Source organism: Panicum hallii, chromosome 9, assembly GCF_002211085.1.
Source record: "Panicum hallii strain FIL2 chromosome 9, PHallii_v3.1, whole genome shotgun sequence".
In the NCBI taxonomy this organism is placed as follows: domain Eukaryota; kingdom Viridiplantae; phylum Streptophyta; class Magnoliopsida; order Poales; family Poaceae; genus Panicum; species Panicum hallii.
This window is the reverse complement of record NC_038050.1, coordinates 3,599,008-3,659,955: the sequence shown is the minus strand read 5'-3', so window position 1 is coordinate 3,659,955 and position 60,948 is coordinate 3,599,008. Positions and strand designations below refer to the sequence as shown.

Here is a 60,948-nt window from a genome sequence, read left to right as displayed (position 1 = left end):
GTTCAAGGAGCTGGTATCCATGTCGGTGCAATTTTCTAGAAAAAAACAAGGTGGATTCCTAGAAAAGTCTATTGCTTGCCAATCTTGTGGTCACTGGAGTCTGACTGAACGGTCTTTGTCTCGGTGGAGTCTAGATTTGAGTTCTCGAAGGTGTGCCCTTATTGAGCTTTTCTTAGGTGTCGGTGTAGGTAGTAGGATAGCGTTATATAGGTATAGAACGCATAAGCGCGATAACATCCCCAAAAGCTTCTTTCTATCCTAGAATTCACATGCACCCCTCGAGATGATTGTTACTATACGGACTCTGTTGTACTTAGCTACCTTGAAGGATTTGTATCTTCAACTGAACTCGGTAAATTCAAGTTAGAACATCTGAAAGGATCGATGGACCAAGAGGGGGGTGAATTGGGTCTTTTTCAATTTCTAAGACAAGATAAAGCAACCTTAACCTATGCAAAACTAGAAAGGCACCAATTCACCAACCGGGTAACTAAACTATCTACGCAAGCTAGGAAAGATAAAAAGAGGTAAAGCCTAGCAAGGTAGAGCAAAGTAATGATCTCTAAATCAAGCACATGAAAATATTGCAAGAAAGATATTGCTTGAATAAGTAAAGTGGACACGAGACAACCGGATTTTTTCCCGTGGTATCGATGTGTTGGCACACACCCCTAATCCACGTTGTGACACTCACAAAGAGTATTGTCACCTCCCAAGTCACCAAGACGAGAGCGCTCACTAAGAGTCTCCGTTCACCATCCCGGTGTGGTGGAGATCAAGCCACGTACAATCTTCTTCTCCGGGCTCCCACAATACTTGGCAAGCTCCGCGAGAATCACCTCGATCACCAAGATCGCCTAGGTGATGCCAATCACCAAGAGTAACAAGCTAAGGCCTTCACTTGAGCAAGAACCGATCACCAAGAACGGATGCACACAAGTTTCTCTCTACTCAAGTCCTTAATCTTGCTTCTTGAACGATTGAATGAACAAGTATATGAAATGATGAAGCTCAAGGTGCCTCTTGACTATAGTATGAGTGTTTTGATGTTGCCTAGTGTCAAGAGTTAGTAAAATGACCCATTGGAGGGGTATATATGGGCAGATCATACGAATAGAGCCGTTGGAGAAAAAGCTGTCAGAAAACTGCGCAGCGCCGGTTAATCCGACGTCCCTCCAATAGTCATCGTCGGTTTAACCGGTGAATGTAAACTACCCCTTCTGAAAACTAGCCGTTACAGCTTGGGCAGATTAACCGTCGTATCATCGGTTTAACCGGTGAGTGTAGTCATCCATTGATCAACTGAAAAACCAAGTCTCTGGACAACTGCACCGACGTCCAATTTCAAATATCGTCGGTTTAAACGGTGAGTGTAGTTGTCCACTGATCAACTGAAAAACCAAGTCTCTGGACAACTGCACCGATGTCCAATTTCAAATATCGTCGGTTCAACCGGTGTATTGACTTGTCCAGACTCTGCTGACCTCGTTTAACCGACGTATAGAAAAGTTGAGGCGTCGGTTAAACCGGTGTTAAGGATTTTCCTGATTTTGCCTTTTCTGACTTGAGTCTTGAATGAAATCCAATTATTCTTGAGATATGAGTTGAGAACCACTTATTTGAGCTTCTAGAAACCTGAGTGACCATTATGTGCATCCATTTTCAAATGATCATGTCCATACTCAAGTTACTTGGCCTAAACCCCTCTTAATAGTGCGATCACTACAAAACTATAAAACCTATACTAACCTAAGTGTCCTTCTCAACCTTATGACACTTAGAACTAGAAAGATCCTTAGTCTTGACATATTATTGAGTTGAGTGCCGAGATCGCCTTTTTGAATAAAGTGAATTAGGGGCCTCTTTTGACATATGACCAAATGAGCGATAATGATTTATTAAACTGCACAATCTCATTAGTCACAATAATGGTTGTCATTAATCACCGAAACATACCTTGAGGGCCTAGATGCTTACAACATCATGTTAAGGAAGGTATATCTTTAGCACCTAAGAGCTATTGTCTAATTCCTTATGAAGGGTCTAGTGATATATTGGTTCACAAAGGGGCAGCAAAAGAGCATGTCACTCGGGAATGGTATATTAATCAATATAATACCAACCGAACTCATATCGAAAGTGTTACCAGCAGTTGATATGAGATCTATGTCTGTGAACATCCGACTTTCTCTTAACCATGCCATAAGAGGGTTAAGGTATATGATGCATCTGATCAATGGATTGATACTATGCCTAGAAGGGTTTCTAGTATAACAGATCCTCCCCTTGCACACATGCTTTCGTTATTACCAGTATCTAAAATAGATGAAAGCAGAGATACTGAAACCGGCTTATGGGTTGCCTAAGCACATTGACAGCTTAGAAGGAGCAGGTCGTGATTCTTTGTGCAGACAGGTGGATAGCCTATCAGAAGATCTAGATTCTAGGAAATCGGACACTAGTACAGGCAAGCCTTCCCCTTCTCTACCTCTACCATCTCTTCCGTCTCCACCTCAACCGTCTCCTTCTCCACATCTTATTACTCCAAAGAGTCATGATTTGAGTCCTAAACCAACCACTAAAAGAACAATCCGCACTTAGAATAATACACAGAAAAGGTATAATAAGAAAAGAGGAAACCCCTTAAATAAAATAAGAGTATGATGCCGCCCTCCCATACTCCAGCACACTTCCACCCTCTATAGCTCATAGTCACGATATCCTCCAATATTCATAAAGCGTCCTCTTACATTCCGAAAGCGACCCTAGCACCGGTTTCTCTTTCAACTCTCATATAGACCATTATCAACCCATCCTTCGACTACCCTATGGCCTATCCCTTCCCCTAGTACTAGTATATCTTTCTACTCTCATATCGCGGACGCTCACCCCATTTCTCGTAAAACCCACATTTATCTTTTCCATAAGATCTAAGGGAAATTGGATCACACTTCCATTTGTTTCATTTAACTAAACTGGTTGTACAGATTTCATTTCATGCAATCAGAATTTGTTGAATTGAATTTCAAAGCAAGAAAGCCAGGCCGGGAAGTTGGCTATTCTTTTCCTTTCCATAATTTAATATAATAAATGAAGAAAATCGGCACTCGCGAAGCAGAGGTAGGCACGAAGTGATCACCGTTTTCACTCCAAAAGAAAGAAAAAGACCGATAGGGGGAGCACAGTGGAGCTACAGACTTTCACTCCTCTCATGGTTCAGAAAAGTAAAACACTCGCTCCCTACTCACCTCAGGTAGTACTTAACATAGTCCTAACTCAACTGCCAGGAGTTTCAGAGAGAATTGGTTTGCTGGGCAGCGGCTCTTGACCAAAGCCTACCTTTCCCTTTTCTTTGCATTGAATTTCATTGCTTTAGGCGAGCTATTAATTGAACAGGCCGCATCTCAATACGATCCTTTTCGTGCTCTGATACCGAGGATGGATTCTTTTCTTAGCTAGGTAAAGGAACCTGATAGCATTATCTTTTTATTTTGCTAGCGCAAGGAATCGTTGTCTTCGTACAAAAGGGAGATCCTGGATTTCATCACCGGCACAAAGAAATTATATTACAATGTTGTGTGCTAATCACCCGGTTCGTCGCTACCTGCAGCAGAATTTTTTTTTAAAGGAGAAAACTCTGCTTTAATTGAAAGTCATAAAGTTCGGAACACAGGAAAAACTGGGGCTGCCAGTTTACAAGGAGCACAAAACACAAAATGAAAAGGGACTGCGGCTAATACCTGCAGCAGAACTTAAACTAGGAGAAACAAGAGTTCATCGTAGCACCCACGGCTGCCAACCAGAAACTACCATTAAGAATCTGCATGACCCCTAGATGGCTAGATCAAGCAAGCATGCAATGCATATCTTGGTAGATCGCTGCCTCTTGCATCACGGTAGGTGGTTAGAAATTTAGAATCCATAGTCAGCTGTTGCTTAGTTTCTATGGATAAGAAAAAAGGTACAAATGAGAAGCATTTTAAATTGCAGGTAGGAACAAGCGCAAATGTCAGAAGAGCATTTTGACAGTGAAAGGCAGTACAGCCGCTCCGTTGATGTTTCTTTGTTTTGTACTCTGATCGCCTTTGACAGTTCTTCTTTTGAGTCTGTTCTCTATGAGTTCTTCAGCTAAATTATCAGAGAGAGGGGGTTCACTTTACTTTTGGAAAATTGGATCCATACCATTAAAAGAACCAATATTTAGATATATACCATCAAAAGAATTAGTTTTAGCCATATACTATTAAAAGATGGTAGTTCTTAGCAACTTAGCATTTCTGTGAAATCACCGTTAACTCTGACCATTGTACCCTTTGCTGATAAAAAGATTTTGCTACATTCTAACAAAGTGAAGTAAGTATTGACAGTGACCTCTACTTGACAATCACTCTTTGGATCAATCCTGCAAGAGTGAAGGGAGAACAAATGTAAGGTCCAATCCACGACATTCAAGGTCCTAATCGCTCATTTATTTCCTTTGTAAGCCATCTGCTCCCCCCCCCCCCCCCGGTCCCAAACCAGCAAACTAGGTACCAATTGCAAGAAATTGCAGAGATTGGGTAGAGAGAAAAAAGGTTATTACCCTTCCGGAATCTCGTCAGGATCCATACGTCTCAATTCGAGATTGAATTTTGATCACTGTGTGTGAGAGCAACTTCAAAAGTCTAGTCAAATTTCACTTTTCATATTTCCATTTACCTATCCATTTAGCCAAGATTCTCTCTCTATATTTGGATACACTCTAACAGACTAGCCAAATCTCACTCTTCATGCACGCGAGCTTCCTCTCCACGCGCGGCAGGAGCAGCAGCTCATCTTCTACCTCCCCTTCCATAGCCGGCGCCCCTCTCCTCCGCCTCCACCACCAGCAGCCGGCGCCCCTCCCCCTTACTGCTCCCCTCACCAGGAGGGGCCGCGTCGGGGTGGCTAGGTCGCCGGTGGCCGGCTGGCCCCGCGGCTGGTGGCCCGCATGGCGAGGCGCACCGCTAGTGTCCGCCCCCGCCAGGAGCCGCCTGGATCTGCCGCAAGCGGGTCACTGGCCGTGCCGCGCCGCGCCTGGAGCCACCCCGCGCTGGCTGTCTGGTCGCTGTTGGCTGCGAGTCGCCGCCCTGGGCCCGGCCGCGCCGGCGCCAGCCCGGCCGCTGGCCACACCTGCGGCTGGCCTTGGACGCAGCGCTGGTGGAGGTGCTCCATGGGAGAGAGGGAGGCCCCCTGGGGCTGCTTGGTGGGGAAGAAAGGGAAGAGGCAGGGGGGCTGTTGCGCTACCGCCGGTGAGGGAAAGGAGAGGCGCACGCCATGGCTGCTGGTGGATCTCGACGCACGGAAAAGGAGGGGGAGGGCGCGGGAGGAGGAGATGGCGAGGCGATGGGGCTCGGCAAAGATTGCTAGCGGGGCGTCGCGGATGGCTAGCAAGATAGCGAGGATTAGGAAATAGAGAGAATGTTGGATCCGGTTTTTACCCAGATTAGCTATTTTTACATGTCCAACTTTTTTTACAGAGTCTGTTGGAGATGCTCTAGGAGAGGGGAACCCTAAGGTTTAGAATCATGAAAAAAGAAGAAGAAGAAGACGATGACGACGACATCAGCTTGATCAGTTTGATTAAAAGTTACTGCCTCTTGCTCTTCTCCCCGCATCCCACAGGTCAAACATGACGCATGTTGAACAGCGAGTGAGGGTCGCGGCAAGAGAGCGCGAGGGACGCGGGAGAGGGATTTGTTGCAGCCCACTTAGCCTCGATTTTCATGCAATGTATAAATTTAATCAAAAAATACTTTATTTCACAAACCGCAAATTAAATATCAATTGTACTGTTGCATTTCTTACGTCAAGATCTTCAAAACTAGACCACACTTGCCTATATTTAAATTTTATAAAGCATTTTTGTTTATTCCAAAATAATTTCTTTTTCTAAAATATTATATCTTGTTCTGGAATATTTTTTATTTTCAAACCAACTTCTATTTTATATGGAATAAATTCAGAATATTTTTTCCGCTGAACATTTTTATTTGTTTTCAAACAGTATTTACTTTTTAAAACATTAGCTGTTCCTATAGTACATGGCCTATGCATGCAGTAGTGGTGGGACGTATGCTCAGCGACGTATGCTCAGCGATAGTACAGTAGCCGATCGCGCGCGCTGAGAATAGAAGTCCCTCAGGAAGAGCGGGGATGCAGCTGCTGGCCCGCATGTCACGAGGTACGTGGTAGACACCACCTTATCTCTTTCTATCCCTCGCCTTCTCCTCTGTTCCTCTCTCGTCTCTCGCCTTCTCCTCTGTTCCTCTCTCGCCTGGCTGCTCTCTCTCTCTACTCTTTTCCATCACTCGAATTTTTACCGCTGCTCGGATTCACCATGGGCACTGGAGGGCGCCACGCTGAGTAAGAGGTCGTCGTGCCACCCGTCGCCGCTCGAGCTAACACCACCCATCATCCCGTTGCTCTACTTCTCGAGGGCGCCGTCAAGACCATGGTGGGTGGCGGTGGCAGCGACCAACGGTAACATCAGCAAAACGATCGACGGTCAGAAGACCATGCAACTCCCAGCATGTTGGTGTTAGTCATCTGTACTTGTTGTCCGGATATATGCCCAACATGTATTTAACAATGGGTGTTTGTTTATTGGATGTTTGATGATTGAGGTGCCGAACAAGACTTCTAATCCATAGAATGATATTTTTAGCATATGGTATAATTTCGTGATAGATTTTTCATATAATATATTTCTGTTATCTGTAATAGATAGAACAAACTGTATAATACTTATATTTAATTACTGAAATGATAGGGCGCGCGAAGCGCGCCAAATGTTCCAGTACTGTAAATGGGAGGGGGAGGAGGAACTCGTCGCCTACGAGACGCGCGGGGAGCTCGCCGCCGGCGAGTAGCGCTGCTGGTCGTCGCTTGCTCCTTTCTCGCAACATATGTGGGGCTGTCGGGCTACTGGGAAAAAGAATGGAGCGCACCTGTGTGGTTTAGGCCCAAGGGAAAAATCGGCAGCTTTATCGGCAAAGGAAAAAGAAAGCTACGATTAGGCAGACGGAGACCTATAACGTGGTAATCTTTTTAATGGTAAATAACTAGAGTTGAATCTTTTGATGGTATATATCTAAACGTTAGTTCTTCGTAATACTATGGAGCCAATTTTGCCTAGCCTCGGGACTGATTGAAGACGTTACCAAAATATCATGGCAAGCGTCAGAACTCATGGGGAGCAGCCTGCAGTGGAACTACTGTACCAATCCATGGGCCGTAGCTGCCAGTGTCGTGCTTCTTCCTTGCTGGGTATTGTTGACAGTTACCTGCACCTGCTCTGCTCTTGTGTCGTGGCGGATTTGCAGTTTGCGTTCTTCACTTCTTCACTTCACAACCGGTGCAGACCTGAAGAAACAATAGAACATCATGTTCTGCGTCTTCAGTTGCGTCCTGTGATCCTGTCGAGCTGAAGGCCTGATGTTTCGAGGCACTGCAGTTTCAGCTTTCACAATCCCAGCTCTAGGGTGCAGTGGCTCACCACCTTCTGCATCTCGGCAGCCGGCGTGCTCGTGGACAGTAATCCCAGTCTCCGGCGGCGCCGTCGTCCCATCCGAGGTGAGGAATGGCGGCGTCCTCCAACGGTTCCGTCTGCCCGTCCCGCTCTACTTCGACTTGATTTGTCAGTGAACCGCGCTCGGATCTGCATTAGTCCCCTGTCCCATCATCCCGTCTACTGATCTCCGACGTGCTCGTTGATGTGGAGGCGTGAGCACTGCTCGCGGCCCTCTCGCATCGACTGCAACGCAGCCGCTCCCTTTCCTCTTGGTCGTCCTCCTCCTGTGTGCCTTGAATTCGCGGAGGTGGTTGGCCAACTTAGCGTCGTCCGAACACCGAAGGAATCTGCCTTATTCTTTCTCGGAGCTCCATCCCCTTTGCCGGCGTCGAGCTTTTCTCCGCCGTCGACATCACCGGCCTCCGGAAGCAGACGATGGTCTAATTTCAAAGTAGGGGGCTATTTGAAAAATATCGGATCGCGATTAATAGTCGCGATCCTCTTTAGGGGGTATTTGTAAAATATCGGATCGCGATTAATAGTCGTGATCCATTTTAGGGGTTGAACACAAACATCCAGGGGTTCTTATGTAAAATGTTTATCCCCAACCTCAGTCCTCGCCGCCCGCCCGTGGACACCGGCGGCTTCGATGGCGACAGCCAAATATTCGACGCGGACAGGCTCCAGGTAGCTGAATGCCACCCTCTCCATGGCCCTCATCCACTACAGCCGCGGAGCTCGGCTCGGTTCGGTTCGGGAGAAGTTTCCCGGCAAGATTGCGGAGGAGAAGAGCGCATTGCAGTGGGCGAGCGAGTGGGTCGCCAACCATAAGCTCCGGGCCTTCGGTACGTTGACAAATCCTTTCCCCCTGCTACTTACTCGAGCTTCCTTCACCTCTGTTCCGTTCCCCTTATCTCCCTCTTCTCTACGGCTACGCCGCGCCGTTCTCGGTGCGAAATCGCCTTGGCTTGTTTGTGCTTGAAGGGACGCTGTGGCTGAGCGGGATTGGGGGCTCCATCGCGTACAACTGGTCCAGGCCGGGCATGAAGACAAGCGTCAAGATCATCGATTCCAGGTCCGTTGCTTTCACAAGCTACACTGCTTGCTGCGTTCGTTTCGTATGAAAAAAAAAAAGTTGCATGAGAAAGCCTCCCTTATCGAAAAAAGTTGTATGAGCAATGCATGTGGAGGTAGCTGTACCGTGCTGCGTTTTTTACATGAAGCGCAGAATACACTCAGACTTCCTGCCCTTAACGGGATTGGTGGACTGTATGTGTCGCAGGGCTGGTTGTTGTTTAGGTTCTAGCCAGATGAAGATGGCTTCAGAAAAACATTGATTGGTTTGTCATATTCTAATGGATGCCCTACTTTCTTAATTAGAAGAATTTCAGATATTCCCTTTATTGTTTAGGCTCTAGTCAGGTAAAGTATAGCTGCAAAAACAACGATTGGTTTGGAATTTCTAGTTGAACAGCATATCTTCTTAATCTGAAAGGGCAAAAGTCATTGAATATGCGATTTACCTTGCACTACTATTTCTTATTTATTCCATTTGATATACACTGCTTACTGCCTTTATTTTGATTTGCTAAAGAAACAAACTGGCAAGGTTGTATGATCAATGCTTGTGGAGGTAGCTGTACCGTGCTGCACCTTTTACATGAAGCGCAGAATATGCTGGAGCCTTTCTGGATCACAAGGCTGGTTGTTGTTTAGGTTCTAGCCAGGTGAAGATATAGCTTCACAGAACACATTGATTGGTTTGGCTTCAGCATAAGCCTATTTCTTAAATTAAAAGATTATCAGATATTCCCTTTATTATCTAGGCTCTCACCAGGCCTTCTTCCGCGACATCTCGCTAGGCATCGGTGTCCTGCCACCTGCGCGCCGCCGCCGCCGCCGCCATGGTGATGCTGTGGATTCTGGACCTGGCTCTGGCTGACAAGACATGGGGTTCCACACGAGAGACCTCTGGAAGCTCAATGGCTTCCAGGAGGCGAGGTTGCCCAAGATGGAGGCCAAGTGCCCCCTTCCTGATGCCGGACAGTCCCTCTGTCTCCTGCTGCTTAACATCTCAGAATGATGTGATTCAGCAAACGCAAAATGGTTTTTCGGCACGTAAACAGTCTGTGACTGCCGATTTGTGGATCTTCATTGAAACCGAAGTGCAAGATTTTGCATACTGATGCATATATATAACAGCATTGATGAGGATGTTGGGTAGTGAGAAGATGAAATACGCTGCTACTATACGATTAACTCTCGGCATTTTCCAGCCAACTTGGAAGTAGACTCTTATCCGGAATGTGGAGAAAAATGGCGCCTCTGCAGGCAACTGGAAGATTCTGCAGCACTATGGTATCACTGAGGATTTCTCCTCAATAACCTGCACTTCCCCCTTCGATGCAATCACCGCATATGATCTGCAGGACAACAGATGCAGCGTGTAAGAACAACTCAAAGGCCCTGCATGATCCACCTTAAAATACAATAACTGAAAAGTGTATTGTGTCTGCTTGTGTTAACAAAATTACTGCTTGCTGCAAATAATCCCATGATCCACAACGCCAGCAATTTTCTCCAGCTTCTCTGCTACCTGGCCTGCAAAGAAGATGGCAAAGCAACCAGCCATAAAGCTTTCGCCCAAGAAATGGTTACTTGGATTCAAGCTGAGTTTAGCTCCTTGATTGCAATGATTTTCCATCAGCGTACCAAGATCAGGGATGGGAGTCGTAAAGATCACATCGAGTACGTGATGACCCTCCTTGGTGACCAATGGGTGATCACCCCCCAGTGGACCAGCAGTCCCAAATGATGGCCTCCTCCAAACCTGATCAGAAAATCACATACAGTGGTGATCAACATTCATGAGTGTTTCAGTTTCAGCAGTCCAGCAGGTATTCAAGTTCTGAAAATTTAGCTATGAGTATTGTATCAATGACTATGAGGGCACCTCTGCATCCCCTAGGAACAAATCATCGATCTCTTCAGCAGTGTCTATCCAATTTCCCTGCAATAATCTGTTCCTCTCTCCATAAACATGGCATAAGAATGACCATATCTGAAGCAACAGAATTCTTCTCTTACACTTTTAACCAGGACTGGAATGGAACCCTCGATGCCTGTCAGGTATTTGTCATTTCCAGTGATGAAGGCAAGTTTATCAGCTGATTTAACCATTGTCTGTATAAACAGGGGATGAAATTAAATAGATTGGTCAGATATGCAAAAGCGTCTATTACTTTTGCCCACATGTATAATGGTGCTCGATCAGAAATTCATGTGCATACTGACTCTAAAGACTTTGCTTAAATACCTTCTCCACCATGAAAGAGGGCTCTCCACTCTCGGTCTTGCGCCGCCCGATGACAGCAGCCAGCGTGCCCTCCTCGATTACTTCAGCATCAGTGAAAGCAAAATCAAGCTTTACGTCATTGAGCAGAGCACGGTTTCAGATGCTGTTCTTCCTGCGTTTATAAGAAGAGGTTTGCAATCGATGGCTGCAGCACTTGTGCATACACTCACTTGGGTTCCTTCCTGGTAGCTGCTAGCCCGTATCCCTGCCTTGTCTGCCTCGCTTGCACTGAGCACGGACCTGGCCGGTCAATCAATCCCAAGAGCTGATTAGATGCGACTGATTCGAGTGCCTGATGAGTAACGGCGCCAAAGAAGGAACAGATGATGCAGTAGCTATCACAACTAACGAGGTTACTGCGACGATGTCGGTGAGAGATCCCCGGCGGAGGCGCGTGCCGAGGTACTGGACCGCCAGGGCGGACGCCGGGCCGGAGCCGAAACCGACCACCATGCCGCTCTTCACGAACTTGTCCACCTGGAGAGAACGAAAATTTGTTGGAGAACACGAACAGGCAAGGCGGCTTGCTACGAACGGACGGTGAGGTCTCAGTGTCACTACCGTGAGCTTGGCGGCGTCGAAGAGGTCGACCACGTCGGCGTCGGCCGCGGAGGCCGAGCAAGCAACACCCCGTCGCCCGGGACGGCGCACGGAGGACGGTAGGCAGCGGTTCCGGGGCGGCCTCGGGCACGGGCGGAGCTGCACCGAGGAAGCTACGCTTGCCCTGGCCATGGCCTCCATGGATGGAGTTGAGAAGCTCACAGTTAGTGCAGGGCTGCACGGTTACGAACAAAGACATGCTAGGCCCAGCGGATAAGGGAGTGGTGCAGGTGCAATGCAAGGCCAGACCTGCACCTCATCTGTTTCCGTTCTCGTTGCCACAGGTTCACTGAAAGACGCCTGTTTGAAACCAGACAGGGCAATGTCGTTCCTCCACATGTAGCAAATGCAAATCCATCCCAAAGCACAATCAGCTATCTCCAATTGCGAAATGAACACATTTCAGTCTTGAACATAACCACAGTGGAGTGCTATCAACATGACAAGGCATGATGAGCAGACAGCAAAATTGGAACCGGCATTACTCTGCTTGAAGCAATACATAACTGAGAATAAATTGGCAACAAAACTGATACCATTTAACTTATATAATTCAGTTGTTTGCATCATATGATCATTCACCAGTGAATCAGTGATGGGAGACGGGGAGTGCTCAGCACTCACCAGAAAATGACATCATGCCTCAACCAGATCTGAATAAACACCAAACTAAAATTTAGAATGCAGAAACTGAACGCTTCCGTCGACAGAACTTACAGCATTTAAAAACATCTGAGAAATTGTCACAACATGACAAAATAGCACAAAGAAGCTTACAGAAACCAGTACTAATAACAGGGGAGCAACAGATAGGCAGCAAACAAATTTCTTAGTGCCAGAAACCTCATTTAACTGCATAAACTTCAGTCACAAAGCAACATATGATTATCCTCACATTACATAAAACCCAGCCTTAGCACATGACCAGGGTCCTGATGAGCTAGAAATTAAACTAGAACCCAAGAAGGTAAACATCTCCTGCATCTACACCGAAGCACATCAGGGTGATCACCCCAACTATATCGTAATGCAGCAAACGATTTACTTCCTCCTCCAGGAGCACCTACTTTGATCTCTGCCTCATCTTTCGGCGCTTCCTCTTGAGCCTCCTCATTCTCTTCTTCTTCCACTGAACATCAAAACAAAACAAGACACATCAGTAAACCTCATGCCTGGTTTAGTACTTTAGTTTCATCAGATAGTATAAATGGAACAGATACGATACCAGGAGCAAACAATTTTGCAAATCGTTTGGGATCAGATTCTTTAGAAGTGTTTTGCTCATCAAGGGGTGATCAGAAACACGGACCAAAGGTTCTTCATCATATCCCAACATCAAACAAATATTCAACAAGTAATAAAGGACTAGTCAACAAGACGTGATCTCAATCTTTCGAATTAGACTGTAGCCCATAATGGCCAAGCAAAACAAACGTTATCAAATCTACAAACAAAAACAGCTGTAACAAGCAGTGTTCAGGCATTCAGAATGAGTAGGAGGTATTTCTCATCAACTATGTCAGAAAAATATAGGTTTTCCTCATTATGCCAGTACTGCAGAAACATTTATTGCAAACAAATAAACAGAAATTTAAAACCGGAACTAAACGAACCAAATCACTTTTATACAGATCAGTGTTCTCTCAGACAAATGCCTCGATTGTCCCCATGGTTTAATGGAATGGATTAGATCGGACTCGTCATCTGTGTTTCGTCATCATAGAGAACAGCATAGCACAACCAGTCGAACCAAAAGAAAGAAAAATCACTAGGAATTACGCAAGCACGGCTTCTACAGCCAAACCCTAGGACAATACTAGTTCCGCAATTCTACTACACAATGTCATGGCATCATCAAAACAATAAACAGTATTGCAACGGAGGGGACGGAACGGAATAGAGACGAACCTTGGCCCTCATCGCGGCGGCGGGGGTGGCGCTCGCGCTCGAGCTCCCGGCCTCTCTGCTTGCGGCGGTTGCGGATTCGGCGAGTTGGGGACGGGCGGGATGGTGGCGGCGTTGGCTCTCGCTTCTGATTTATAGAGGCAGGGTGCCGGTGGAAGCAAAAACCCTAGTCTTGATGGCCTGATGGACGGCCAAGATCTGCTGATGCGGGGAGTTTGAAGCGGATTGGGGCTCTAGCTGGTGGGCTCCGATCTGGAAACGGACGGAATAGGCCCGAGTAGAGACGGTTCTCTACGTGTCGGTCTAATGGGCCTTGGGCAAATATGAGGCCCATGCTTACGTGATGTGTTTTTTTTAGAGAGAGAGAGGCGATGTGTTCTTCCAACTTGCTAACTGCTTGGCTCTTTTCTATTACTTTTGTGGATTGTGGCCACAAAATCAGCATTCTCAGCTTCGCCCATTTTGACCAATGGTCATATAGAAACAGTTGATGGAATATTAACCAATCATAAGACAAGAGAACATACAAGATCCGTGTAATTGACTACATCAGCACAGTAATTGCTTGTTTATGCTACAAGAACAAATGGCACGCCCTCATTGAAGCAACACAAGTTCATGCTTGCCAAGTGCCAAGCCCATGGTCTCAAATCATGTTCCGAACCCAACACTCGAAGCGAAAACACAGAGACACGACTGGGACTAGGGGTAGCAGTAGTGGTAGGCTATAGTAGTAATAAGTACTGAGATGGAACGGTGAGCTCTAGCACCGGCCACCGGCCACCGCCGATCATACGCGACAGCGAGCTCGCTGGTCTCAGTTGATGCCGCCGTTCGCATGCGGGTCGTTGGCGTTCGTGGTTGCGGCGGCAGGGGGTGTCGGCGGGGACTGGTCGGGCGGCGCCGGCACGCCCCAGCCGCCGATGGGGTGGAACGGCATGCCGGGCATTGGGAGCCCCGGGAGGCCGGGCATGCCTCCGGGGTTCGGGAACAGCGGGAACGACGGCATCGTCGACGGCGGCAGCCACCACTTCATGCTCCGGGCGCCGGCGGCCTCCGCGGCCGCGGTGGCAGCGGCTTTGCGGACCCTCAAAGGCTCCGCGGCCGGCCCCGCCGCGGCAGCGACGGTGACGGTGGTCGTCGCGGCGGGCACGGGCGCCGCGGCCGCGGCGAACGGCGCGGTGCTGCCGAGCTCCGGCTCGAACTCCACGTGGCTGATCTCGTTCTCGTAGTCGTTGCTCAGGGATGGGTCCAGCGGCTCAGTCTCGGCGCCCGCCGCGGCTGCCTTGGAGCCGAAGGAGAACTCCCGGCCGCCGTCGACGTCGTTGAGGTGGCGCAGGGCGTGCCCGGGGCCGGCGCAGAGGATGGCGAGGAGGACGTACAGCAGCTTCTGCTCCATGGCTTCTTGCTGCTTCGCGCGGAGTTTCTTGATGACTCTCCTTGCTTTTGCCGGTGAGGTAATTGGTGGCATGGTCTCTGCAAGTTTTATAGCATGGTTGGAGTCTTGGATAGCAGTTAGGTTGGATCGCGGTGACCTGCATTCCTTTTTCTGAATGAACTGATCGTTTTGACTGCTGCTGCATCTGCATGCCCCAGGCGTGAAGCGTCTATCACCTAAGTTTAAGCTACCGGGTTTAGCATTCAGAATTAAGAACTATGCAGATCAAGATGATTCATGCTTGATGGCTTCTACAGCCAAACCTACCATTGCTTCTTATTAGTTCACATTTTTCCTGACATGTTTTTTTTTTCACGTTTCAGTTTATAACAGCACTGGTCAGGACGTGTTCTCAGCCATTACGTAGTTCTTGGTGGTCACAGGTGCAAGGTTGACTTTGTGAAAACGTAGTGTAATATTATCGAGTTAATTTAGTTGCAAAACAAGGAATACATCATTGATATCCTTGCAGTTTGAGCTTGAAAAGGCACAGTTTCTTCGAAAAAGAAGAACAAAAAAGGAGGCTCTCGGCAATTTTCCAGTTTTCAAAAACGAATCATGGCCTCATGGGCACACCTCATTACATGAGCAGTATGTCAACATCCCACAAGTCATAGGAGCACGAATGTAAATGAGTTGAAGAACACGAATATAGTAGACGACATGTGTTGCAGGAAGTTTAAACCCAGCGGTGGTGGGCAACGAACTAGCCCCCATGTTCAGAAAGGCACACGCAGCTTTCAAGTAACAATTGACGAGTCTGCAATGCACAACTGGGCACAATAATAGTTAACCAACCACTCATTCATGAGAATCCAGCAGCTAAACTACTCATTCTTCTTAGCCTTCATGTTCCCTTTTGGTATCTTGCTCAAGACACCTTGGTCGAGCTTCTGATACTGATCTCGCAGCAGACCGAGAAGGTTGTAGAGGAAACCATCGATTTGGTCTTCATACTTCTCGTAGAGCACAGGAAGAGTGTGAGCACAAACAAATCCTGTTCCATGCAATTCAATATCTTGTCAGCACTACATAGTATACACTGCAACACATGCATTCAGAAAATAGGAACAGGGTGTTGTTTCGCAGTGGCAATTGGGCAAAAATGTGAGATTCTGGCTGACAAGAGCTGAAGTCGCCACAGCCTCTTACCAATATATATAACTGTCAGGAAATTGCACCAGCTTCCAATCACAGCAGCAGCCCACAGTCCAGCAATCGCCTGAAAGAAAAGATAGCACCATAATTAAAATGTCTGTTTGAGACAGACGGATAGAATAATAATGCTTACATATGGAAGACTGGAATTGATAAATACCATAATCTGTTTGATCATAGCTATTGTAATCTTTAACCCAGAAAAGTTTCACATACCACTAGAAAATGCTTCAAGTTTCTTTCACAAGACACATCTTGAAGGAAACTCAAGAACTTGTTCACTTGGGCACCGATTGCAACAGCAATGTTCACAAACATCTCATCAGGCAACGCAACTCGGGGCACTTGAGAAGGAGATCTAAAAGTATAAAACACATTTCAAATTATCATGTCAAGGAAAATAGTGTCCAAATGTTTTACACATTCCATACCCGCTTAGCATGTTTGAGAAATTGGACCAAACAAACTGGACAACCATTACAAGAACAAGTGCGAACGAAACGATTGTCAGAAAGTGGTAATCAAGCCACTCAAAGGAAACCCAAATAGCTGTTGCAAGAGCCAGAACACTTGATGATATCTTCTTGTTTCTCCATAACAGCACATCAGCGGCTACAATCACAGATAGAGAACATCAGACACATCCACACAATCAGATTTAAACATAATACCAATAAGCAGACTGCATCACTGCATACATTTTCCACCACCCAGAACTCCATGCAGGGTCTTCTGACGACCAAACAGCTTGTTCTTCACCTTTTCAGAGACTGCACCTGGATCAAATTGCCCAGACTTCTGCTTAGGAAGGCTGTCAGCAATGGTATCAATGATGCTGCTCATAATCTTTTCAGTTGCACTCCCAGAACGTTCCGACATCCTCAATATATTTTAAGATCGCTGGAAAGTATGAAAATAAGTTAGACGAATATGGCTCATCAAAAAAAAAAAGACAAACAGACTACAGCATATGAAAGCAAAAGCCAGTGGAACAGGATCAAATATTTGAATTCGAGGACAAATTAAGCCAATGTACTTGGTTGAAAGAATTAAATGGAACTAGATATTTAGACATTTCCGGCTAGCAGTCCCATTTATTAAAATTGATTGACTGGAACAGTTTTCCTCCTTTCTGAATCCTGGATAACAAAATACACCTGGATCACCCACTGAAGCACATAATTTAGCAAAACTTTCTATGGAACTCAATTATAGCAATATACCGTTAGCTATGCTACAGCCCAGCTACTGGCTCGATTCTCCAGCAATATAATAGACTCCAAGTCAAAGCTACAAAAAGAAAAAAAAACTTTGACAGTAACACTTGCAGAAGCCAGAAGACGAGCATTAACCGAAACAGCGTCTTTCAATCACCAGAGCACTTCGAGATAAAAATTGACCGATTTGGGGTTCCATACCAAGAAACCAGGCAGGATGATTTATTTCCCCGCCCATGAGAGAATCGGACCCAGAGTGGTAGCCTCCCCATCCCTTCCGTTGCTCCAAAACCCCCCACAAGATTCATCCGGCCATTCCTAAAACAACTCGGAAAAGAAGCAAACCACCCCCGAATCCGCCGTTCTTGGACCTAAAAAACCGCCTCCTTTTTCTTACAGAAAAGCCCCGACTCCCACGATTATCTTTGGGAGGAGAAAAGAGCAGGGGGGAAAGGCGCTTAAGATTCCACATCGGCCATCGCCGCTCCAAACTACCCGTCCACCCGCCATCGAAGTTCAGGCAACCACGAGTCGGGACAAGGGAAGAGATTATACCCGGGGAAAGAGCAGCCGGGGCACGGAGACGAAGCGACGGTGAGCCGGCGGCGCCCTCTGAGACGATCGCGAGGAGCAGGCGGCGAGCACGAGCAGCGTGCAATGGAAAAGGCTGGTTGGTGGCTTCGGGAGTTGGGGGAAATCGTACAGCTAGCAATTGAAACTTGATTCTGGATTCGGGGAGGGGGAGCGGCGGGTCATGTGATTCGACGAGCGGGTCACTGGCTTGTGGGCCCACCCCAGACTCCACTCTTGGAGTTCCCACCGGACACCGGAGAAGTGGCCGTTGCGCTGCCGTACGTGAGCCACTGCCTCGGCGGGCCCCACAGGGGGGGCCTTGCTCGTTGCTACGCGCACGGTTCCTTTGCGGCGTTGCCACTTACAGGTGGGCCTGGAGGGAAGGATGGTCGTGGCGGGGCCCACCTCTAGTGAAGGTCGGCGTCGCCTGCGTGGTTTCTCCGGGCAAATCAAGTGCTTGCTTAGGCTGACTCCAACCGAGTATGCAACGGGCCATGCAAAGGCAAAATGCCTGGGTCGGGTGCACTGTAGCGCGAGGCATCATCTCCAATCGACTATCCATACCGGGCGTGCAAAATAAATCCGAGGTGAGAGAAAGTGCAAAATAGCACTCGCTCGGCCGCGAGGCAAAGGACAGGCGTCCAACCGTCGACCCAGGAGAGAGAAGAACAGGCGGGCGACGACGAAGCGAAGCGCGTGGCGGAGCTCCAGGCGGGTGCGCTCGGGACTTCGGCCTCCACGCGCGAGGGGCGGAGGCCGGCGCGGGCGGAGGGCGCGGGGGGCCGGAGGCAGGGGCGGGGGCGGAGGGGGGCGGGGGCCGGTGCCGGGGGCGGAGGCCGGCGCGGGTGGAGGTCGTGGGGGGCCGGAGGCAGGGCGGGGGGCGGGGGGCGGAGGGGGGCGGGGGGAGGGGGCCGGCGCGGGCGGGGGGCGGAGGCAGGGGGCGGGGGGCGGAGGCGGGGGGCGGGGGCCGGCGCGGGCGGAGGTCGCGGGGGGCCGGAGGCAGGGCGGGGGCGGGGGGCGGAGGGGGGCGGCGGGAGGAGGCCGGCGCGGGCGGAGGGCGGAGGCAGGGGGCGGGGGGCGGGGGCCGGCGCGGGCGGAGGTCGCGAGGGGGCGGAGGCAGGGGGCGGGGGGCGGGGGCCGGCGCGGGCGGAGGTCGCGGGGGGCCGGAGGCAGGGGGCGGGGGCGGAGGCAGGGGGCGTGGCGCGGGGGGCCGGGGGCCGGCGCGGGGGACGGAGGCAGCCGGCGCGGGAGGCGGAAGGCACCGCGCTGCGGAGAGAGCGTGCGGCGCTGCGCTCTGCCAGCTCCGCGTTGCCTACCTGCGCGCGAAATATCCCTGCTTTGCCGCCAACAGCTTGGAGGTGGGCCAGACAATGCTTTTTTGCCTCTCACGATTGGAGGACCGGCAGTGCAAAGCGGCCCGGCAAAATGGCCCAGCCATGCAAACGGCGAAATGCATGGCCGATATGCCTCGCGCCGGTTGGAGTCAAACTTATAGAGCACGAGGGAAGCGTGGTCCATCCGAGACATTTTCCTGTCTTTACCGCTTTGTCAGGGTCTCGTGATTTTGCAAATTGACCAAATCTTTTGCGCGTGTCAAAGTTTTTCCTTTTTGGCGAATTTGCACGTGTCAAAGTTGATTCGCCGGTTTCTTCAAAAAAGAAAAAAAAGTTGATCCGCCAAGAACACTGAAAAAAACGATTGGGGGAAACATGCATCCAGTGAGGCAGTGAGAACTTATTGGAAAGTTGCCTGATCCTTTTGCAAAAGGTTCATTATCTTTTCGATGTTTCGCTGCCTTGCTCCGACTTGTATTTCACGCTAATCCATTTTGTGGATCCTTGCGGTGAGGCCCTAAGACACTGCTGACCAACAGTAGCTTTGGTTTTCCTTCGTTTTTCCTCCTTGGCACTCCGGTCACACCATCCACTATCTCCCATCCCATGTATCCTGAACGATGGGCATGATGGTCTCGTCGCCTCATGTTGAGCAGTTGAGGTGCCTCGTTGTTGATCAAAATAACCTGCACTGTTCAGGCCTCAACGATGGGCATTGTCTTCGGAGAGTCTGCTGAAATTATGAAATTAAACAAGATGTGATGACCAAGGTATGGACGACTAGCTTTCTAATTTTTGCCGCGTAGCCTTTTTGTGTTAGCCTGTTCATGTAAGATGGACCGTACCAACACAAACATGCTCAATATGGAATGTTACCGAGAACGGCTAGCCATCATTATGTCTGTAATCACAAGGACATGCCTTCCCGCTTCGTACAGTAGGAAAGTACGTACAAGAGTAGAAGACCGTAGTCCGCAGGACACCAACTGCTGCAGACGCATAAGCTTCCTTTGGTTGCTCCGTTCCATCGGTTTGGCAGGATAAAATGAAGTAGCAAGCTGATTTTTTTTATAAAAAAAAATTTACGTTACAGGAAAAATAAAAATAATCGTGGAGATGCGGGGTATCGATCCCCGTACCTCTCGCATGCTAAGCGAGCGCTCTACCATCTGAGCTACATCCCCCGCGTTGTTTTATGCTTGTCCGTTAAAATTTTTGATCTTGTTCTCACGGCCGGATAACAGGATCCGCAGGCAGAGCAACACATTCTGAGACGTGGCCCAACGAAATCTTTGCAGAGGCTATCCGGCGAACCAAGGACCCCATTCGCCGGCCGCAATTCGATCCACGGCACGGGCACCCCGGCCTCACAGAGGGCAGTGACCGCCCACACCCGCCACACAAATCCCCATCGTCCCAGACGGATGGACGCTGTGCTGCAGCTGTGTAGGCTCCTCTCGCGCCTCCTCCCTCTGCCGCGTAGCCGAAAAGACAAGTGAGCGAACAAAAACGAGCTGGGTACAGTACATGCGGTCGTCTCTCGTTCACCGGTCGATCCTGTAACGACAAGCCCGACCCATGCCGGCGTTGCATTGGGTGGCCACCAGCGACCGTCGCCAACGCCTGGTGGTGCGCGGCGCATCATACGGGCCGGGCTGCTTATAAACCGCCATGCACGGCTCCCTCCTTCGCGGCCTCACGAAACAAGCTAGCGTTTTGTACACTCACCACCACCAGCTTAATTAGCTCCCCGATCGACACCATGGCCTCCGTCTCGCGCCTCCTCGCCGTGGCGCTCGTCGTCGTCATGGCCGCCGCGCTCCTCGGCGGCGGCGGAGACACGTGCCACGCCGCCCGCCTCCTTGCCGACCTGCCGCTGCCCGAGGTGCCTGGCGTGCCGATGCCGACGCTGCCCGAGGTGCCGGAATTGCCGAAGCTGCCGATGCCTGAGCTGCCGGGCGTGCCCAAGGTGCCCGAAGTGCCGGGCGTGCCTGTGCCTGAGGTGCCCGCCGTGCCCGCCGTGCCTTAGGTGCTGCCGGCTCCCGGCGTGAACGAACCCTCTCCCGCGCCGCGTGCCCATCGGCCTAGACGACGCCCGTGCGCAAGTGCCGGCGCGGGGGCCGGGGGGGTGGTACTCTTCTGTGTTTAAGTGTGTGTCTCTCATTCCGTCGTGATATCTGCTACGTCGTTGTAGGGTATGGATGTGCACACGGTGCGCGTGTATGTAACACCATATATAGACTGCTCGACCGATGCATGTCACTAGCTGTTGTGTCGGTGTGAGTAGTAACTTTACATCGTTGCATGTTGCCAGGGCTGCAAAGTTCAGTGTAACATGTAGAAGCAGTGTGGTGCTGTATATTGTTGTTGTTACCTGATACTAACGTGATGTGTAATCGTTTTTACATGCCGCTGTATGCCTGTATCTTCCCCCCTTCAGGTTACGTTCAGGGAAGTGTCTGCGATCATGACGCAAATGTGCTTACTGCTTTCAGAGAATTTTCTGATACATGTATGTTTTCAGAGATTGAGAAAACGAAGCATTACTCTGGTCACCACCCAGGCCAGGAGGCCAGAGCCTCTAGACCAGGCGCTAGTAGAAAACGATAATTTCGAGCCCACGTCAAACAAAAACTCAAAAAGCACGCCGCGGCCTGTCCTTCTTTGCTTGCCCTCTCTCACTCTTCTTGTAGATGGTCTACAACTTGCTCTTAAATGCGTGGGATGAGAGAAGGACGGCGATCGCCGGAGCGCATGCAGGAGACGCATGGCTGCGGATGGGATCCTCCATTAGCAGGCACAGAAGCAAACGAAAAGAATGCAAAATGCACGAAAGAGAAAAATACCAAACAAATAAATGGAGATGCGGGGTATCGATCCCCGTACCTCTCGCATGCTAAGCGAGCGCTCTACCATCTGAGCTACATCCCCTTTGTGAAGATCCAACTTATGAAATGATACATATAAGGTTTACGTGGTCGCGTGGAGAACTACATTTTACATCTGCAAGACTGCAACTTTGACATGCGCAGCATAGCATCAGAGCGTCCTGTGGTCCGGGCGCCCCCGTCAGTACCATGGCTGTGAGCAGAGCTCCCCGTGATCTTGCCTCTCGATTCCTTTGGGAAGCAGCTACGCGCCCTTGTTCTACGCTGAGGGGCATCTTCTTCACGCAGAAATAACTGACCGAAGTGGAGCCACTCTCGTTTGTGAATTGCTACCGTTGCTTTGTTCAGTTCAGTGTATCTTCTGATGATTTTGATTCGCTGCCAGGGATTGTCATCTGCTATGAACCAGCAGGTTTTCAGTTTATCCATTGTGTCAAGAACACTTCTTAACTTCTTACTGATGCAGCATCAGTTTGGAGCTGCAGGGCACGACCCTGCTGCTCACCTAAACACAGAAATCTGAGCCACACGGCGAGCATCCACGACTGTCGATCGCTGCAACTAATCTCCTCGTTCTTGCATTCTGATCACCAACCCCGTCTAAAGAACCTGGGCTGCCACGCCGTCCGCCCACCAACCAATCTAATCGCGCCTTCACCTGGGGTATAAAATCGCCACGCATTGACCCCTGTTCTTCGCGACACAGCAAGAACCGATCCCTGCAGCAGCGGAGTACAATAAGCCACACTGCCTAGTTGCTGGGAGCAGTTGCGTGCGATGGCTTCCGCTGCGCGCTTCTTGGCCGTGGTCATGGCGTGCGCGCTCCTGGCCAGCAACTCGTGCCACGCGGCGCGCCACCTGGCCGACACGACTGCGGCAGCCGCTGCTCCCGCTGCCACCGTCCCTGGCTTCCCGACCGTGCCCACCTTGCTGCCGACGGTGCCACAGATGCCCGCGGCCACCGTGCCGCCGGTGACGCTGCCACCCATGCCGGCGGTGGTTCCAGCAGTCGCAGTGCCCCAGGTGGCGCTGCCGCCCATGCCCGCCGTTCCGTCCGTGCCCAAGGTGGCGCTCCCGCCGATCCCCGCCGTTCCGTCCGTCCCAAAAGTGGTGCTGCCGCCGATGCCCTCGATTCCAAACGCCAACATCCCCATGCCATTCCTGGCGCCGCCCCCGTCGGCGTAGGAGCGCTCGCCGCGGCGTGCGATGCCTTGGCCGAGTCCATCGTCCGGCGGCCGGTTTGGTTACGTGGTGGGTTCGCGTGATCACTCGCCGCTCTCTTGTTTGCGTGTCTGCAGTGAGTGATTATTTTTGTTTGTGTTGAAGTGCTGTGCCATTGTTCGTATGTACATGTACTCTAGCTCTGTATTTCTACTTTCGTCTATGTCTATTTTCTGGTTATCTCAGTTTCTTCCTGCTTTTGAGGCCGAAAGATTTGTTCTCGCCCCCCCCCCCCCCCCCCCCCCCCCCGCCGTGCGGCCCAGCTCATCACTAGGATCATAGCCCAACAGAGCTCGATGTTTTATCTGTCTCCTGCACCTGCAGGCCTGCTGTTGACAGTTGCTGAATGCAGGTGGTGCTTTGCTGCTGCTACTTGTAGGTTGTGTTGCGTTTGCTCCTATTCAGACTGCGTGGCAGCCGAGACCACGGGGAAAGGTTCCCGAGAAACCCTGCTCTCCGCCTCTCCCTCATTTCAAATGCATCGTCGTTCATCTGAGTTGTGCGCCCGCGTTCTCTCCACCATGAACAGAGGAGCAACGACTGACGAGAACGAGATGCCGCCCGTGACAGAAGAAGCCCCAAAGAGCATCAGGCACTGATAGCTTCACTAATGGTGACGACTGGATGAGCTGCAGAGATAGAAACTGCTCTGATAAAACGGTGCTAGGTTGGCCGACGGCGACTGTGGTGCCCCCCGGACACGGCAAGGACGGCCCGACGCAGCTACGGCAGTGATCAGGGCCCCGCCGTAGACGGCGGCGCGCTGCCATGCATAGGGCTCCTGGCTGCTCCGTCGAGCAGCCTGTTCTGTGCACGCGCTCCATCGCTCGAGCCAATCACCGGCGGCTCGCCGGCGCCACGCGTGGTCGTCTCGTCGCTGGGATGGCGAGGGAAGGGGAAAAGGATGTAAAATAGGAGGCGATTTCCAATTATCCCAGCCGCACAGTCCACATTGGACGGAAGGGATGGACCCAGGGGGTGGACGGTATTTGAAATACCGTCCACCCGGTCGGTATCTGAACTACCGTCCGCTCCCTGGGTCGCCTTCCGCCGCTCGCCAGAGCGCTGCCGCGTCTCGGCCGTCCACTTTGCCTCCCGGAGAGCCCTCCGCCGCTGCTAAAGCATGCGTCCGCCATGGTCTCCGGCTCTCCCTTGGCTCTGCTGAGCTTCGTGTATGCGCGCGCCACCTCTGGCCGCGGCGCACCTGATGCCCACGGCGTTCGCGCTCAGCGCCGTCGTGGGGTCGGCGTCGTCCTCCGCGGCGGAGGGTTCCGTTTCAGAGCGTCTTCGGAGGAGGAATTGAGCGTGCATACGGTATGCGTAACCTTGCCATGGATACGATTTGATCATGCACGCTCAAGGCCACCGAGGCATGTTGTTCGCGTCCACAGATGCTGCTTCTCGCCGGAGGCCGAGCCGGCGCGGCACCTCCACGAGATGCTGCTTCTCGCCGGAGGCCGAGCCGGCGCGGCACCTCCACGAACTCTTCTTCGGCAGTGAGCGTATTCATCCTCCTGGCCGTCATCTCCGGTGAAGGGGAGATGATCACACCTCCGTCGAAGGGGAGATGAGAACGCCGGCGATGTGGTCACTAGTCGCCACAGGAGAACACGCCACCGCAAGCTGCCACCAATTTCATCTCCTCGTCAGCTGAATACAAGCAAGCCACACAGTTTTCCGGAATTTTGATAGTTCCTGATAACATGTTACTAACAAATGTCCTTGCAGTTTCATGGCTTAATCAAATCATAAACTAGGTGGCAATGTGTCAACTGGTGTGCGACTGTGAGAATGTTTGTGATCTCTGTATGGTGCTTTGCATTGAGCTGATCCTTTGCTCGCAGGTGCAGCTAAATGCTGACGGTTGCATGGTCGACAAGACTGACAGATCAATCATAGCCGTCAGAAACAATAGCCGATATCTGAATATGAGAAATTGCATCATCATCAATATGGCTATACATTGTTTTTGCTAAAATAACCCTCCGGGACGTCAAAGGCCTAAGCATTCAAGGTGCAAAAGCTACTGCTCATGAATATAGATAGTACAATGAAGAAAATAGGATGGTTTTCTTTGGTCGATTTTTTCAGTTATGATGTTTGGCCTCTGTTCTTAATTTTTCTTGGAAGATTTTTACTAGAAACCACAATAACCAAAGGAAGCTACGGTAAACATGCGAGTCCCATATACGGCTTTCGTTAAAGGATTTTTTTTTTCAATTACGAAGCTTTATTAAATTTTAAGAGCATTACATTTGGTTGAGGGATAAAGGAGGCAAAACATGCTATGGGGTTGATGACTGGATGTGATCAACCCCTGAATATTGCGAAATGGATCATCGTTAGTGAGAAGGCTTTGCAGAAGCCGGCGAATCAGAAGAGTCGAAATACAATGGAAGAAGCTGACAAGGAAATTGCGAGCTGTAGCAGCGTCGTTGCTGTCGGCAAGCTCAAGTTCCTTGTCTGCAACTCTGCATACAAGAGGCATGGCAGGTCGAGCACTATCTTCTTCGAGGATGAGAGGCCCCCGGCCTGTACGTATCCGACTATCCGTAATCCAAATCCGGTCTCCCATTGGCGGAGGCTCGCCTGGCTCAAGATCACACGCACACGGCAGGCGGCAGGAACGTTCTCGTCATCACTGTGAGACATCAGCAGAAAGGAACGGGAGAGGAAAACGTCAGAAGAGAATGATCGAGATGAACCGGATGGCTCGCAACCAGCTTCGGCAGTCGGTCTCGGCAGTCTGGATGTTGGGGGGGGGGGGATATTTCGCTTTCGACTTATTCTCTCAGGCAAGTAGTAGCCGATATGTCAGTTTTTTTAAAAAAATATATATAAGAAGAGAAAACTGTATTGGTCCGTCTGAAAGAGATATTTTTGTTGGTCCTGTACAAAGAGTAAAATTTCACAGTTGGGTAGAAAACTTATTAACAGATTCAATTACTGCTAGTTTCTTTTTTTTTCTCTTTTGAAATCATGCTAGAAGCTTTGGTGCCCAATTAAGGAGGAGGTGAGCAATGCATATGAGTTCGACGTTCACTTAAAGAGGATACGCGGTGTTTGTTTAAAATAAAGGATTTTTATTATTTGAACATATCAGCAACTGTTTATGATTGAGTATTGTGGTACAAGATATTATGAAGTGCTGATAACAAGATTCAGCTCTGGAGAATTCTCCTTCTGCATGGTACCCATCAAGCACCAAATGCCAGAATGTTCTTGCTGCCTACACGCTTCCAATGCTTTCAAGAAATTATTCTGCTTTGACTCTTCCAAGATCTCAACCAATGATCCAACCCCTCTCGAAGTATTGAAGAATAGCTCATACAGCCATCCAAAAAGATCAGTCTTTTATGCTTCACCGAAAGAAAAGGGCACACATGCATCCGACTCCCTCCCTGCCGACTGTTACTTCATCAATTTACTCTTATAACGCCCTGTGATTTTGCTCTATAAATCTTGTTTCAAAACAATAAGAAGAAGAAAAAGAAATCACAGTGCGTTCGTGCTGCATCAGTTGCAGAGAAGAATCATTAGTTTACGCAGCCCGAAGCAGCTCGCAGCAGCAGCAGCAGCAGCGCAAGCGATGCATCCATTCCTGATCCTCCAAGCTGCCAATTCCGAGGGCCGACATTTATCCCATGCCAAGGGGATCCGACAACGATGCCAACCCTTGCCGTCCTCCGCCATCGAAACCGCAGCTGCAAAAATCGCGTCCCCCTTCGCTCTTCCATCTCCTCCTCCTCTCCATTATTTCCCGGGAAAATTCCACGCGAAAATTCGCCCACGGGCTCTGTTCTTTCTGAAGAAAGGGAAGTACACTGAGAAAACACTTAAAACGGGACAGCGGCGCAGCTACTTGTGTGCTCATGCTGTGCTGCTGCGGTTGTGCTACAGAGCTACCTCATAAAGCTTCTTGCATCTGCTCCTTTTTGAGCGGAGGTTGAGGTTGGGGGGTAGTAGAAGTAGAAGGCGGCTTCGCAGTTCGTGCAGGGCTGCTCGAGCGAAGCCTATATTCAGGTAGAGGTAGACGTCAGCTCACTAGCTCAGTCGTCAGTATTCATCAGCAGTAAAGGCTTCTCCATCTCTTCTATCTCTTTTGCAGTCCAAGCTAGGAAGAGAAGGGTACCTTTAACTTCTCCTGTCCTTTCTTGCCCATATTTTCTTCCTTCTTCTCTCTCTTTTTCTTTTTTGGAGAATTCTTCCTTCTTCTCTTGGGGCTCTGCTTCGATGGCCAGGTTTCTTGTTTTGGTAGGTTTGCTGACGCTCTGCTATTGTTGCCCCGGAACTTTTCTCTGTTTGCAGGAAACGTTCACCGGGGCCGAATCGTGACGACATGGACAGCAATGCGAGGCCAGCGGTGAACCAGAAGAAGCCCATCGTGTAAAGATTTTGTTTTGCTATGCCAAAAGAACTCTCCTTTCATTTCCACGATTGATCCCTGGGTACTGATTTGCGCGTGCTCCCATGGCGTCCGCAGCACGGACGACGACCTCGTGGAGCTGCTGTGGCACAACGGGAGCGTCGTCGCGCAGGCCCAGGCGCACCTGCGGCCGGCGCCCTCCGACCGCTCGGGCAGCAGCGGCCTCACCGGCGAGGAGACCGCCGCGTGGTTCCCGGACACCCTCGACGACGCGCTGGAGAAGGACCTGTACACGCAGCTCTGGTACAGTAGCATCGTCGACGCCGCACCGCACCACGGGGACACGCTCCCGGGCCCTAGCTCGCCGCCGCCGCCGCCGGAGCTGGCGCACCCGGTGACGCCGCCGGTGGGGAGCAGCGGCGTCGAGTCGAGCTGGGCCGGCGACATCTGTTCGACCTTCTGCGGCAGCAACCAGGTGCCCAGGACGCCGGCAGGGGTCAACAGGGGAAAGGACGCGTCATTGCAGTCGGAGGTGCCGCGCGGCGCCGGCCCCGGTACATCGTCGTCCGGCGGGTCCGGAAGCAACTATGGGGGATCCGGGCTGCCGAGTGACAGCGGCCACGTCCAGAAAGGGAAGGGGATGTGTAGAGACGACTCGGATAGTCGGAGTGAGGTGTTTCTTGGTCTAATTTGTTCATGTTCCTTGGTTGTAACCTGTATTGGACAAGAACTAGGGAACAGGCATGCTTGAGTGGAATAGAATTGATGAGGAAATTGCAGGATGCCGAGTGTGAGGCAACTGAGGAGGCCAAATCATCGAGGCGATGCGGGACGAAGCGCAGGACTCGCGCAGCTGAAGTTCATAATCTCTCTGAGAGGGTGAGATCAGATTATACTAGCCAATCCTTTTTTAAGAAAGAAAGCTTGTTGGTATATTGTTCTTATAGCATTGTTGATTGATGCTCATGTAGAGAAGAAGAGACCGGATCAATGAAAAGATGCGCGCCTTGCAAGAGCTGATACCGCACTGCAACAAGGTATATTATGCATCTTTTCTTGTCAGGTGCAAGTCCCTTGATTAATAAAATTCTGTTGGTGAGTGGTGACATATGTACTTGATCGTTATCAATATGCTACTCTTCTTTTTCTATTATGTTTTGGTTGACTTTATTGGTTGCAATTATTTTCAGACTGACAAAGCGTCGATATTAGATGAGACAATTGAGTATCTGAAGTCCCTCCAAATACAAGTTCAGGTTAGGAGCTACTCTTTCCTGAACTATCATGACCCATGTGAGATCATTTGCTGGTACCAACTGAGAATAAGAAATGAATATGTCTCAGATCATGTGGATGACTTCTGGGATGGCACCGATGATGTTTCCTGGTGCTCACCAATTCATGTCACCAATGGCTCTAGGCATGAATTCAGCTTGCATCCCTGCAGCACAAGGCCTAAGTCAGATGCCAAGAGTACCATACATGAACCTTTCCCTGCCAAATCACATCCCTTTGAACTCATCTCCAGCTATGAATCCAATTAATTCACCAAGTGCCGCAAACCAGATGCAAAATGTTCATCTCAGGGAGGCAAGTAATCACTTCCTTCACCCAGGTGGCGGGCAAACAGCAACACCTCAGGTACGATCATAGTATGATAACCCAGATGCTGTGAACTTCAGGGGACATTTGAACTTTTTTTTCATCTGCTCACATAGCTGAAGTGTCAATTGTTCTGCAGGTACCTGGAACCCATGCTTATGGACCTGAAATACCACAAGCTGAACAACACAATAGGATACTGGAAGTGCCAGCTAGTACTGTCGCGCCAACCTCTATGTCAGGACAACCGCGTACTTATGGTGGAGCTTAAAATGACCAATCTTGTAAGGTGTTGCACCGATAAAACTGATGATGCATAGATAACTCAAGATGTATATCACTACATATGCATAAAGAAGTGCCAGCAGTGTATGCAGCCATTTTTTGACATCGAAACTATTAAGTTATTAGGAGTCTATTATAGGTATCAAAGGAAACTGTCTAGCTTCCATATTTTAACGGTGGAACTTCCGAACTTGAGCTGCATACCGTTGCACGGTACAGTGTTCAAGAGTGAATGGATGAGTATATATGAAGATATCCTATTTGAACGATGCTTTTAGCGTATCCATCAGTTTCACGGAAACTGACTTCTTGTTTTTGCCTATCTCGTCTTGACATTCTTCTTGCACGAGCACGATGGATGAATTTTAAATGTTGAGTCCATTTCTTGATACTGAATTGACAACTTTGTACAAAGATGTAGATGCCGTCAAACCGGTCGGTTTAACCATACTTTTCTTGACACTTACAGGATTAGGACTGCAATGTCGATTTGCACAAGGGCCTTCGTTCTGGCAATCACTGAAAATGATGAAAATGATGAGCAGATGACATCCATATTGCTGTACTACTCACAATTGATATGACAATAGCAGTCTAGATATGCATGCTATAAGTACATGTAAATGCAGATATCAATGTTTCTCCCCCAAGATGCTCACTTTGATTCCCACTGCATTTAATTCTAGCATTATTATTCAATTAACAGTAGGTTCCTGGGATGTACATATATGGCAACAATTTTCTTTCCATTACTGTTATAATTGAATCAATGGGATGTTTGCTGCTTCCTTTCCCTTTTCTTTTTCTGAGAAGAATGTTGCAATGATTGTTGTGAACTGATCAAAATCCTACCAACAGGTCCTACAGAAGGATTTCGGATAACAGACCTCTAAATCCAAAAGTACAGATCAATCAATCTTGTCTTTTTGCCTGGTCCTATTTCTGGGGAACCAACACATACATACAACGTTGATCTTATCTATAGCTTACTAACACCATTTTCTGCTTGTGGAAAGATTTGATCCGCAGGAGATGAGCTCGCCAGTCCATCACCCTGCCGGCTCATAACTGGATCTGCTTGTGGGGCACATGACGCGACATGCTTAATGAGCAATGGTTTCAGCATCCTCCCATCCTGGTGTTCTTGTGGCTCACAGCAGCTGGGAGAATCTGTGTGGAGCCCTGTACTTGCAAAGTGCCAGCCTCTCATCTTCAGCCTGGAGATGTTTCTCAAGACGTGGCGGTTTTTGGCCCCAAGCTTTTCCCTGATGTTACAGTGCTCAAGTGCATGTTACATGCATGGTCCTATCAGCACATGCTACTGGGGCCTGCTGTTCACTGCAACTAGTGATAATAGGATCAGATGCTCATATCTCATGAGGTTTTCTGTCAACCACATCTGGGTCCCCTGGCACTCCCTCATTAGCCTGCTGTTGCTTTCGTCTCTTGGTTATTCTTTGGATGCACATAGCTTGTCACTCGCTCGTGCCTTCAGAATGTTTGGAATACAAATAGTGATGAAATATAAGTGAATTGCCCTCTTTTTGTCTCTACCAGCTGGGACTTTTTGGATGCAGCTCAATGACCAAGGCTGCCGCTGTTATCTGGGGAGTGATTTTCGTGTTACGTTTTTATTCCTTTTTTCCACTAGCTGCAACAATTAGTGCGCGTGCGCTAGTAATTGATGCGTTTTCCACCTGACTTAACAAATGGAAGTGGTGAGAACATACTTAGCTTTCCCTAGTAGGAGTGATTGATGTTCATGTCTGCATTTTGTGTTTACTAGGGTTCGCTTCAGTCGCCATCTCGGAGTCGGAGCAGAACAAACTTATGGGGTTCTACCCGCAAAAAAAAAAAACTTATGGGGTTCATACCGTGTTTCACGTTTATTACTTGAGATTTGGGGGCAGTTCATCCGCAAGTTGGGTGCATCTTTATCTCCTTCTGAGATGTACTAGCTAGTTGTCAAAGTACTGTCTGCAAGTTTGCATGAAGGGAGGGACCGTTTGCTTTTTTAGTGAACTGAAACATATGTTCTTCATATTCATCTAGATGATAAAGATGGTTAACAGCAATGAACGGTAATGAAGTTGGCGGTTGCATTGGACGAATTAGCGGTGCAGGACAGAAAACCAGAAAATTATATTGAGGAATAATTGCAAAGAAAATGTGAGCGATAATAGATTAAAAAAATAGTGCTTAGCTGGCTAGTGAGCGTGTGTACAATGCTCGACTCTGATTTCCCTGCTCCGGCGGAGATGGATTTTTCTGAAGTGATGGACATTTGTGCTACTTGTTTGAAGAACAAAGAAACATACGAATCCGTTTTGAGGGTTGCGGCACTGGTTTTGAGTTTGAACAATGTCACTATGTCAGCGCAGGGACAAAAAAAGATGAAAAAGAAAGCATGGCTTCGCCCGGACTCGAACCGGAGACCTTCAGTGTGTTAGACTGACGTGATAACCAACTACACCACGAAACCGCTTTGTTTATCCAAACGATATGCGAATCATTATTATTTTGCTTTCAGGCAGATGGGATCTTGGGCTGAAGGCCCTTAACGTGCATCGTCCGCCGTTCGGTGGGTCGGCCAACTCGCGTTGGCAACTGGGAGGCAGCCCACGGCCTCGTCGTCGTCGTGTGGCCCGCGTGGTAGTTCCAATGCCATAACCCGCCGGGCCCAGTACGTGCTGATGCAGTGATCACTTTTAGGCCCCGTTTGGAATAAAGGAATGAAAAATATAGAAATAAGAAAAAACGTAGGAATAGGTAAAACGTAGGAATCAAGAAGATGAGAAAACCACAGGAATTCAAAACACAGGAAACTAGAATTGTTGTTGTTTGGATTGCAGGAAAGTTTGAATATTTGAACCACGGAGGGTACTAGCCGTTGCAAGCACATACTAGCCGTTGGACATGTTGCACACATACTAGTCGTTGGGCATAAGACCGTTGGACCTCTCTAGCTAGCTTCTTGCTATATAATTCACCCATATGACATACAACATTGCAAGAGCCATTCAAACACACTCACCCACCTGCAGCAAACCAAGTAGTAGTATTCATTTTCATGGATTCAAACTACCATCGTAGGTCCAGAAATGATGATGAGTTTATTTTCTGCATATTGCCCACAATCTAGTGTTGATGGAAGGGGAAAAGGCAGAGGAGGGCGATTCCGTTGAGCAGATGAGCTACTTGGTTCGTGGATTCGTCATCTTGAGGTCCAATCTTGAGGCAGATGAGCTAGTTCTGTAGAGCCATGGTTGGGGATGAGAGCTTCGTGAGGAAGAGAAAAAGCAGACCCAGACGGAGAGTGAACGTGAGAGACAGAGACGGAGAAAGAGCGAGCCTTTCTTTCCTTTGACTCGGAGTGGATTTTTTTGATTCCTATAAAATGCACACCCGTAGTTTCCTTTCCAACGGAACGGATCGCCGGTTTCCTCCGTTCCAAACGTAGCAGCGTGTTTCCTTTCCTATGGATTGTATTCCTACAAAAATCCTTTGATTTTCCTTTGATCCAAACGGAACCTTACTTGCTGATGCGCCTGTGCGAAGGGGGCCTGTCTGCGAGTGCCAGATCCGATCCGACCGGAAACGAACCTCGTCTGGCTGCCGCTGGCTACCCCCCCCTCGTCGCCTGAAGTCAGTGTCTCGATTTCATTCAGGCGCCTAGACTGCAGGAGATGCATGTTTATACATTTGACCGTCTGCGCTGCCGCCAGCCCGCCACGATTCAGAATGCAGAGGACGATTCAGAAGTGTAATTAACGCACAGGCACTTGGCGGCGGTTTCAGCTAGCCAGCTGCTGTACGTACTTGTATCATCAGAGATCTAGAGATGGGATCCTCACTCGCAATCGCCATCGTCCCAACTCAAGATCGACGGCGACACTGCTTGCACGCACGTACGAGCTGCTGGGTGCTGGCTCCCGGCTCCTTCCGGTCCCCGGTACGGTACCGACTCGCCCTGGCAGTGGCCATTGTTCGTTCGTTCCTTCATCGCCAATTCGCCATCTTCCATCACTACCAGCGAGCGGTCAGCAAGGTTGCTGCCTGCCACACTGCAGCCCAAGGAAGGAAGGCAGGTCGTGTAGCCGTATACTCCTAGGTCGATAGGGAAGCGGAGGCCGGGGGGTAGCGGGCGACCAGAGGGGGACAAGGGCAAGGAGACACGCCGCCGCGGCCGGGGCCGTTGCGGGCGTTTGTTCCGTAGCGGCCGCCGCGAATCTCCCTGAAAGCGGCTTGCGTGCAGGCGCCAACGGGGCTCCGAGCGTAATGATTCGTTGCCTCCTCGCTCGATCGCGCGGTTAGCGGCGGCCGTGCTTCGATGTTCTTCTCCATTGGCGCGTCCCGTTCCGGAATGGTCCCTTCGGTCCGCTGCCGGCCGGCCGGCTCGATCGGCGATCTGATTCCATCGGTGTGTCCCGCCGCACGCACGGCGTCGTCCCCGCCGACCGCGACGGCACACGGCGCCCCGGGAGCACGGGTGGCTGCCGGTGCCGGCCGGGGGGCAGCCAAGAGAGACGCCAGCGGCCGCAGCAGGTAGCGCCCGCCCACCCACATCCGCCGCCCGATGCGGCCGGGGCGCGCGCGTACGGATGGCGTACGTGAGGAGCGCGGCTATTGGTTCCCGTTTCGTCTCACGTGGTCCGCACGTCGCGGTGGACGTGACCTGACCTAGCTTTGCTGCTGCTGCTGCTGCTGTCCAACGCCTACGACGCCGGTGGCCGGCGTGGGGGTTGTAGTTGTACTGTGTACGGCTCGATCAGTTTGATCCCTGACGCCCTTGCATTTTGCTTGATGCTTGGAACTGTTGCAGGTCTGCTTTTTGAACGTAATGTTGCAGGTCTGCTAGTGCTTCTACTATAGCAATGCAAACCTGACAAGTACTACTAGCCTCAACATTATTTTGAAGTAGCCAGGGACCAAATAAACCAGCACACACTTGGGTTAAGAGCAATCCGAGACACAGACACCCTAGTGCACAAGTAGTTCAAGGCCCGGTGTGGCGCCACCTTTTGCCCATCCCAGTCGCATCAACTTTTTGCGGGAGCAACAAGGAAAGGTAAAAAGTAGGGCGCACGCAGCAGCATGCATGGTGCATGCATTGTCACGGGGGCACGCTGCGTGCTGTTAAAAAAGCCCACGCGCAGTAGAAAGAAAGGCACGGCGTGACCCACACACGCCTTGGTCCAGCAGCGCAGCGCGCGCAGGGGATCAGAATCCGGCTCCCGTCCAACCGCTGCGAGACAAACCCCGTCTCAGAAAGCCAGCTTGTTCTTTGCAATTGCAAAGCGGAGTAGCTAGTAGACGAGACTCGAGAGGTAGAGAGAGGGGTTGCAATTTGCAAGCATCACAACACAGACACAGGCAATGCAAAAAAGAAAAGGCTCACATCATTCATCAAGAAGAATTGAATAGGAGGAGCATTTGGATGGAGATTCCTTCTTGCGTGTGCGAGATTGCATTTCGCCACAAGCACAAGGGTGTTGTGTGCTTGTGCATTGTGGTTGGCAAAGATAGTCAGAGCGAGAAAAGGCAGCAGGCATGCCGATGCCGATAGCTAGAGAGCTAGTAGAGCCACCCTGACACTGTGCCAGCTGCCTAGGGCGCCTGTCTAGGGTTTTCATGCACTTGGTGCGTAGCGGGCGTCCGTCCGCCTTTATTCTTCGGGCCTTGTAGTCATGCGCGTGTGCACGTATATATGGATGGATGGGGAAACCTGAGGTTCTCCTCTCTCTCTCTCTCTCTCTCTCTCTGGTCTGGCCTGGCCACCATGGCCGTGAGCTCTGAGCTGCTTGGAGGAGCGTGCAATGTGCGAGCATGTGTGTGTAGGATGATGGGACGGGAGAGGGAGATCCATCGATTAGCTTGCAGCTAGGGCGGGCACTTTGACGACCCGGGGGATTTTTGGATCGGAGCCACCTATTTATACGGGGGCATAGATCGAAGGAGAGTCCCCTACTCCATTCTCTCATCAGCAAAGCTAGCTCCTCCCAGTCCCAGCTCATCTCTCAAGCAAGCATCCGTTCTTCTGTCTGTTTCGTCCGTGCATTGCGTTGTCCTTCCTACCCCCCCTCTACCTCTTCCTCCGGGCATCTCTCGCCCGCGCTCGACCTCTATCTGGCTCTCTGTAATCGTCTGTGTACTATGAGAAAGGAGCCACTGGGTTTGGGTGAGCGGGGAATAGGAGTTACTTCTCTTCTTTCGAAGCCAGCATGCATACACAGACAGCTATCTGCTTATATTAGCTTGTTTCGGTGCTGCCATGGCCGGCGCCTTGCAACTGCAAGTTCAGTTAGTTCAGGGAAGATAGAGCATGCATGGCATGGCATTGTGGCGTGGATCGATGTTGGAGACGGTAGGTGTACGTACATCGTCCATGCGTTGGGAAGCAGCAGCAGCAGCAGGTCGGAAAGAGGTGAAAAGCTAGGGGATATGCCTGGCTCCCTGTATGCCACTCGCGTAGCTGCCAGCCAGGCCAGTCGAGCTCCCCCAGGCTAGCTGTGGGCGTGTACTACGTTGCTGGCTCTACTGCGGATGGCGTGCGAGGAGCCAAGCATGACCATCTCTCTCTCTCTCTCTCTCTCACACACACACACACACACACACACTCACACACACACACATTTGTGTTTTAAAGATTTCTTAATTGCTGTTTTCTCTGCTGACTAAGCTGTCAATGTCATTATATTGAGCTGGCTGCTGGCCTATATTGATAATCTTTTTTTTTTTATAAATTACATTGTTTGTCGTCAGCTTTTTTGTACCAGATGCTGGTGTCCGTATGTGCGGCGATGCAGAATCGCAGATGGTCTTGGACTTGCACGCGCGTGGCTTCACCATCCGCCATCATTTAAGCACGGTGCACAAGGACGACCCGGGTGCGGTGACCGGGCAGATCAACGAAGTATCTTTTTTCGAAGTCAAGCCGGGCAAGAAGAAGAAGAAGAGATACGCAATGCTAGCGCAAGCAGTGTGATGAGAGCGCCAAGCTAGCCGGCCATGGCAGTTGCTAATATCTAATATCTAATATAAGAGGTCATGCGCGCAAGGTCGGACGCTGAAACAAACTACGTGTACGTGCTTGATGATTTGCTGAGGTAGCGGTAGACCGATACACAGCGCGCCGTGTGTGAAGTGACGACTAGCTAGCAGTGCGCAGCCCACGCACGCGCGTGCCTCCCGGCGGATTTGGCTTCGTTCGGCCCTGCAGGCCGGCCTACATGACCAACCGCCACGGTGGGTGGCACCCCGGCTCGGCGCCTCGGCCGCCTCACGAGCAGAGGGACCGCGCGCGCGTCAGAGGGAAGAGCGAACCAGCAACTGCCCTGTCGCCAACGGCCGGCCTGCGGCCCTGCGCGCGCGTGCGCCCCTGTCCCGTGTGCCGCGCAAGGGAGCGGAACGGTAGGCGTACGGTACGGCAACGGCCCGCATGCCCACACGCCGGCAGCCGGCAGGGCATTTGCTGGGCTCCATTCCACCTGCACTGCACGGGCGTGGCCTCGCGACATGCTAGCTAGCTAGGCCAACCGATGGTTGCTTGGCTCCTACCGTGCGCGTCACCGTACCACAAAATTTCCGTCCTTTTTTTCCCCCCCCCCCAATTCACTTCTTGTACGACGTAGCTTGCATTTTTCCTTTTCCTTTTCTTTTTTCTTTGATGAGGAACACGGAACTAATAAGCTTCTGCGGCTCCATTGAATTAAACTAGCGAACTTTAGTGTTGCAGCGAATGGAATCCCTTCTTAAGAAAAGGGTAATTCCCATCGTCAAAGATGAAGATGAGACGGAGGAGATCGCCGTCACGCACCTCCTGGTCTCTTTGAGCTTCGAGTTGCGGTGTCAGCCCAGGGAGCGAGACTGCATGTGAAACAACCGGATTCCCGAATTCAGGAATCCGACTTTCTGTATCATCGTGATAGTCCCTGGATCAAGCGCTATCACATACAGAACTCATTTCAGGCATAATATCACAGTCATACTCATTATGAGGTCAAACCCGGGTTTAATTATTACATAAATCCAAAGAATCTGTAGTACGGAAATTATTACAAGCCTTCCGGCTAGATCGAACAAGCAGAAGGCGCAAAAACGGTAGCTAGGTCTTTGGCCGTCCTTCATCCTCGGGAACCTCCTCCACAGGCGACTTGAGCGTAGCTCGGGCCTCAGTCGTACCATCCGTCGTCGTTGGGGTCGAACTCCGGATCGGATCCTGCATCGTACCAGGCTATCCCCAAGGAATGGGATAGGTTCACGTCACCATCTGTATGCTAGCTTTTTGTGGTCTACACTACGGATTTAACAGAGTTCAAGAGGTAAAGCTGGGGTTTCCCTATGCATGCAAAATATATATAGATATATATATGATTACACATCTCCTTTCATTCCTGACTCGGGCTCTTCCGGTATTCCGGTCTCCCGGTCACACACACCTTCCAAAACCACCAAGTCGATGCGAGGACTCCCTCTCCTCGCATCTCAACTGCCCCCTGGCAGGGAAAAATATTCTAGAGGGAGGTAGAATTCATGAGTAACACTAACTAATAAGAGCAACAGAGGAGTAGGGATGTCCATAACCGAGGACGCGGCTATACGTATAGTTTTCACCCTGCAGGGGTTGTACACCTGGACCCACTCGAATCGACACTAGCCGGAGATCAGCCGACTAGTATACGAAACACCGATCTACTGAAACGGAATTAGGAGCCACGGCACCATCCGGCTTTCCCGGGTCTTGGGCGCATCCTCCCACGGGAGGTCACCCCGGGACTGTGAAGCCTATCATGCGTCTCGGAGAACGTGAGGTCAGCACCTCTTTCCCCTGCACCGATACTCGATCCTCCTACCGGCTTGGTACCGCGCTTGCTAACCCCGGACCGGACCCACCCTCATAATGGGTAAGTGGTGTGCACGCTTAACAGATTCCCACAAGTCATGGTTACTCTCACCCGGTCCTTAACTGCCGAAGCGGGCATCTTCGTCAAAAGCGTATCCACCACGGTGATCCGCAACTGCACCCATAACGGGTGCCTCCAACACCTCAAACACGTAACCAAAGCTGTACCCGCCACAGGTACTCTGTAGGGTGTGCCAAGATACACACCCCAAGCCCTCGATCCACGATCGAGTTAGGTTGCCCACTCCCGGCTAAAGCCCTAATCACCAACTCCTGAAGAGAAACACTTCACACACGCCAAGACTATCCATCCATATCCCACACATACACATTCAAGGATTTACAAGGCATTTCATATAATAAACAAGTAAGATAGATTGGCAAGGAGCAAGGTACATAAATGAGGCCATGCAGGTTTATCTCGATATGTATATATATACACATACAACGATAGCATATCTACAAGCAAATGCCTAATAGGGATTCAAATCGTAGATGGGCGTGAACCTGGCGTCTCTTCGAAGTCCTCCTGGGCCTCCGGGTAGTCCTGGTCGTCGGTCAACTCCTCGCGGTCGGGTCCTATTCGTAAATACGAGTAAGAGTAGGGACCAAAGTGCAAATATGCACAAAACACTACAAATAAGATCCAAATCACCATAATGCCTACTCTAACAGGTGGTTCATGATTTTAGAAGAATTATGAAACTGATTTCATAATTTTCGGAGGTCCGGATAAGGAAAAGAAAATCATTAAACAGAGACACGTGGCAGCACCAGGGCGTGCCACGTGGCATGCTGACATCAGCATGACGTCATCAGGGGGGTCCGGGTATGCTGACGTCAGCAGTGGGCCCTGCTAACGTCACCGTTGACCGGTCAACGGTCAACGGTCAACAGTCAAGGTGGGTCCACGGTCAACGGGCCCCACGGGTCAGCCTCGCCCTGAGGCTGACGGGTGGGCCCCTCGGGTCAGGCCTGTAACAGGAAAAAGAAAAGGGCTCAGCTTGTTTTTGGGCTCAAAACAGTTGGGCCGGCTCGGTTGGCCCAACAAGGCTCGGCTCGGCTTGAATCCTTCGCAGGCCGGCTTCTTTCCCTCCGTGGGCTGGGCTCGTCGCTTCGCCTTCTCCTCCTCGCAGCCCGGCAGCTTCTGGTCTTCTCCTTCGCTGACAGGGCGGTCCCACGTGTCGGCCTCCGCGGGATCTGGTGCGGCGGGGTTCAGATCCGGTGCGGCAGGTGGGTGTGTGTGTGTACGTGTGGGCGCCGAGGGCGTGTGCGAGTGTGAGCACCCGGAGGGTGCTCGAGGAAAAGCCCCAACGACTTGGCCGCGACGCGAACGCGACGTCGCGGCCGCGTCGCGGGGGTGGACGTGCACGGCGAGGCCGTGGCGCAGGCATGGCGAGGCTGGGGCCAAGGCAACGGGCAGCGGCACGGCTCGGGTTCGTGTTGTGGGTGCGCGCGCACGCGCGCGGGTTCTGGTCTTCCAGAGCCTCGGCGTGGCCGTGCCGTGCGCGGAGCACCGGCATCCCGGGTCCGCGGCACAACGCGGCGGCGAGGGGCGACGGCGTTTGCGGGGGGTACGGTGGCGGCGCGGCGGGTCCCTGCACAAATGAAACGGCGCCAAGGCCGGAAGGGAAGGAGCCCTAGGGATTACTACAGAGGGTTCATCGGCGGCCCATGGCTCACGCCGGCAGCAGGGGAAAGGAAAGGGGTGGCGGCAGTGTGGCTCACCGGCGGGGCTGGAGCAGAGGGCGCTCGGGGCAGCGGAGAGGCAAGGCCGGCGGGTCGGGGCTGTGCAGGGTGCGCGGCTGCATTGGTGTAGTCGTACGGCGCAGGCGTGGTGGAGCTCCGGTGGCGGCGGCGGCGTCCTCCTCGCTCGGCTCCGGGTGGCGTCGGTGTCCTCCTCCTCGGGCGCTTCTCCTCCTCCTCCTCTCTCTCTCTCTCTCGGGTGCGGCGACAGCGGATTGGAGAAGTGGGTGCGGGTGGCTAGGGCTTCAGCGGCGGCCGTGGGTTTTTTTATGGGGCGGCCCTAGGGCTCGGGAGTGGCTGCGGCCGGGGCTTTTTGGCGTCCGGGCCAGGACGCGTGGCGGCATCGCGGCGCCGGAGGGAGCACGGCTAGGGTTTGGGCTCGCGGCGCGGGCGGTCGGGGTACGGGGGAAAAGGGAGCGCGCGCGGGTGGTTACACCGTGCTGTCGCGGAGCGGAGCGGCGCGCTGGCTGGCGGATGACGTGAGGGAGCGGGGCCGCGGCGGGAGGAAAGAGGAAAAGAGGAGCGGGCGGTTAGAAGCTCCTGTCGCGGAGCGGGGCGAACGGCGACGTGGGCGGAGCGAGCCAGGAGAGGGCGCGGGCGGAGGAAGAAGGGAAAGCTGACGGGTGGGACCCGCCCGTCAGCTGCCCCGGGCGGAAGAGGAAACGAGGAGTCGCGACGGATCGCGAAGCTGGGCTGGGCCGGGACGCGCGGGGGAAAGAGATGGATAGAGGGGAAAGGGGTCAGCTGGGCTTGGGCTGGTGGCCCACCAGGGTTTTAAGGGTTAGACTTTAGATTTGAATTTGAGTACCCTTTTCAAATCCAAATCCCACACAATTGAATCAAACAAATTCGAAAATCCAAATCAAATAAAATGCATCAACCCCTCTAAACCAAGATCATACACAAAAGTTTTTGATATTCACAATTTTTGTTAAATAAACCTTCTAGGGGTTAACATGGAATATTACAGCATGTACGCCAGCCAATCGCCTTTCAGTCTTTATGCTACTTGCTACTCCCAACCCACAGGAGTGTTCTGCAAGGGAAGGCAAGAACCCGCCTACAACAACAAAAGAGATGGTGTATAATAATACCTGGCCGGAGACCCTCTTCCATATCTTATTTTTTCAATTATAAATTTCGTAATTCTGGATTGTGATCACTTACTTTCATCGCAAACCCCAGAATTTGTCCTGATGCCCCCAATTCTCAGATCACTGTGTATTTGTGTTGCTTCCTCAGGTCTGATGAGCCTACTGCCTACGTTCACCCGCCATAAGAACATGCATCTGCACCGCCCGTCTTAAGCTTGTAGCTAGCTCATCGCCACTGCCCCTCTCTTTTAGTGTCATTCAACTTGTATATTCAGAGTTTAACACTATGACTAGAGTGGAATACAATAGTTACCGTAACAAGAGGTGCTCAAGTGGGGAAAAGTAGAATAATAGAATGTGTATGTGTACACGAGTAGAGTTGACCGAGTTAAATAATAGGGGGGCAGAGAGGTAGAGTTGTTGGAAAGTTACTATGTAGTAGATGGTTAGACGTTATCTATCTATCTATTATATTAATAAGGGGGTGTTAAAAGAAGTAACCACGTTCGCCGAGAGGGTCCAGAAATTCCCACATTAGTCTAAAAAAGAGAAGGATTTACACTACCGAATTTTATGAAGATCTAACAGTTTAGACTAATCCAAAGAGCCCATGTTAAATACTGACCAACAAATATATACATTTAGAAAAAAATTCGCATGTTAATCTAAAAAAAGAACAATATACACAATCGGATTTTACGAAGATCTAATGGTCTAGATTAATTCAAAGAGTTCATGTCAAATACGACTAATAAATATATATACATTTAGAAAAAAGAGAAAGATGCACATCGTGTATGGTTGTAGAGCCAAGTTATAACTGTAGATCAATTTGATATTTAAGAATTAGAATTTGATTTCAAATAGAGAACAGCACATGCCTTATATCTAAACCATTGTTCTACGTGGATGCACATATATGGAAAGTAACTGCTACTTTAGTTGTAAAAATTATGAAAGCCACAATTATTCCATCGAGACATAAGATGTTTACCATGTATTTTATATTTCTATATATCTACACATACATGCCATCCATATATACATCTCCTGGTGGATGAGTCTTCCGTTTCGTGCGAGACTGACAAGGTGGTCGTCCATCGCAGGGGCTGCATGCAGATTGATCTTCACTGCCCATGATTTTTAGCTCTGTTCGCGGCAATATAGATACGATGTGGCAAACAAACATAGCGTGAGATATGAGGTGTTTTTGACCTACGCTTCCACTCAAGTACAATGGATTCGAGAAAGATTCAGCTACATGTATGTTCTTGCGTGCCTAGCAGGTCGATGCAGGAAGCGATGAGCGTTATGCTTTTTACGATTAACAACTAGCTTATTATGGAGTAAAAAAAATAGGACATGATTAAGAAAAATAGAACATGACCAAAGAGTCCTTGCCGAATATGATTAGTAATAGCTAAATTCAGAATTTAAAAAAATAATAAAATTAGGACTTGATCAAAGAGTTTATGACGAATACGATAGGTAAATAATAGCTAAATTTAAAATCAAAAAATAATTAAAATTAGCACTTGCCAAAAGAGTTCATGTTGAATATACATTCAGTTTCACTAAAGTATTAGTGCAGAAAATATCAGAAAGACACATGCTTCTCCATCCGGTGGAGCTACAAACAAATAAACAAATATTAAATGTTATAGATCAATTGTCATGGGGCGGTAGCTAAGTAGTGGCTTGACTATGGCATTGATCGAGCTTTAGCATGCCCTTCATCATATTCTCAAACACCAGTGGCATTGACAATTGTTTGGGTGTGTTTGCTAGGGCTTCTCCAACGTCTTTTGGTGAAGTTCTGCCAAACAGGTAAAATAAAATGGCTTCACATAAAAAACCACATGAAACCCAAGAGCAGCTTGCAATAGATAGTAGGCTTCACCGGCTTCTCCTTCCTCCTTAAGCTCTAAGGTGCTCCTGGAATTGTCATATTGCCATTAAGAAGCCGATTTGCTAAATATTTTGTAAAAATAGCTTCCTAAAAAAGTGGTTAAAAAGTGGTTGTATCATTGAAACTAAAGTGGAAGCTATTTTAGAAGGAGCCAAAACTCTACCCAACATGCCATCATTGTGCAATTTAGGTAAGCGCGCCAACAACCACTAAAAGTCATTAGAATGGCCATGGAGAAGCATAATTTAATAATAGTAGCTTACCTAGAACAACTAGAAAGAGGAGAAAAAGTTAGCACGTGTCAGATTCCAAGAGGGTGATGACGACTATAGATGGTGGTGAGCGTAAAGCCGAATGCTGTTCCTTATCAGCTGTAATAGTGAATTTATAGAACCCGTGTACGACATGGAAAAAAGATGTAGTAGGCGTAAGACAATATGTATATAATATGTGTCCATGTATGCACAGAGCTTTAGGAATTGAAGATTGGAGCATAAATAAAAGAAACATGATTATTAATTTACTGCTACTGGTATATATTGAGCACTTATCTAGATCTTCTTCTAAAAATTTAAGAATATTTTTCATTCACGGTGACTGAAACTATCAACTAAAAAAGTGCATGACCATTCAAAAATTTATAAAGTATTCGTAAAATATATTTCAGTGTAATATAAGCATGATTGCATGAGGCGTCAAAAATATAAAACTTTATGTTTATATATATAACATTCCATTTTCTTCTAAATTCATGTTTCAAAAAATATTCAACAAAATATGACTGATGTAAATAATTGGATTTATCAAAGAGTATGTTGTATGCCCTTCATCCATTCATGAGCCAATGTTACCGTTCCGAGATGAGAAAGGAGTGCGGATATTTCCAACGGGTCGATTTATAGGAGTGTACTTTAGTGAAGAGTTAAAGTAACAAAGGAAACACCAACAACAAACTATTTTGACATGACTTTAATTTCAACTATAAAGAGCAGCATCCCCGTCTCGGTGTCGTCCATCTCTTGCCGAATATCTTTATATATTCTTTTGTCTGTGGTGTGACCAGGTGGGCACCACTAGTAGCTAGAGAATATGGCTCCAATGGCAGTGGAATGCTTCTCGAAAGAAGTTCGAATGGGTGTCGCTTGCCGCATCAAAAGTTGGAAAAACATAAAAATTACTAAAAGATCAGCTACCTGTGCTATTTGCGTGGACCACCTTACTAGTTATGCATACAAGACGGTTAAACACTGAAGCAGCACTCTCAATGCCCCCATGTTTCCAAAGCAGGGATTGCTAATTCCGACCTATAAAACCCACAAGATATTTTATAAGAGTAGGTCTTGGTGATAATGTTGTGGTAATGCTAAAAAAAAGGAAGAAAGTCATTTGGATGGTGTAATTATCCACATTCTAGAAGCACATAGTACAAATTATACATCATTAGCAACTCATTAATGGGTTACTTTCCCCTAATTCCTTCTTATTTTAAGGTGGCTATTCTTGACGTTTTATGCTATGGTAGGAGTTGCTTTGCTAAAATGCTGGCCCTTAATTACAAAGGGGCATGAAAATAGCTTTGTTTTGAACCAATATATGCGCATGAATAGAGTATAGACACAGTTTGAACATCAACAAAACAAGATATTGCATGGATGGGTACGACATCACCACCACTTCACCATTCCCTCCATGCTCCTGCTACCGAATAGCATCATTAATTCCATTTTCCTTCGTCTGACGCAGCCTCGATCAAAGCGTATGACCGAATAGCAGGACAAAAATTTTCCGCTCCACGGGGAATATAAAGTTGGCCTTCACACGATCATGCTACACGGGAGGAGAAGCGTGTGGAAAGATGCGCTTGATCCTGCAAAAACGCGACATTGTTATTAGGCCCTCGTTTGCAGAAGTCGTAAGCATATTACTTTTAGCATGCAGGTTCTCTTGGTGCCTTCTGTTCTTAATTTTGTTTCTCACCATTTCCCTCGCTATCCATTGACTTCACAGATGCACGTTGGGGGTACAATCACGGAAATGAAAGTGCAGGAGATGAGGCCACTCATGTGTTTATAAAGAGGAGGCCGGATGTGGACTGTGGAGTGGTAGGGAAGAGTTGCAAGTTGGTAAAGTGGGCCGGGCCTTGAAGATGGGCCATGTGCGTGGTGCGTGTCTGTGTTGGCGGCCCGAGTCTGTTGAAGATGAGCTAATCTTAATGATTGAGATTAACTGCTGGCAAATTTTATTACTGGAGTGAATGGAACGGTAGCTACTGCAGCCCAGTGGCGGATCTAGGATGTGAATCTAGGGGGATTATTTTTCTCCTCTTCTTCCTCCCTCCGCTCTTTTTCTTCTTTCTCTTCTTCATTCATGGTTGAAATTTGGGTTGGGGGGGGACATCTTCTCGTCGCTTCTTAGACCTAATTGTGATTGTGGCATTGTCGACTCTCCTGACTACCGAGGTTGTTCAAATCCTGCTTTATAACCACTACCCCTAGCAGCGTGTGACAACTTACTAATTCTTGGGTAAATGTCAGTGGGATTCACTAACATTTTCTAGGAAAAAATAAAAAAACATCCATGGTGACAGTTTCAATAAAAAAATCGACCTGTTGTTTCCACAAACAAAGCGGCTTTATGTATATTTTCTGCTTCTGCCGTTCTCCCGTTGTCGGTTGTCGAAATATCGACGATCAGCAACATAGGAGAGTCAAGAGGCACATCTTTTATAAGCGACGCCTACCCGATCAGGAAAGAACACCGTTGCCTCTAATTGCCTCTCCATTCTCAGCAGGACCAGCTCTCCCACCGCCGCACAACGAGGGCTGCCTCTCGTCCTTGAAGCTTGAGCTCTCCTCTCCGCTAGCAGGATTGGTATCTTTTGTTAAGAAAATTTTTCGACGGAAATTCTGTTAAGACAGTTTAACAGCTTTTATTGAAGCTCTCAAGGCTTTGCAAATGCAAATGCAGTTCCCATCATGAAAGGAGAAGGAGAGGAGATCGATCACCATCACGCACCTCTTGTCCCCTTAGAGTCGCAAGCCTATGCACCAGCAACCCCCCGCTCAATCCTTGGAGCATGTTCTCGTGGTTTCCAAGGTTCTCCAGGGTTTTGCAAGGGAAGACCAGAAAACCCCTGCAACAAAAGAGGTGAAAAGTGCATAAGATTTGGAGACCTTTTCTGCATGAGCTATCCGAAATTTCTAATGCTGGATCATTATCGCTTACTTTGGTTGCAAATCTCAGGATTTGTCCTGATGTCCTCCATTCTCAGATCGCTTTGTTGCTTCCTCAGCTATTGAGGAGCCTAGCTTCACCAGTCAACAACATGCATGTGTGCACATCCTGTTCTTGTAGCTCATCACCAGAGCCATCAACTCGTATACTCATGGGTTTCAGACTAACACACTGACTGGAGTCGAATACTAAATCACACAAGAGGTGTTGAGCAGTGAAGCGAGGAAGTAGAATATATGTGTACGCGAGCACGATGGGCTGAGTTAAGTACGAGCAGTGAAGCAGAGTTGGTGGTATCAAAATTACTATGTGGTAGATGGTTACATGTTATTATGCGTGCGAAAGCAGAAGAGGAGTTGAAGAAGTATACTGAATGCCCCTATATTTTCAGAGCAGGGGCTGCCAGGGGCATGGATTAATAGGGGCATGGATTAACTCTGACATGTAAAACTCACAACACATAGAGTGAAAGTAGGTCTCGGTGAATAATGTTATGGATACACTTAAAAAAACGGTCATTGCTACTTCGTTCTCCCCATTTGTTTTAGATTTTCAAATATGGTTTCATGGTCACCGGTCTTAACATGTGAAATTATCCAGGTACGAGTACCATTCAAATATCAATATACATGCTCAAATAGGCAAAAACATATCATATCATGTCTATTCTATTATATGGGATCATACTTGTACCGTAGAAAGTCGAACTTTTCAGGAATCAGCTCACACAAGAGAGACGCAGCATGAAAGTAGCTTTATGTTTTGAAACGATGCGCATCAATAGAGAAGCTGCGCCATCAGTACGCAAATCAGACATTCGATGGCTGGATAATAAAATGGCACCACCAGTAAGCCCCTTCTACCATGCCCTGCAACTTGCTCTGATGCATCCTGAACGCGAATGACCGAGCAGCAGTATTCCTTCATCTCCATGGAGAATATGAAGTCGATCTACGTCCTACCATGCTACACAGGACTTCGGGGGCGTGGAAACATGAGTTTGTTCCTGCAAAAAACACGACAGCATTAGGCTGATCTACAGGAGTAGTTTACGGCTACATTGCAAAAAAAAAGGATAACCGAAATTGCATGCCAAGTTGTCTTACTTTTCCCGTGCAAAGTTCTCCGGGTGCCTCCCGTTCGCAGTTTTGCTTTTCTTTTCGTTCTTTTCATTGAATGTAGATGTGAAGGGTGGAAGATGAGATCACTTGCGTGTGTATATATAGGCGACAAAATTTTGCGCGCACACGTCTAAGGCTATCTCCAACCGTCGTTCTCAATATCCTCCTCTATATCCTTCATTTACAGAATTCTCTACAAAATTCTCTCCTCTATATCTCATTTCTCTCCAACAACGTTCTCTAAATCTCGTTCTCTATACATTAAACCCTATATTAGAAACGTATTTTGTTCCAAATTTTTATACGTACGTATTTATCATACCTCAAATGCTATGGACATATTTTATTTTTATTTAATTCAGTGTTTAAAACGTAAAGAAAAAATAGAGAAGAGGAGAGAGAATCTCTATATATAGAGGAAAGCTGTAGCGTTCTCTATTTTAGAGTACCATTTAGAGAACGCTGCTGGAGTAATAGAGAACGGAATCTTCTCTATATATACGGTACAGAACGCTTTACAGAACGGCGTTGGAGACAGCCTAAGCCTCTCACTCAAATCCTCCGTGTGAAGCCTAGCAGGATAGCGAGCACCACTCGGTAATGGCCCGTTGAATCTTACCTGCCTTTGTTTGACTACTGGTGTGGGCCATCGCAGGCAATCGCAGACAGACATCAGCTCAGCATCGGCGTGGAGACCTTGCCACGTCCGACGGCCCGAGCCCGACCAGCGCACACAACCAATCCGTGACCGACACATCACCACCGGCCTCACCCCACGGCCATGCTCTCGTTGCCCCCACCGGCCACCGAAGAATCCTCCTCCCTCGGATTCGAATCCAACTCCCCCAACTCGCCACCTCCCTCCTTCCCCTCCGCCAATTCCTTTCCTTTCCCCAGCACGAAACGAAACGCCTCCCCCCACCGTCTCCCTTCCTCCCGATTTAACCCGCCTCCACCGGCCATCCTCCGCTCCTCTCCACGCGCCCAGGTCGCCGGAGCCACGCATTCCCGCTGCCAGCCAGGTCCCACGCCACCACCACCTCGCCTTGCCCCTGCGCCCATCCTGGGCTCCCGCCGGAGCGCACCAGTCAACCGCCCTGCTTGAGTCCTTGTACACAATAGGATTCTATCTGCTGCCTAAAGGTGAGATGGACAGGCATAGGAGTAACTTCTTTTGGCAGGGGGCTTCAAATGATTTTAAATATCACATGGCCAAGATGGACACTATCAGCAGACCCAAAGACCAAGGGGTTTGGGAATGCTAAGGGTGCATTTGGTTCAGCCGTGAGCTGTGAAAAAGCAGCTGTGAGATAGTTGCTATGAAAAAGCTGCTGTGGGATAATTGCTGTGGAAAAACTGAAAAGCTGTTTGCTTCACGTTGCTGCGGGGAAGCTATATACTGTTTATATACAAATTGAAAACTCTTTTTCCCTTATATACTCTTCACGTTGCCCGGGCGCCGCCGCCCCCACCGCGCGCCCCTGCCCCTGCCCCCGCCGCCCGCACCGCCGCCGCGCCCGGGCGCCGCCGCCCCCACCGCACGCCCCTGCCGTCGCCCCCGCCGCCCGCCCGTGCCCCCGCCGCCCGCAACGCCGCCACGCCCGGTCGCCGCCGCGCGCCCCCGCCGGACCTGGCTTCGGTCTGGAGTGAGGGAGAGGAGTACTCGAGGGAGGGTGTCGAAGGAGAAAAGAACGGAGGAGAGAGAATAATCGAACCGGTATCCACGCATAAGCGGTGGCAGTGCGGGTAATTTCCGTCAACTCGTTCGCTCCAACGCTCGTAAAAGCTGGTGCTAGGCTGCGGTGAGAACACAACGCGTGAACGCTGCTGCGGTGAGAAAAGCGCGTCCGTAAAGCTAGCCCTTTGGTTCGGGTTCCGCGTTTCCAACGCGAACGCTGCCTGCCACCGTCGAACCAAACGCTGCCTAAGGCTAATCACAATAGAGATTTCATGGCAAGTTTCATGGCATTAAATATCATGACACATCAATATTTTTGATGACGTGGCACTGATTTAATGAGGGAAGAGAAGGAACCAGTTTCATCCCTACGACACTCTGCTAACTCGTTTCCAAGATGTTGGAAATGACGTGAAATGAGCACTGTGACCGCCGTTGTTTCATGGGGGATCTCATGCACCGCTAGATCAACTAGCATTTAATTACACTGGTTAGCTTTGCAAACGGTAAAATGAAATTCTCCATTGAGGCATAGTGTTTCATTCATCCCTCAGGCTGACGTGATATTCTTGGCAATAGGGATATAAAATCCCTCATTGTGATTAGCCTAAATACGAAGTTGATGAACGAATGTTTGCTGTCCAAATGGATCTGGAAGATAATGCAAGCATCAGAGGAGACCTGGTTTGCTCTGTTTAAAGCAAAGTACATGCCTGACGGCAATTTCTTCAATTCTAGAAGTATGGGTACTTCTCGGTTTTCGCAAGAGTTGCATAAGGTCGAGCACTTGTTTAAGTGTGGGGCGTTACACAGGGTGAAAGATGGCAAGAAAACCTCCTTCTGGGAGGATGTGTGGTGTGCTGAGGTCCCCTTGAAAATTCAGTTCCCCGAAATATTCAAAATGTGCCGACTCCCCAAGGTGTGGGTGTCGGACTGCTGGGACTCTGAAGGATGGGACATCCCCCTCCGCTGAAGAGGGCTGCTTCAATGCCTTGCTGGATTTGATCCAGCCTTTTAGTCCGTCTGAGGGAGACGATGAGGTGGAATGGGCTATCGACATATTCAAATGTTTCTCCACTAAATCTCTGTACTCCTTCCTGACACACAGGGGTATGAGCGCGAAGGCCGCTGACAATTTGTGGTGTGCGAGGATTCCGCTGAAAATTAAAATATTTCTTTGGCAACTCGGTAACAACAGGCTGCAGACGGCGATGGCCTTTCGGCAGAGAGGCTGGAAGGGCAGCTGCCGCTGTGCCTTGTGTGGGCAGGGGGAGGACGTGAACCACATTTTCTTCCGCTGCTCGATTGCTCGGTTGACATGGTGTGGCGTTCGTGATAGTTTGGGTTGGGCTGAATGTCCTACTTCGTGGGAGTTGTGGCGGGACAAATGGGGCAAGGGTGCCCTTGGGATCCCGAAACGGCTGGGCATTGTCCTGTTTGCAGGGGTTGCATGGGCGCTTTGGATTAACAGGAACAAAATGGCCATCGAAAGATCCTTCCCTAAGGATCCTTTACAGATCTTATACTCCAGCATCTCCTTTTTGCAGAAATGGCCGTCGCTGCTGAAACCAGCTGACCAAGACGACATGACGGAGATCGTGGAGAAGTTGAAGGCTTGGACTCGCCGTCCAGACATCAGAGGAGCTCGCATTTCCGATGTTGAGGAGCTGTAGCCTCATCCTTTTGTTTTGCTTGTTTTGGAACCTTTATGTAAAACTGGCAGCCCCAGTAACTCTCGTGTACTGAACCTTTGAGCTTTCAAATAAAGCCGAGTTTTTCTCCTTCAAAAAAAAAGTCTGCATGTGCTTGTTCCTAGAATCCTAGCAAGCAGGCACACAACAGAAGATCTGAACGGGTAGCCATCTCTTGGGATCCTGTCCGATCTCCTTCCCGACTGCGACAACCAGTGTGTGAGGTGGCGACTAGTGCGCAATGCCTCCCTGGCGGATCACCCGCCCTGCAGGCCGGCCTACATATTTTGATCGTGTCCCGCGGCGGCCGTGGGGCGGGCCGAGGATACCCACCTCCACCTTGGCTCGGCCACATGCGGCCCATGCCGGCAGCCGGCCGGCAGGGCATTCGGGCTCCATTCCACCTGCACAGGCATGGCCTCGCGACGCGCTAGCTAGCTAGGCCAACTGATGTTATGCTTCTGGCGCTCGCGGCCCGTTCTCTCCAAACAAATCCATGGAAGGCCGTACATCTTTGAAGAGCTCACAAGTCACAAGGCAGAAAGCAACGTTCTGCTGTGCTTGCCTACCGATTTGGAAACAGCCCCGCCACATCTCGTCGCCTCTCAGTCAACAAAAGCTTCAGCTCCCCCTTGGCTGAGCAACCAGGATTTCCTCTCATTCTTCAAGCTTGACTTCTCCCTCTACAGGCGATCCTGGTCTCCACTGTTAAGACAGTTTGCTAGCCTTCAATAAAAGCAAGGGTAATTCCTATCGTGAAAGAAGAGGAGGAGGAGGAGGAGGCGATCGCCGTCACACACCTCCTGTTGTCTTTGAGCCGCGAGCTGCGGTGTCAGCCCAGCGAGCGAGACTACAAGCCAGTCAACCGCCCTGCTTGAGTCTTTGTACTGCTTGCGACTCCCAAACTACTTGAGGGTTTTGCAAGGGAAGGCTAGAACACCCCTGCGGCAACAAAAGAGATGACAGGTTGGTGTATAATACCTGGCCGGTGACCCTTTTGCATATCTTTTTTTTAGTTATAAATTTTCTAATTCTGGATTGTAATCACTAACTTTCATCCCAAATCCCAGAATTTGTCCTGATGCCCCCATTCTCAAACCATTGTACGTGTTGCTTCCTCGATCAGATCTGATATTCTGATGAGACTAGCTTCACCCGCCATAAGAACATGCATCTGCATACAACCCGTCTTAAGCTTGTAGCTAGCTCATCGCCATTGCCCCTCTCTTTTAGTCTCATTCAACTTATATATTCAAAGCTAACACTCTGACTAGAACAGAATACTGTAGTTTGTACCGTAACAAGAGGTGCTGAAGAAGGAGAATAATGTGTACACAAGCTGAGTAGAGTCGACGGAGTTAAATAGGGGTAGAGAGGTAGAGTTGTTGGTAAGTTATTACTACGTGGTACTAGATGGCTAGATGTTATCATGCGTACGAGATGGTTAAACATTGAAGCAGCATTCTCAATACACCCATGTTTCCGAAGAAGGGATTGCCAGGGGCACCTATAAAACCCACAAGATATTTTATGAGAGTATGTCTACGTGATAATAATGTCGTACGTGGTAATGATTAAAAAAAAGAGAAACAAAGGCACTTTGGTGATATGTAATTATCCACATTCTAGAAGCAAATAGTACAAATTATACATCATTAGCAACTCATTAATGGGTTAGTTGCCCCTAATTCCTTCTTTTAAGGTGGCTATTCTTGACGTTTTATGCTATGGTAGGATTTGCTTTGCTAAAATGCCGGCCCTTAATTACAAAGGGGCATGAAAAATAGCTTTGATTTGAACCAATATATACGTATGAATAGAGTATAGAAACTATGAATAGAGTATAGAAACGTTTGAAGATTAACAAAATGAGATATTGCATGGATGGGAAGAAAAACTCGCCCTGCAGAGGTAAGACAGCACTCGGATATTTTGCTAAGAAGAAAACTTTCTCACGCAGATCAAGAAAACCTCCGAACCCCTACCCCTCCTTCAGAGAGCGGCACCGTAGCCCACCCCTACCCCTCCTTTAGACAGCAGCACTGTAGCCCGTGTGAGACGACTAGTGACCTGGACCGTATCTTAGACCTGTGCTTTCATGTGGAACAGACGAGGGGAATTTTTTTAACCCCATCCCAAAATTTGTCACCGCCACTTCACTAGTCACTGGTATTCTCCTGCTCCCGGATAGCAGCATTCCCTCTTCCTTCGCCCGATGCAACCTGAAAGCGTATGACAGAGTAGCAGTACTCCCTTCTCTCGCTCCATGGAGAAAATGAAGTTGATCTTCACACAATCATGCTACACGGGAGGAGAAGCGTGTGGAAATATGCGCTTGTTCATGAAAAACGTGACATTGTTAGGCCCTCGTTTACAGAAGTCGTTTATGGCTTTAATGAAAATTCAGGACAAGCATATTACTGTTAGCATGCAGGTTCTCCTGGTGCCTTCTGTTCTTAATTTTGTTTCTCATCATTTCCCTAGCTATCCATTGACTGCACAGATGCACGGTGGGTGGTACAACCACGAAAATGAAAGTGCAGGAGATGAGACCACTCATGTGTTTATACAGAGGAGGCTGGGTGTGGACTGTGGAGTGGTAGGGAAGAGTTGCAAAGGTTGGTGAAGTGGGTCAGGTCTTGAGGATGGGCCGTGTGGTGCATTTATCTATTGGCGACCCGAGTTTGTTGAAGATGACCTAATCTTAACAATTGAGATTAACTGCAGGCAGTGAATGGAACTGTACCTGTCTAGAATTTGGGGGCCACCTTCTCTCGCGTCTTTAAACTTGTGGTTGTGGTATTGTTGATGCTGCTAACTGCTGAGGGTGTTATTCAAATCCCGCTTCATAGCCACTACCCTTGCAGTGTGTGACAGCTCATTAATTCCAGGGTAAATATAGGTGGGATGGAAAAAAATAAAAAAAACATACATACGGTGACAATTTTGTCAAAAACATCATCATGTTGTTACCACAAACAAAACGGCTTTACGTTCTTTGTTTCTGCCGTTCTCCCGTTGTCGAAACATCGCTGAACACTCGATCAGCAGTGTAGGAGTCAAGAGTCGCATCTTATGCAAGCAGCGCCTACACGATAGGGAAAGAACACCGTCACCTCTAATTGCCTCCCCATCCTCAGCAGGACCAGCTCTAACACTGCTGCGCAAAACGAGAGCTGCCGCTTGTTCTTCAAGCCTGAGCTTCCTGTCCGCTAGTATCATCTTCTGTTAAGACAGTTTTTTTGAGGGAAATTCTGTTAAGACAGTTTAACAGCCTTTACTGAAGCTCTCAAGGGTACGCAAATGCAATTCCTATCGTGAAAAGGAGGAGAATTTTTTTTGAAACGGAGGAGATAAGGAGATCGATCACCATCACACACCTCTTGTCCCCTTTGAGCCGCGAGCCTATGCACCAGCAACCCCCCGCTCAATTCTTGTAGCATGTTCTTGCCATTTGCAAAGTTCTCGAGGGTTTTGCAAGGGAAGATCACAAACCCCCTGCAACGATAGAGGTGATAAGTGCATAAGATTTGGAGACTATTATTCAAAATTTCATAATGTTGTGGGTCATTATCGCTTACTTTGGTCGCACATCTCAGGATTTATCCTGATGCCTTCCATTCTGAGATCGCTTTATTTGTTGCTTCCTCAGCTATGATGAGCCTAGCTTCACCGGTCAAAAACATGCATGTGCACAACTTGTTCTTGTAGCTCATCACCAGAGGCCCTCTGTTTGATTGGGTACTGATCAACTCATATACTCATGGGTTTCAGTCTAACACACTGAATGGAGTCGAATATTAAGAGGTGCCGAGCAGTAAAGTGAGGAGGTAGAATATATGTGTACGCGAGCACAGTGAACTGAGTTACGTAGGAGCAGTGAAGCAGAGTTGGTGGTATCAGAATTACTATGTGGTAGGTGGTTACATGTTATTATGCATGCAAGAGTAGAGGAGGAGTTGAAAAAATGAAGTAGTATACTCAATGCCCCCCATGTTTTTACTTTTCAGAGCAGGGACGGATTAACTATGACGTGTAAAACCCACACCACATACTGTGGAAGTAGGTCTCCGTGAATAATAATGTTATAGTTGCACTAAAAAAAGGAGGGGGGATTGAAAAAATCCACTTGGGTGGTGTAATTATACCCACACTATTCTAGAAGCAATGGGTATGGTGATTGCTACTTCATTCTTCAGGCCCCTTTTCTTTCAAATTTTCAAATATGGTTTCATGGTCATCAGCACATTAGATGTGAAATCATCCAGCTAGTTGTAGCATTCAAATATTGATATGTATGCTGTCTATTCTACGGAATCATACTTGTAATGTACATCAGAATAGAGATGCAACAAGAAAGCAGCTTTATTTTGAAACGATGCGCATGAATAGAAAAATGGCACCGTCAATACACAAATCAGACATCCCATTGTATGTCTGGATGGTAAGATGGCACCACAAGTATGCTTCTACCACCATATAGTGCAAGTGTGCAACTTCGTCTGATGCATCCAAATAGCAGTATTCCTTCCTCTCCACGGAGAATACGAAGTTGCCTACGCCTCTTTTTCCAAAAGAATGCAACCCTCAATTTCTGAGGGGTCAAATAATTTTAACTTTGACCAAATTTATACAAAATAATATTAACATTTATGTTACAAAATAAATATTATTAGATCAACCATATAATATATTTTTATATTAAATCTATTTGGAGACATAAATATTAGTAATTTTTTATAAATTTGATTAAACTTAAAACTATTCGACTTAAGTTTCATTTTTTTGAGACAGAGAGAGTAAGTAATATTATGCTACATGATGGCGCTGAGATGTGCAAGCATGCATTTGTTCTCGAGAAAAGGGGATAGCGTTAGGCCCTCCACTCGAGTAGTTTACGGCTGTATTGCAAGAGAACAAGAGAGAAGAAATCATGCCAAATTGTCTTACTTTTCCCGTGCAAGTTCTCCTGTGCCTCCCGTTCGCAGTTTTTTTTTCTTTTTTCTTTTCACTATCCATTGAGTGGAGAGAAACGTGGAAGATGAGATCACTTGGGTGTATATATATAGGCGCAAGAGTTTGCAACGGTTGGTAAAGTGGGCCGAGGCTTGCAGATGGGCTATGTGTTTGCACGCTCAACTGGGCCTCAAATCCTCCGTGTTTCTCTTTTTTAACAAATAATCCTCCGCGTTGCGGCCCAAGCAGGATGGCGAGCATCACCCAGTAACGGCCCGTTGAATTTGGCGTGCAGCACCCAGTCTTGCCTTGGCTGCTGGTGTGGGCCATCGAAGAAAAGCTTTGACCTCCAGTGAACAGCAATCGCGAGACAGAGACGTCAGCGTCTTGGTTGGTTTGGTGCACCGCGTCGGCGCCTCGCGGCGGGAGACCTTGCCGCGCCCGACCAGCGCACACAACCAACCCGAGACCGACACGTCACCACCGGCCCCACCCCACGGCCACGCTCGTCGCCCCCGCCGGCCACCGAAGAATCCTCCTCCCTCGGATTCGAATCCAACTCCCCCAACTCGCCGCCTCCCTTCTTCCCCTCCGCCAATTCCTTTCCTTTCCCCACCAACACGAAACGAAACGCCTCCCACCCCGTCTCCTTCCTCCCGATTTAACCCGCCTCCACCGGCCGTCCTCCGCTCCTCTCCACGCGCCCAGCTCGCCGGAGCCACGCATTCCCGCTGCCAGCCGGGCCCCGCGCCACCACCGCCTCGCCTTGCCACCGCGCCCGCCCTGGGACCCCCGCCGGAGCGCATCGACGACCGGCCCCGCGCGGGCGGTCGATCAACAACAGTAAGCACGCCATGGCGCCCCACCGCGGCGGTGGCGATCTCGTCCGCCTTCTCGTGACGCTCCTCCTGGCTGCGACGCCGCTCCTCGCCCCCATCGCCGCAGAGCCGGAGGCGGAGGTGGCCGCGACCGCCCCGTCGCAGGTCGCGTCCGAGGAGGCCGCGGACGCGGTGGCGGCGGCGGCGCAGCAGCACCTCCTGCCACGCCCGCTCGTCATCGAGCTCCCGTCGTCCTCGTCATCGCTGGCGCGGGGCGCGGATGAGGGCCCGGACGACGTGCCGGCGGACGTGCGCTGCGCGAGCTGGCGGCTCGCGGCGGAGGCCAACAACCTGGCGCCGTGGGAGGCCGTGCCGGCGGAGTGCGCGGCGCACGTGCGGGCCTACCTCACGGGCGCCGCCTACCGCTCCGACCTCGAGCTCGTGGCGCGGGAGTCCGCCGCCTACGCGCGCGCCGCGCCGCTCGGGGGCGACGGCCGCGACGCCTGGATCTTCGACGTCGACGAGACGCTGCTGTCGAACCTCCCCTACTACGCCGACCACGGATACGGGTGAGTTTTCCTTCCTCTCCCATCCCATCGAATGGCAGAAAAAATGGCAGAGATTTAGCCACACAAAATTCCGAGCATCGTTCCGATCGAGCAACCAATCCCCGTTTGGTAGCTGCCACCCAAAATGGCAAAACTTTGGACACCAGACAAATGACAACGAATTAGGCATGAATTGCTCCATTGAAAATTGTTTCACATGGTTTACTTGATTTCAATCCGCAGGCTTGAATTGTTCGACCACCTCGAGTTTGACAAGTGGGTGGAGAGGGGGGAGGCGCCGGGGATTCCCTCCAGCTTGAAGCTGTACAAAGAGGTTCTCGAGCTCGGATTCAAGGCCATCTTGCTCACGGGCAGAAGCGAGGGGCACCGGGGCGTCACGGTGGACAACCTCAACAAACAGGGGTTCCACGACTGGGATAAGCTCATCCTCAGGTATACCTGGCACATTAGTTTCAAGCCATTTGCTACGATTCACACCAATCTTCTTCTGTGCAATAAGCCTACAGTAATATCACCTATCATGACTACAATGGTTCGATCTAGGCTGCTGTGAAGAATTTGAACTCCTAAATATAACATTGTAGTGTCACAGCCGGCACCACAGCCGGAAGCAATGAAGTAGCATTACCAATATTGGCAGCCAAGCGCTTTGTTATCTTCTTGTCATGAAGCACTGAATTTGGTGCTTCATCTCCTATATACGACTATGCTGTGCTGTCCTTGTCCAAAATTCTATCTGACATTACTACTACCATGAAAAGCATCTGGTGCTGGTTAAGGGTCATAATCATTTTGTTCAATGCTGTTATGCTGAATCTGACCACCTCTTCTTCAGCGTCTATTGTTTGTACTGGAATTCTGAGATTGTCTTTCCCAATGTTCAGGACAGCGGCTGACCGCAAAAAAACCGCGACAACCTACAAATCGGAGAAGAGGAAGGAAATTGAAGCAGAAGGGTACAGGATCCTGGGCAATTCAGGGGATCAGTGGAGCGATCTGCTAGGCTCTTCCATGAGTGCGCGCTCCTTCAAGCTCCCCAACCCAATGTATTATATCCCATGACAAACAAAAAAATAGGGCGGGTGAAAATGTTTATTCGACCTTTTTCACCAGGCCTAATGATAGAACTGCATACTGACTAGAGCTATGGAATTTGAAATAATTTGGCAATGAAATTTAAACTGTACAAAAGCATTACTAACTTCCTGTAGTATACATTACCCCTGGATAAGCTGAAATGTAACGGATCAGAGTTAACTTATGAATGCGAGTCCTTCAGAATGAGAGCTACAGGGTGATAGTTTCTGCGTATTCATACTAGCTACCAGCCAGAAACGAACCTCGGAACCAACTCACCAGCCAAGATCAGTAGTCATCCCTCACAGCCTTGAGCATATACTCTAAAGTTGCTTGTTCGTTTTCAGGGTGTTTTTGCTGGAGCTTCTCTGTGAATTTGCTTGTTCGTTGTCAATGGACTAGTGTTTCACCGAGCACGTTTTCCATCGAAAATCGAAACGGTACTCAGGTCTCGCAAACAAAACTGCGAAAACGTAGCCCGTAGCCCAGCGCAAACTGCTGCACGATATACTGATACCTATTGGCTGCTTGCATCTGCATCAACTTAACATGACTTGGTAGATCACAAGATCGTATTTTCGTATTCTCATTTGTGAATCGGAAGACCGCAGACTCATCACAGTAACCACTATCCATTATCTAAAACCAATACGACATGCTTTTGAAATCATTGCCTCGAAACGTCAACCATTCTGTTAAACTGAAACAATGATAACAAGAAAACGTAAATACATCGGTGTGGCATAGTTCTTCAGTTGAAATTTAGAAGTCAGATACAGTAGGAAAGTTCACAAAGAAAGGGGCAGTGCTGGTGTGCAAATTCACTGCACCATCGGATCAGGGTTTCCAGCAGCGAGAATATCAAGCAACGAGTTGTGGGGCTCCATCTCTTCGTGCCATAGTGGCAGCTTGTCGCCAGGGTAAAAGTTCCTCTTCACACCATCGGCATTTATCTGCACCACAACCACATCAGTTAGTTTCCAACTTGGGAAAAAAAATCAGTCAAAATTATCTATTGAGTACCTACCAGACAAAGAACACTGGCAAATAGAGTTGAAGGAAAAAATGAGGGTGAAGGGAAAATACAGGCATACAATTAAAACATACTTTGCAAAGTCATTTACAAATCAAGCATAGTTTACCACAGGGGAAAAAGCTCAAGAACATGAAAACTCAATTGAGTAAATATTTATGGTTTTCAATTACAACTGCTTGCCTTTTACTTGAGAAAGCAATAACAAGACCCAGTATGCTAGATTTGTAGAAAGTTATATCATAATAGAAAAAAAATCCAAAACATCCCCTAGTTTTTGGTATTTCTGACATTTCAAAATTTCTCAAGCAAAATAAATGAAGCATGGCATTTGCATCAGACAAGAGAACTTACAGTAACTGTACGAACAACCCCTCCACTAGCACCATCACGGGCCATGGCAAGGGAAACTACCTTCACCACAAATTTCTGTAAATATGAAGTAAAGGAACCAGGTTAGGAAAACTGAAACTAGTTTTGTACTGTATTCTGCTTTACACAGTCAATAATCTATGTTCTATTACCAGGAGAGAAAACATCCTAATATCCAGACTAAAGAGGGAACCTAGAGATGTACCTCTGCCTCCTCCTGGCTCATTCCCTCTCTCCATTCATGATCAAGCAGCGCATATAGGTAACTTGAACCCGAACCTGCAAGAAGACAGAGATATTGCCATAAGTGTCAGAAACAGCAACATAAAGAAAGAGAGGATTAGGAAAATAATATGATCCATATTTCTCAGCAAATACATCCTTAACCAGATTTGGAGTACGAACATTCGAATATCATATAATGCAAAAAGTATGTGATTTAAGTACTGGATCATTAGCAGAGCGCATAAGGTATGTTGCAGGAAAGCATTGCAAGTTGCAACCAGGACGATGACTTGAGAAAACATGAGCCATGTAACTCTATGGGAGAATACCTCCAATTGCAAATGGCTGTCTCAGAATCGTTCCACCAAGGGGAACGGAGAAAATTTGGCCTCCTTCATACTTGTCCCATCCTCCAATTATCATGCCAGCTTGCAACATGTTCTGGACATCGATAACAAATATTCATTGTGGAAACTAGAGATGAATTCAGCATCAAATGTGACAAATAATGCAAGATGTCATGTGTTCACGAATGAGATCAGTAAAGAACATTTTAACAGTCTCTGTGCTAGAATACCTTGTTCTGATAGGCTAGCAACCTAATCAAGTTTGCTGCAACTTTGACAGTAGCGGGTTGCCCAAGCTGGATTCTGCACAGGAGGGTAATTTTAGCATCAGCTACCTTGCATGCCAAATATTTAATGTGACCGTATACCTCCCTTTTTATAAAAGAGATCTCAAATCTCATCTAGTTTGTTGTTTCATTCAATGAGAAGATTAAACATTATTAGGTTGTGTATGAGAACAAACTTACGTGTGTTGGTGAAGGAAATAACGTACATAGTCTGAAATGACTTGTGTATCAGCAGCCTGCAAAAAAAAGCAAGATTTTTCATATGAGATGATGAACTTGCGAACAGGAATCTGGCACGATACTGCGGACTGCAAAGGAGAAATTCTTTTCTACAAAGATAATAAAAGATAAGGCAGCATAAAAACAGCATTATGAATAACTGCTGGGTTACATGTTTATTGACTAGTTCAGACCAA

The 60,948-nt window shown here is 49.0% G+C and overlaps 8 protein-coding genes, 2 long non-coding RNA genes and 6 other non-coding genes across 19 annotated transcripts in view; 5 read left to right on the top strand and 11 right to left on the bottom strand.

Annotated features, from left to right (window-relative positions):
- Positions 1 to 9,616: 9,616 nt before the first annotated feature.
- On the bottom strand, positions 9,617 to 11,728 carry LOC112874590 (probable ribose-5-phosphate isomerase 4, chloroplastic). Of its 2 annotated transcripts, none has more exons than XM_025937988.1 (9): positions 11,448 to 11,728; positions 11,236 to 11,363; positions 11,057 to 11,126; positions 10,848 to 10,955; positions 10,619 to 10,653; positions 10,485 to 10,551; positions 10,244 to 10,361; positions 10,066 to 10,132; positions 9,617 to 9,954 (listed from the first exon to the last, which is right to left on the bottom strand). In XM_025937988.1, exons 1-9 carry the CDS (start codon positions 11,625 to 11,627, stop codon positions 9,885 to 9,887), a joined length of 843 nt encoding a protein of 280 aa, XP_025793773.1. In that variant the 5' UTR covers positions 11,628 to 11,728; the 3' UTR covers positions 9,617 to 9,884. The 2 variants fall into 2 exon arrangements, with proteins under 2 accessions (XP_025793773.1, XP_025793772.1); XM_025937987.1 differs by having other exon boundaries at positions 10,485 to 10,541; positions 10,619 to 10,714; positions 11,448 to 11,722.
- Positions 11,729 to 12,259: 531 nt separating this feature from the next.
- Positions 12,260 to 13,552, bottom strand: LOC112874594. Its single transcript, XR_003225004.1, has 2 exons — positions 13,395 to 13,552; positions 12,260 to 12,615 (listed from the first exon to the last, which is right to left on the bottom strand). It is a non-coding gene; the product is annotated as an uncharacterized LOC112874594 (long non-coding RNA).
- On the bottom strand, positions 12,740 to 12,817 carry LOC112878407. The gene has a single exon (XR_003225733.1). It is a non-coding gene; the product is annotated as a small nucleolar RNA SNORD18 (small nucleolar RNA).
- On the bottom strand, positions 12,971 to 13,038 carry LOC112878417. Its single transcript, XR_003225743.1, has one exon. It is a non-coding gene; the product is annotated as a small nucleolar RNA Z105 (small nucleolar RNA).
- Positions 13,125 to 13,212, bottom strand: LOC112878393. The gene has a single exon (XR_003225722.1). It is a non-coding gene; the product is annotated as a small nucleolar RNA SNOR75 (small nucleolar RNA).
- A 656-nt stretch (positions 13,553 to 14,208) lies between the features above and the next one.
- LOC112876626 (homeobox protein CDX-1-like) lies at positions 14,209 to 14,790 on the bottom strand. The gene has a single exon (XM_025940766.1). The coding sequence runs from the start codon at positions 14,788 to 14,790 to the stop codon at positions 14,209 to 14,211; it is 582 nt and encodes a 193-aa protein (XP_025796551.1).
- A 573-nt stretch (positions 14,791 to 15,363) lies between these two features.
- Positions 15,364 to 17,933, bottom strand: LOC112875639 (reticulon-like protein B8). The gene is made up of 6 exons (XM_025939564.1): positions 17,760 to 17,933; positions 16,686 to 16,887; positions 16,419 to 16,599; positions 16,204 to 16,345; positions 15,982 to 16,051; positions 15,364 to 15,826 (listed from the first exon to the last, which is right to left on the bottom strand). Exons 2-6 carry the CDS (start codon positions 16,864 to 16,866, stop codon positions 15,657 to 15,659), a joined length of 744 nt encoding a protein of 247 aa, XP_025795349.1. The 5' UTR covers positions 16,867 to 16,887; positions 17,760 to 17,933; the 3' UTR covers positions 15,364 to 15,656.
- A 2,289-nt stretch (positions 17,934 to 20,222) lies between these two features.
- On the bottom strand, positions 20,223 to 20,295 carry TRNAA-AGC. The gene has a single exon. It is a non-coding gene; the product is annotated as a tRNA-Ala (tRNA).
- A 486-nt stretch (positions 20,296 to 20,781) lies between these two features.
- Positions 20,782 to 21,518, top strand: LOC112873677 (protein PELPK1-like). Its single transcript, XM_025936688.1, has one exon. The coding sequence runs from the start codon at positions 20,874 to 20,876 to the stop codon at positions 21,138 to 21,140; it is 267 nt and encodes an 88-aa protein (XP_025792473.1). The 5' UTR covers positions 20,782 to 20,873; the 3' UTR covers positions 21,141 to 21,518.
- Positions 21,519 to 21,969: 451 nt separating this feature from the next.
- Positions 21,970 to 22,042, bottom strand: TRNAA-AGC. Its single transcript has one exon. It is a non-coding gene; the product is annotated as a tRNA-Ala (tRNA).
- Positions 22,043 to 22,603: 561 nt separating this feature from the next.
- On the top strand, positions 22,604 to 23,431 carry LOC112873676 (RNA-binding protein 12-like). Its single transcript, XM_025936687.1, has one exon. The coding sequence runs from the start codon at positions 22,777 to 22,779 to the stop codon at positions 23,182 to 23,184; it is 408 nt and encodes a 135-aa protein (XP_025792472.1). The 5' UTR covers positions 22,604 to 22,776; the 3' UTR covers positions 23,185 to 23,431.
- A 474-nt stretch (positions 23,432 to 23,905) lies between these two features.
- LOC112874225 lies at positions 23,906 to 25,198 on the top strand. Its single transcript, XR_003224919.1, has 2 exons — positions 23,906 to 24,534; positions 24,612 to 25,198. It is a non-coding gene; the product is annotated as an uncharacterized LOC112874225 (long non-coding RNA).
- Positions 25,199 to 26,750: 1,552 nt separating this feature from the next.
- Positions 26,751 to 29,751, top strand: LOC112874224 (transcription factor PHYTOCHROME INTERACTING FACTOR-LIKE 13-like). 3 transcript variants are annotated; one of them, XM_025937430.1, is made up of 9 exons: positions 26,751 to 27,243; positions 27,329 to 27,348; positions 27,529 to 27,606; positions 27,704 to 28,259; positions 28,367 to 28,465; positions 28,558 to 28,623; positions 28,777 to 28,842; positions 28,931 to 29,227; positions 29,328 to 29,751. In XM_025937430.1, exons 3-9 carry the CDS (start codon positions 27,560 to 27,562, stop codon positions 29,457 to 29,459), a joined length of 1,263 nt encoding a protein of 420 aa, XP_025793215.1. In that variant the 5' UTR covers positions 26,751 to 27,243; positions 27,329 to 27,348; positions 27,529 to 27,559; the 3' UTR covers positions 29,460 to 29,751. The 3 variants fall into 3 exon arrangements, with proteins under 3 accessions (XP_025793215.1, XP_025793217.1, XP_025793216.1); XM_025937432.1 differs by having other exon boundaries at positions 26,751 to 27,249; XM_025937431.1 differs by lacking the exon at positions 27,329 to 27,348.
- A 2,130-nt stretch (positions 29,752 to 31,881) lies between these two features.
- TRNAV-AAC lies at positions 31,882 to 31,955 on the bottom strand. The gene has a single exon. It is a non-coding gene; the product is annotated as a tRNA-Val (tRNA).
- Positions 31,956 to 56,362: 24,407 nt separating this feature from the next.
- On the top strand, positions 56,363 to 58,475 carry LOC112877604 (acid phosphatase 1-like). The gene is made up of 3 exons (XM_025941944.1): positions 56,363 to 57,191; positions 57,414 to 57,623; positions 58,076 to 58,475. The coding sequence occupies exons 1-3, from the start codon at positions 56,659 to 56,661 to the stop codon at positions 58,251 to 58,253; spliced, it is 921 nt and encodes a 306-aa protein (XP_025797729.1). The 5' UTR covers positions 56,363 to 56,658; the 3' UTR covers positions 58,254 to 58,475.
- A 428-nt stretch (positions 58,476 to 58,903) lies between these two features.
- LOC112877605 (proteasome subunit beta type-6-like) overlaps positions 58,904 to 60,948 on the bottom strand; it is a 3,397-nt gene continuing 1,352 nt past the window's right edge. The window contains exons 3-8 of the mRNA XM_025941945.1: positions 60,713 to 60,768; positions 60,476 to 60,548; positions 60,228 to 60,339; positions 59,879 to 59,952; positions 59,656 to 59,730; positions 58,904 to 59,221 (exon numbers count right to left, since the gene is read on the bottom strand). Coding sequence (XP_025797730.1) covers positions 59,090 to 59,221; positions 59,656 to 59,730; positions 59,879 to 59,952; positions 60,228 to 60,339; positions 60,476 to 60,548; positions 60,713 to 60,768 — 522 coding nt within the window. The 3' untranslated portion in view covers positions 58,904 to 59,089. The remainder of the gene's footprint in view (positions 59,222 to 59,655; positions 59,731 to 59,878; positions 59,953 to 60,227; positions 60,340 to 60,475; positions 60,549 to 60,712; positions 60,769 to 60,948) is intronic.

Bases quoted from the DNA above. Each gene is read 5' to 3' on its own strand.
- LOC112874590 (XM_025937987.1), bottom strand. From the start codon at position 11,627: ATGGAGGCCATGGCCAGGGCAAGCGTAGCTTCCTCGGTGCAGCTCCGC. The intron at 10,956-11,056 runs GTGAGTGTATGC...AATGACGTAAAG, and splicing joins GCTACCAGGAAGGAACCCAA to CTTGATTTTGCTTTCACTGA. The intron at 10,362-10,484 runs GTGCCCTCATAG...TTTTCTGATCAG, and splicing joins TGTTCCTAGGGGATGCAGAG to GTTTGGAGGAGGCCATCATT.
- LOC112876626 (XM_025940766.1), bottom strand. From the start codon at position 14,790: ATGGAGCAGAAGCTGCTGTACGTCCTCCTCGCCATCCTCTGCGCCGGC.
- LOC112875639 (XM_025939564.1), bottom strand. From the start codon at position 16,866: ATGTCGGAACGTTCTGGGAGTGCAACTGAAAAGATTATGAGCAGCATC. The intron at 16,600-16,685 runs GTATGCAGTGAT...CTGTGATTGTAG, and splicing joins AGTTCTGGGTGGTGGAAAAT to CCGCTGATGTGCTGTTATGG. The intron at 16,052-16,203 runs GTATGTGAAACT...CTTTTCTTTCAG, and splicing joins ACTTGAAGCATTTTCTAGTG to GCGATTGCTGGACTGTGGGC.
- LOC112873677 (XM_025936688.1), top strand. From the start codon at position 20,874: ATGGCCTCCGTCTCGCGCCTCCTCGCCGTGGCGCTCGTCGTCGTCATG.
- LOC112873676 (XM_025936687.1), top strand. From the start codon at position 22,777: ATGGCTTCCGCTGCGCGCTTCTTGGCCGTGGTCATGGCGTGCGCGCTC.
- LOC112874224 (XM_025937431.1), top strand. From the start codon at position 27,560: ATGGACAGCAATGCGAGGCCAGCGGTGAACCAGAAGAAGCCCATCGT. The intron at 27,607-27,703 runs GTAAAGATTTTG...TGGCGTCCGCAG, and splicing joins AACCAGAAGAAGCCCATCGT to CACGGACGACGACCTCGTGG. The intron at 28,260-28,366 runs GTGTTTCTTGGT...AGGAAATTGCAG, and splicing joins ACTCGGATAGTCGGAGTGAG to GATGCCGAGTGTGAGGCAAC.
- LOC112877604 (XM_025941944.1), top strand. From the start codon at position 56,659: ATGGCGCCCCACCGCGGCGGTGGCGATCTCGTCCGCCTTCTCGTGACG. The intron at 57,192-57,413 runs GTGAGTTTTCCT...TTCAATCCGCAG, and splicing joins TACGCCGACCACGGATACGG to GCTTGAATTGTTCGACCACC. The intron at 57,624-58,075 runs GTATACCTGGCA...CCCAATGTTCAG, and splicing joins TGGGATAAGCTCATCCTCAG to GACAGCGGCTGACCGCAAAA.